Source organism: Anomaloglossus baeobatrachus, chromosome 6, assembly GCF_048569485.1.
Source record: "Anomaloglossus baeobatrachus isolate aAnoBae1 chromosome 6, aAnoBae1.hap1, whole genome shotgun sequence".
Taxonomy (NCBI): domain Eukaryota; kingdom Metazoa; phylum Chordata; class Amphibia; order Anura; family Aromobatidae; genus Anomaloglossus; species Anomaloglossus baeobatrachus.
In genome coordinates this window covers 544,925,613-544,997,263 of record NC_134358.1, presented here as the reverse complement: position 1 = coordinate 544,997,263, position 71,651 = coordinate 544,925,613, and the positions used below count along the sequence as shown (strand labels likewise).

The 71,651-nt window shown below is 51.6% G+C and overlaps 1 protein-coding gene across 1 annotated transcript; it reads right to left on the bottom strand.

Annotated features, from left to right (window-relative positions):
* Positions 1–15,642: 15,642 nt before the first annotated feature.
* SRI (sorcin) lies at positions 15,643–54,279 on the bottom strand. Its single transcript, XM_075316839.1, has 8 exons — positions 54,168–54,279; positions 47,137–47,208; positions 46,888–46,957; positions 44,743–44,786; positions 44,413–44,560; positions 30,088–30,201; positions 29,952–30,010; positions 15,643–15,842 (listed from the first exon to the last, which is right to left on the bottom strand). The coding sequence occupies exons 1-8, from the start codon at positions 54,204–54,206 to the stop codon at positions 15,816–15,818; spliced, it is 573 nt and encodes a 190-aa protein (XP_075172954.1). The 5' UTR covers positions 54,207–54,279; the 3' UTR covers positions 15,643–15,815.
* Positions 54,280–71,651: the final 17,372 nt, after the last annotated feature.

Sequence of the window (71,651 nt, the reverse complement as noted above, 5' to 3'; positions counted from 1 at the left end):
CCACCATGAGACAGGCTAGGAAGCCCACGTCCGCTAAGATCTACCACAGAACGTGGAGGATATTCTTATCCTGGTGCTCTGCTCAGGGAGTGTCTCCCTGGCCTTTTGCATTGCCTACCTTTCTTTCTTTCCTGCAATCTGGGGTAGAAAAAGGTTTGTCGCTCGGCTCCCTTAAAGGGCAAGTCTCGGCGCTATCCGTCTTTTTTCAAAAGCGTCTAGCACGACTTCCTAAGGTGCGCACGTTCCTGCAGGGGGTTTGTCATATTGTACCCCCGTACAAGCGGCCGTTAGATCCATGGGATCTGAACAGGGTACTAGTTGCCCTCCAGAAGCCGCCCTTCGAGCCTCTGAGGGAGGTTTCACTTTCTAGACTATCACAGAAAGTGGCTTTTCTGGTAGCGATCACATCTCTTCGGAGAGTGTCTGAGCTAGCAGCGCTGTCATCCAAGGCTCCTTTCCTGGTCTTCCACCAGGACAAGGTAGTGCTGCGCCCCATCCATAAGGACACCATCTGCAAGGAGTTTGTATGTTCTCCCCGTGTTTGCGTGGGTTTCCTCCGGGTTCTCCGGTTTCCTCCCACACTCCAAAGACATACAGATAGGGACTCTAGATTGTGAGCCCCAATGGGGACAGCGTTACCAATGTATGTAAAGCGCTGTGGAATTAATAGCGCTATATAAATGAATAAAATAATAATAATAATAATAATTCAGGAGTTTCTCCCGAAGGTGGTATCCTCTTTTCATCTTAATCAGGATATCTCTTTGCCTTCTTTTTGTCCTCATGCAGTTCATCGGTATGAGAAGAATTTACATTTGTTAGATCTGGTGAGAGCACTCAGAATCTACATTTCCCGCACGGCGCCCCTGCGCCGCTCCGATGCACTCTTTGTCCTTGTCGCTGGTAAGCGCAAAGGGTCGCAGGCTTCCAAAGCCACCCTGGCTCGATGGATCAAAGAACCAATTCTTGAAGCCTACCGTTCTGCTGGGCTTCCGGTTCCATCAGGGCTGAAGGCCCATTCTACCAGAGCCGTGGGTGCGTCCTGGGCATTGCGACACCAGGATACGGCTCAACAGGTGTGCCAGGCAGCTACCTGGTCGAGTCTGCACACTTTCACCAAACATTATCAGGTGCATACCTATGCTTCGGCGGACGCCAGCCTAGGTAGAAGAGTCCTGCAGGCGGCAGTTGCCTCCCCGTAGGGGAGGGCTGTCTTCGCAGCTCTAACATAAGGTATTTCTTTACCCACCCAGGGACAGCTTTTGGACGTCCCAATCGTCTGGGTCTCCCAATGGAGCGACGAAGAAGAAGGGAATTTTGTTACTTACCGTAAATTCCTTTTCTTCTAGCTCCTATTGGGAGACCCAGCACCCGCCCTGTTGTCCTTCGGGATTTTTGGGTTTTTTCGGGTACACATGTTGTTCATGTTGAACGGTTTTTCAGTTCTCCGATGTTACTCGGAGTGAATTTGTTTAACCAAGTTATTGGCTTTCCTCCTTCTTGCTTTTGCACTAAAACTGGTGAGCCAGTGATCCCACTGGGGGTGTATAGCCAGAAGGGGAGGGGCCTTACACTTTTTAGTGTAATGCTTTGTGTGGCCTCCGGAGGCAGTAGCTATACACCCAATCGTCTGGGTCTCCCAATAGGAGCTAGAAGAAAAGGAATTTACGGTAAGTAACAAAATTCCCTTCTTTAAAGATATGGAAGAAAAGCGGGTCCAATCTGGACTCCCGGCATGTCCCTTCACACCCCACTGTGTCGGCGGTGCTGTTAAGGTTGACTTTACAAGGCTGGAGCCTTCACATGCCGCGCTCCTTCAACATCCTTTTCAGGCTCTGGTTTGAAGTGGGAGCCGTCTCGGTCCTCTCTGCTGTGCAGGAGACCGGTCTCCATCCGCAGCCCTGTCAGGTTCCTGCTGGACGGAGCGTTTGACCTTCCCTCAGGGACATGGCCCTGCGTCTCAAAAGCTAAGTATTGAGACGTTTTTCAGGGGTCCCGGGTACTTTTATTGAGGGGAGAGTATGTTTTTTGTCTTTTACTGTAATTCCGGCCGGTTCTCGGTGTTTTTCCGGAGAACCGCGCCGGGGGTGCCTGCTCGTCGGCCGCATGTTAAAATCTAGGCCCCGGCTTCAGTTTGGGCCTAGTTTCGGTTTCGGCTTCCCTGCATGTCATTCATGCAGATGCATAGCGTGGCGCCGCCCACCGGCCGGCCAGCAGAGGGGAGGACACTCCTCTCTGAGGAGATGTTCCCTCCCCTGTATCTCTCCTTGGCCCTCCGGTTTCCCGCTCTTGGGCTTCTCCCCGCCCCCCTCCTCCTTCCAGCGCCATTTTCTCAGCGTTCTTACACTGATCGGCGCTGGATGCTGCAGCTGCTGCTTTTTAGGAAGGCTGACGCTTCACTGGGGGTCTGAGCTGTGGAATCCGGAGGGCACACAGAGAGCGGTCTGGTAAGCCACAACCTCTGGTTGTGGGCTTTTTATTATACACTCTCAGGGCATTCTACAGGAGTGTTCTTGCTGCAGAGCCTCCACCTCAGCAGCATGTCTGTCACTAGGAGCAAGGCTGCAAAGCTGTACGCTATATGCACTGCATGTAAGCTCATTCTGCCAGAGCCAAGCACATTCCCACATTGTGATGCCTGCTCTAATATGGTGGTCCCTCAGCCTGGAGCCTCCTCAGGGGTTCCTCCGGCCGCTCCAGCCCCGGTGACTGATCCCCCGGCTTGGGTAGCATCTTTTTCCAGAGCTATTTCCCAGTCTTTTGCCGACTCTATGGGACAACTGTCCCGAACACTGCTGACCATCAATCAGCCCCCTTCTCAGGGCCCCCCTGCTGCTCCGAGCTCTGCAGAGCTCTCAGAGCATGTTCTAGGACCCCGTCCTCCTAAACGGAGACGTAGGGACCCTTCTCCTTCCTCGTCCCACGGTTCTGATTCACGGGCCGAGGTGCAGGGCGAGGAGGATACTTTTACTGTGGGTTCAGACGCTAGCTCTAGGTACCCCATTGCCTTGTCTGAGGATGATGCGGATGTTAGTGACTTGATTGCGTCCATTAACTCCGTTCTGAACCTCACTCCACCAGTGTCAGAGGAACAAGCCTCTCTGGTAGAGATACATCAGTTTGCCTCACCTAAGAAAGCTCGGAGTACGTTTTTTAACCACTCCAGTTTTAAGGCCACTGTCACCAAACCCAGGGCCTGTCCTGACAAACGCTTTCCAAAGCGTAGTTCTGATGACCGTTTTCCCTTTCCACCAGATGTGGTGAAGGAGTGGACTCAGTCCCCAAAGGTAGACCCTCCGGTGTCTAGAATCTCAGCCCGCACAGTCGTAGCGGTGGCCAATGGCACCTCTCTTAAGGATCCCACTGACCGCCAGGTTGACCTTCTGGCCAAGTCTGTATATGAGGCGGCAGGAGCCTCCTTCTCCCCGTCTTTATTTTTCGCTCCTAATTGGGAGACCCAGACAATTGGGTGTATAGCTACTGCCTCCGGAGGCCGCACAAAGTACTACACTTAAAAGTGTAAGGCCCCTCCCCTTCTGGCTATACACCCTCCCGTAGGAGTACGGATTCCTCAGTTTTAGCTTTGTGCGAAGGAGGTCACACACGCACGCATAGCTCCATTGTTTTTAGTCAGCAGCAGCTGCTGACTATGTCGGATGGAAGAAAAGAGGGCCCATACAGGGCCCCCAGCATGCTCCCTTCTCACCCCACTGTATGTCGGAGGTGTTTGTAAGGTTGAGGTACCCATTGCGGGTACGGAGGCTGGAGCCCACATGCTGATTCCTTCCCCATCCCTTTTTACAGGGCTCTGGGTGAAGTGGGATTTACTGGTCTCCAGGCACTGAGACCGTGCTCCATCTACAGCCCCTGGAGAAGATGCTGGATTGGAGCGGAGTACATCAGGGACATGGCCCTGCTTCCTCAAGGTACTCTGTGTCCCCGTGCATTTCGCGCTCACACCGCAGCATGCTGGGTGTTGTAGTGCGCCGGGGACATCAGCGCTGCGGCGCTTGTGCCATGGCCTCATTTCAGCTTCGCTGAAGCGGGCACACTTTTGGGGAACGGTCGCGCCGGCCGCTGGGACTGCGGCGCGGCTGGCACTTGTGGTGCGCCGGGGACTTCAGCGCGGGCCGCGCTTTTACGGCGGCCGCGCTGATAACTCGAGTCCCCGGCTTTTGCGGCCTGGTTCCGTTCGTTCCCGCCCCCAGACCTGCCAGTCAGGAGAGGGGCGGGACGCTGGTCAGTGCATCAGCGCTGAGGGCTGGAGTCGTTTTTACATACTCCAGCCCTCACAATAGGCACAGAGGGGACACTGTTTCCCGCACTTTTGTTTGGGAACTCCCACGGGCCGCCCCTCTCCACAGACGCCGGCAGCCATTCCTGCTGACACGCTGAGCTGCAGAGGGGAGCCGGGGAGACCCAGACAAGGAATTCTGCGCCTCTTACCCGCTATTCAGCGGGCGGTAAGCAGCCCTCAGGGCTCACCCCCTCTTGTGCCAGTAGTAATCTTAGTATTTTGTTCCTGCAAATACTTTGTACTGCATAGCGCTGGTCGCCTTTTGGCTATAGACTCTCTCACATTGCAGAGAGCCAACAGCATGTCGTCCACAAAACGCAAGGGTGCCAAGGCACAGACATTATATGCTTCCTGTACCGCATGTGGGACTTTTCTACCGGCAGGCTCCAATGACCCCCATTGTGTGCAGTGCTCGGCCCCTGTGGCACTTGCACAGCCGGGACCTCTGCTGGACGTGACCCAGGGTGTACCACCTGTGAATGCTGTCCAAGTGACAGGAACTGAGTTTACAGCTTTTGCTGACAGAATGTCTCTCACTATGTCACAAATTCTTGACACATTGCGGGCTAGGCCTGTACTTCAGGCCACGGACACTGTGCAATCATTGCCCCCTGGTCCCCCTCAGCTGAATTACTTCCAAGCTCCGGGACGGGCACATACACCTCAGGGTGAAGACTCTGACTCGGACGATGGTCCCAGGCAACCTAAGCGGGCTCGCTATGAGAGGCCTTCACATTCATCTCAATGGTCAGGATCCCAGCGAGATGAATCTATGGGTGATGAGGCGGACGTAACTGATCAGGATTCTGATCCTGGGACCGCTCTCAATCTAGATACACCAGATGGTGACGCCATAGTTAATGATCTTATAGCATCCATCAATAAGATGTTAAATATTTCTCCACCAGCTCCTCTTGTAGAGGAGTCAGCTTCGCAGCACGAGAGAATCCATTTCAGATATCCCAAGCGTACATTAAGCACTTTTCTGGACCACGCTGACTTTAGAGACGCAATCCAGAAACCCCACGCTTATCCGGAAAGGCGTTTTTCTAAACGGCTTAAAGATACACGCTATCCTTTTCCCCCTGAGGTGGTCAAGGGTTGGACCCAGTGTCCAAAAGTGGATCCTCCAATTTCCAGGCTTGCAGCTAGATCCTTGGTTGCAGTTGAAGATGGAGCGGCACTTAAAGATGCCACTGACAGGCAGATGGAGCTCTGGCTGAAATCCATCTATGAAGCTATTGGAGCGTCGTTAGCGCCATCTTTTGCTGCCGTATGGGCACTCCAAGCTATCTCAGCCGGGCTTGTGCAAGTCGACTCAGTCACACGTGCTTTTGCCCCGCAGGTAGCACCATTGACCTCGCAAATGGCGGCATTCGCGTCGTACGCGATTAATGCTGTTCTTGACGCTACAAGCCGTACGGCAGTGGCGTCAGCCAACTCCGTTGTTTTGCGTAGGGCCCTGTGGTTGAGACATTGGAAGGCAGATTCTCATTCCAAGAAGTGCTTAACCAATTTGCCTTTTTCTCGTGACCGATTGTTTGGAGAGCGTTTGGATGAAATCATCAAACACTCCAAGGGTAAGGACTCATCCTTACCGCAACACAGACAAAACAAACCCCAACAGAGGAGGGGTCAGTCTGGTTATCGGTCCTTTCGAGGACCGGGCAGGTCCCAATTTTCCTCGTCAAAAAAGACTCAAAAAGATCAGAGACGCTCAGATTCTTGGAGGTCTCAGTCACGCCCAAAAAAGACAGCCGGAGGAACCGTTGCCAAGACGGCGTCCTCATGACTTGCAGTCTCCGATTCCCACACCCTCGGTCGGTGGGAGGCTTTCCCACTTTGGCGACATTTGGCTGTCACGCGTCAAAGACCGTTGGGTGAGGGATATTCTGTCTCACGGGTACAGGATAGAGTTCAGTTCTCGTCCGCCAACTCGTTTCTTCAGAACTTCACCACCAGACCGAGCCGATGCTCTGTTGCAGGCGGTGGCCGCTCTAAAGGCGGAAGGAGTGGTGACCTCCGTCCCTCTTCAGGAACAAGGTCACGGTTTTTACTCCAATCTGTTTGTGGTCCCAAAAAAGGACGGATCGTATCGACCCGTCCTGGATCTAAAGTTGCTCAACAGACACGTAAAAGTCAGGAGGTTCCGGATGGAATCCCTACGCTCCGTCATAGCCTCAATGTCTCAAGGAGATTTTCTAGCATCAATAGACATCAAAGATGCGTATCTCCACGTGCCGATTGCGCCAGAGCATCAGCGTTTCCTACGCTTCGTCATACACGACGAACACCTGCAGTTCGTAGCGTTACCTTTCGGTCTGGCAACAGCCCCCCGGGTCTTCACCAAGGTCATGGCAGCAGTAGTAGCTGTCCTGCACTCGCAAGGTCACTCGGTCATCCCGTATCTAGACGACCTGCTTATAAAGGCACCCTCTCAAGAGGCATGCCAACACAGTCTGAAAGTGGCACTAGACACTCTCCAGAGTTTCGGGTGGATTATCAACTTTCCAAAGTCTCATCTAACCCCGACCCAATCACTGACTTATCTTGGCATGGAGTTTCATACTCTCTCAGCGATAGTGAAGCTTCCACTGGACAAGCAGTGTTCGCTGCGGACAGGAGTGCAATCTCTCCTTCAGAGCCAGTCGCACTCACTGAGGCGCCTCATGCATTTCCTAGGAAAGATGGTAGCAGCAATGGAGGCGGTCCCGTTCGCGCAGTTTCATCTGCGCCCTCTACAATGGGACATTCTACGCCAATGGGATGGGAAGTCGACGTCCCTCGACAGGACTGTCTCCCTCTCTCAGACTGCCAAGGACTCTCTGCGTTGGTGGCTTCTCCCCACCTCATTGTCACAGGGAAAGTCGTTCCTACCCCCATCCTGGGCAGTGGTCACGACGGATGCGAGCCTATCAGGGTGGGGAGCGGTGTTTCTCCACCACAGGGCTCAGGGGACGTGGACTCAGGAAGAGTCCACCCTGCAGATCAATGTTCTGGAAATCAGAGCAGTCTATCTTGCTCTGCGAGCCTTCCAACAATGGCTGGAAGGCAAGCATATTCGGATTCAGTCGGACAATTCCACGGCGGTGGCGTACATCAACCACCAAGGGGGAACACGCAGTCGCCAAGCCTTTCAAGAAGTCCGGCGGATTTTGACGTGGGTGGAAAGCAAAGCGTCCACCATATCCGCAGTTCACATCCCAGGCGTGGAAAACTGGGAAGCAGACTTTCTCAGTCGCCAGGGCATGGACGCAGGGGAATGGTCCCTTCACCCGGACGTGTTTCAGCAGATCTGTTGCCGCTGGGGGACGCCGGACGTCGATCTGATGGCGTCACGGCACAACAACAAGGTCCCAGTTTTCATGGCACGGTCTCACGATCACCGAGCGCTGGCGGCAGACGCCTTGGTTCAGGATTGGTCGCAATTCCGACTACCCTATGTGTTCCCACCTCTAGCATTGTTGCCCAGAGTTCTCCGGAAAATCAGGTCCGACTGCCATCGAGCCATTCTCGTCGCTCCAGACTGGCCAAGAAGGTCGTGGTACCCGGATCTGTGGCATCTCACGGTAGGCCAACCATGGGCACTACCAGACCGTCCAGATTTGCTGTCTCAAGGGCCGTTTTTCCATCTGAATTCTGCGGCCCTGAACCTGACTGTGTGGCCATTGAGTCCTGGATCCTAGCGGCCTCAGGTTTATCTCATGAAGTAGTTGCCACAATGAGACAGGCTAGAAAACCATCCTCAGCTAAGATCTATCACAGGACGTGGAAGATATTCTTAGCTTGGTGCTCGGCTCAGAGGGTTTCTCCCTGGCCATTTGCATTGCCAATTTTTCTTTCCTTCCTGCAGTCTGGGTTGGAAAAAGGTTTGTCGCTTAGCTCTCTTAAGGGTCAAGTCTCCGCGCTATCCGTATTCTTTCAGAAGCGCTTGGCACGGCTTTCTAAAGTACGCACGTTTCTCCAAGGAGTTTGTCATATCGTTCCTCCTTACAGACGGCCATTGGAACCCTGGGATCTAAACAAGGTTCTCATTGCTCTCCAGAAGCCGCCTTTCGAGCCTTTGAAAGAGGTTTCCCTTTCTCGGCTTTCACAAAAAGTGGTTTTTCTTGTGGCGGTCACGTCTCTTCGTAGAGTGTCCGAGCTAGCGGCGTTATCTTGCAAATCTCCCTTCCTGGTGTTTCACCAAGACAAGGTAGTACTGCGTCCAATTCCAGAGTTTTCTCCCAAGGTGGTTTCTTCCTTTCATCTCAATCAGGATATCACTTTGCCATCTTTGTGTCCGCATCCAGTTCACCGATTTGAAAAAGGTTTACATCTGTTGGACCTGGTGAGAGCACTCAGGATTTACATTTCTCGCACGGCGCCTATGCGCCGTTCTGATGCGCTCTTTGTCCTAGTCGCTGGTCAGCATAAGGGATCGCAAGCTTCCAAATCCACCCTGGCGCGGTGGATCAAGGAACCAATTCTTCACACATACCGTTCTGCTGGGCTTCCGATTCCATCTGGACTGAAGGCCCATTCTACCAGAGCCGTGGGTGCGTCCTGGGCATTGCGGCATCAGGCTACGGCTCAGCAGGTGTGCCAGGCGGCTACCTGGTCGAGTCTGCACACGTTTACCAAACACTATCAAGTGCATACCTACGCTTCGGCAGATGCCAGCCTAGGTAGACAGGTCCTTCAGGCGGCGGTGGCCCACCTGTAGGAAAGGGCTGCCTGACAGCCCGATCACGAGGTATCTTTTTACCCACCCAGGGACTGCTTTTGGACGTCCCAATTGTCTGGGTCTCCCAATTAGGAGCGAAAAAGAAGAAGGGAATTTTGTTTACTTACCGTAAATTCCTTTTCTTCTAGCTCCAATTGGGAGACCCAGCACCCGCCCTATTGTTCTTAGGGTTTCGTTTTTCGGGTGCACATGTTGTTCATGTTCTTTCTTAAGTTCTCCGATCTTGTTATCGGATTGAATTTGTTTTTTGAAACTGTTATTGGCTTTCCTCCTTCTTGCTTTGGTACTAAAACTGAGGAATCCGTACTCCTACGGGAGGGTGTATAGCCAGAAGGGGAGGGGCCTTACACTTTTAAGTGTAGTACTTTGTGCGGCCTCCGGAGGCAGTAGCTATACACCCAATTGTCTGGGTCTCCCAATTGGAGCTAGAAGAAAAGGAATTTACGGTAAGTAAACAAAATTCCCTTCTTTGCGGCAGTGTGGGCTCTTAAGGCAGTTTCTGCCTCTCTGGCGGAGATACATTCCCTCACCAGGGACTCTATGCCTGAGATGGAGGCTTTAACTTCTCAGGCTTCGGCTTTTTCATCCTACGCCATGTCTGCCATTCTGGAGGCTTCTCACCGCACGGCGGTGGCCTCAGCTAACTCTCTCGCGATCCGCAGGATCTTGTGGCTTCGAGAGTGGAAAGCAGACGCTTCTTCTAAGAAGTACCTTGCGGGCCTCCCTTTTGCTGGGTCCCGGCTGTTTGGTGAACAACTGGATGAAATAATTAAGGAAGCTACTGGAGGGAAGAGTACTTCCTTGCCACAAGCTAAAGCCAAGAGACCTGTCCAGGGCAGGAACCAATCGAGGTTTCGTTCCTTTCGTTCCTCTAACTGGTCATCCTCTAAGCCCTCAGCCTCGTCCACTACCGCAGCCAAGGATCGTAAACCCATCTGGCGCGCGAAGCCGCGTCCTCAGAAGTCCGGAGGAGCCGCTGCCACTAAGGCAGCCCCCTCTTGACTATCTGGCTGCGCCAGCAACGTCCTTGGTCGGTGGCAGGCTCTCCCACTTTGGCGACGTGTGGTTTCAACACGTCTCCGATCAGTGGGTGCGGGATATCATCTCCCACGGCTACAGGATAGAATTTTCTTCCAGCCCGCCAAACAGATTCTTTCTGTCCACCCCCCCCTGCTCCAAAGCCGCCGCCTTCTCTCAGGCTGTGGCATCCCTGCAGGCCAACGGTGTTATTGTTCCGGTTCCCGCTCGGGAACGGTTCAGAGGTTTCTACTCCAACCTCTTTCTAGTCCCCAAGAAGGACGGTTCCTTCCGGCCCATCCTGGATCTCAAGCTTCTCAACAAGCATGTTCAGGTGCGGCGTTATCGCATGGAATCTCTGAGATCGGTCATTGCATCAATGACCCAAGGAGATTTTCTGGCATCCATCGACATCAGAGATGCCTATCTGCACGTGCCTATCGCGGTTTCACACCAGCGTTGGCTCCGCTTTGCAATCGGAGAGGAACATTTCCAATTCGTGGCTCTCCCCTTCGGGTTAGCCACGGCCCCTCGTGTTTTCACCAAGGTTATGGCAGCAGTGGTTGCGGTCCTGCATCTTCAGGGGTTGGCAGTAATCCCCTACCTCGACGACCTTCTAGTCAAGGCCTCATCCAGAGCAGACTGCCAGCGGAGTGTCTCGCTCACTCTCGCCACGCTTGTTCAGTTCGGGTGGCTTGTCAACCTGCCCAAGTCCACTCTGACTCCGACCCAGGGACTTCTGTACCTAGGGATGCAATTCGAGACTCTGCCGGCACTTGTGAAGTTGCCCTTGGTCAAACAGCAGTCCCTTCAGCTAGCGGTGCGCTCTCTGCTGAGGCACCGCCGTCATTCCATCAGACACCTCATGCAGGTGCTGGGTCAGATGGTGGCGTCAATGGAAGCGGTTCCATTTGCACAGTTCAATCTGCGTCCCCTGCAGTTGGACATTCTCCGCTGTTGGAACAAGCGGACCTCTTCCCTGCACAAGCTAGTGGCTCTGTCGCCACAGACCAGGAGCTCTCTTCAGTGGTGGCTTCGGCCCCTCTCTCTGTCACAGGGACGCTCCTTCCTGACTCCGTCCTGGGTGATTCTCACCACGGATGCCAGCCTCTCCGGTTGGGGAGCAGTGTTTCTCCATCACCGAGCACAGGGCACTTGGACTCCGTCCGAATCAGCCCTCCCGATCAATGTGCTGGAGATCAGAGCTGTGTTTCTAGCTCTCCTAGCCTTGCACCACCTGTTGGCGGGCAGGCACATTCGAGTCCAGTCGGACAACGCGACAGCGGTTGCCTACATCAATCACCAGGGCGGAACTCGCAGCCGCCTGGCGATGTTGGAGGTTCAACGAATCCTCCAGTGGACGGAGGACTCCAAGTCCACCATATCAGCAGTCCACATCCCAGGCGTAGAAAACTGGGAGGCCGATTATCTCAGCCGTCAAACCGTGGACAGCGGCGAGTGGGCCCTGCACCCGGCAGTGTTCAGGTCAATCTGCCGCAAGTGTGGTACTCCGGAAGTGGATCTAATGGCATCCCGGCACAACAACAAGGTTCCGGTTTACGTGGCTCGCTCCCACGATCCTCAGGCCTTCGCAGCGGACGCGCTGGTTCAGGATTGGTCCCAGTTCCGTCTGGCCTACGTGTTTCCCCCTCTAGCGCTCTTGCCCAGGGTTCTGCGCAAGATCAGAATGGAGGGCCGTCGGGTCATAATCATTGCTCCGGACTGGCCCAGGCGAGCTTGGTACCCAGACCTGCTCCGCCTGTCTGTAGAGGTGCCGTGACATCTCCCAGACCGCCCAGACCTTCTCTCTCAAGGTCCGTTTTTCCGCCAGAATTCTGCGGCTCTCAGATTGACGGCGTGGCTCTTGGAGTCCTGGATCCTGACGGCTTCAGGTATTCCCTCTGAGGTCATCTCCACTATGACTCAGGCTCGAAAGTCTTCTTCGGCCAAGATTTATCACAGGACTTGGAGGATCTTCCTGTCCTGGTGTCGCTCTTCCGACCATGCTCCTTGGCCGTTCTCCTTGCCGACCATCCTGTCTTTTCTACAGTCTGGTCTACAGCTAGGACTGTCCCTCAATTCCCTCAAAGGACAGGTGTCGGCTCTGTCGGTATTATTCCAGCGGCGTATCGCCCGACTGGCTCAGGTGCGCACCTTCATGCAGGGCGCAGCTCACATCATTCCTCCTTACCGGCGGCCTTTGGATCCCTGGGACCTTAATCTGGTCCTCACGGCCTTACAGAAACCCCCCTTTGAGCCTCTTAGGGAGATTCCCTTGTTTAGACTTTCACAGAAAGTTGTTTTTCTAGTAGCCATAACTTCTCTCAGGAGAGTTTCTGATTTGGCTGCGCTCTCTTCGGAATCCCCCTTTTTGGTGTTTCACCAAGACAAGGTGGTTCTTCGTCCGACTCCGGACTTTCTCCCTAAGGTGGTGTCTTCTTTCCACCTTAACCAGGACATTTCATTGCCCTCATTTTGTCCGGCCCCTCTGCATCGCTTTGAGAAGGCGTTGCACACTTTGGATTTGGTGCGGGCGCTCCGAATCTATGTGTCACGCACCGCCGTTTTTAGGCGGTGCACCTCACTTTTTGTGCTAACCACGGGTCAGCGCAAGGGTCTCTCTGCTTCTAAACCGACCCTAGCTCGTTGGATTAGGTTGGCTATCGCCGATGCCTACCAGTGTTCTAAGGTGCCTCCCCCGCCGGGGATTAAGGCGCACTCGACCAGAGCTGTCGGTGCCTCCTGGGCTTTCAGGCACCAGGCTACGGCTCAGCAGGTTTGTCAGGCTGCCACTTGGTCCAGTCTGCACACTTTTTCGAAGCACTACCAAGTGCATGCTCATGCTTCGGCAGATGCGAGCTTGGGCAGACGCATTTTTCAGGCGGCTGTCGCCCATTTGTGAAGTTAGGTTTTGCCTACTTCTCAGTTTGGTTTATTTCCCACCCATGGACTGCTTTGGAACGTCCCATGGTCTGGGTCTCCCATAAGGAACGATGAAGAAAAAGAGAATTTTGTTTACCGTAAATTCTTTTTCTTATAGTTCCGACATGGGAGACCCAGCACCCTCCCTGTTGCCTGTTGGCAGTTTTTGTTCCGTGTGTTTTCACTGGCTGTTGTTGTAGACAGAGTTCCGGTTTTTCCGAATTTAACTCTATCTCTACTTATGGGTGGATGTCCTCCTTTAGCTTTTGCACTGAACTGGTTAGATTGTCATCCAGGGGGTGTATATAGCCCAGAGGGAGGAGCTACACGTTTTGAGTGTAGTACTTTGTGTGTCCTCCGGAGGCAGTAGCTATACACCCCATGGTCTGGGTCTCCCATGTCGGAACTATAAGAAAAAGAATTTACGGTAAGTAAACAAAATTCTCTTTTTCACTCCTCTGACTGAAATTGTGCAGGGAGCACCTGGTCGTGGACGGTTTATGGTGAAAGTTTTTTTTCCCCCACAGCGCTCAATGGAGCTTCAGTAGTTTAGAAAATATTTTATAACTAATGCAATCAGTATGTTTTGTGACAATAAGGTTGCAAAAGGTCTTGAGACGGCTCACTGGTTTTACCCATCATGAGCTGTTTCTTGTGTGGCACTTTTTTATAGGCCATCCGTTGAACCTGCTGATCTTATTTTTCACTTAGTGGCAGGTTTGCTTTCTAATTACTGGTAGATTTCAGCTGGTGTCATGGTTTCCCCACACCTCTTTCTTCATGTGTGCAATACTTTTTCCCTGTGTCATTTACTCATTATATAAGTTATGGACAACTATGGTTTGATTTCTTTGCCTGTGTGGATTGGATGGGTTAGAACTTTGTTGAGACATGTAGTGTGTCATACAGTCATTCACTCACCACTGGGCTCTAAAGGCAAATTTTAGGGAAGATCAAATCAATTCTCGGGGCCATGGTCCAGTGGCCACAGCAGTGATCTGTAACTGTTGAATGGGAGTCCGGTGAACCTGCCTATACCTGACGCCATCTTTGGCTCTTTCGATAGGCCGGGTTGTGTGGGGCATCAGGCTGACCAATCAGTGATGGTGGCAGGGAGGAAAGTGGCTTCTGTCCGGCAGCCACAGACTGGTAGCCCCAGTAGTCATAGCCTTGATGATCATAAATGCCACAGTAGGATAGGAATAACCTTTTCAGTTTTGGGCTCCACGTTCTTAATATTATTGGAAAGTCTGAGTCTGTGCCGGATAGAATTGGCTCACAGGGTCCTGATATAGTTACCATATATTACACTTGTGTAATTGTACCGCCAACTTTACTACTACGTACATATTTTACTACAAGGTCCATCAAATTTTCTTCACCATTAACCCCTTATGATTTAGGACATACCAGTACGTCCTCGGTCGTGTGGGGGTTAAACATTTTTTTGTCACTAAATTACCTATCACAGACAATGTTGTGCACTGAGGAAATCCTCCAGCCCTGATATAAAGCTGTTATAGTGTCTGCCATTACTACCTCTTGTGGTCGGCATTCCACAGTCTGACTGCTCTAACTGTAAAGAACCCTTTCCTATTTAGCTGTCGGAATCGCTTTTCTTCCACTCGCAGTGAGTGCCCCCTGGTCCTTAGTATTGTTTTTGGGAGGAATAAGTCATGTGCCAGTCCTTTATATTGATCACACATGTATTTATACATATAAATGAGATCTCCTCTGAGACATCTTTTTTCTAAGCTAAACATATCTAACTTTTCCATCCTCTAATCATACGGGCGGCCTCCATTACTCATCATACGGGCGGCCTCCATTACTCATCATACGGGCGGCCTCCATTACTCATCATACGGGCGGCCTCCATTACTCATCATACGGGCGGCCTCCATTACTCATCATACGGGCGGCCTCCATTACTCATCATACGGGCGGCCTCCATTACTCATCATACGGGCGGCCTCCATTACTCATCATACGGGCGGCCTCCATTACTCATCATACGGGCGGCCTCCATTACTCATCATACGGGCGGCCTCCATTACTCATCATACGGGCGGCCTCCATTACTCATCATACGGGCGGCCTCCATTACTCATCATACGGGCGGCCTCCATTACTCATCATACGGGCGGCCTCCATTCCTTGTAGTAGTCTGGTTGCCGCCTTTCAGCTGACTCTAACTTCTGAATGTCCTTTTTAAAATGTGGAGCCCAAAACTGGATCCCATATTCCAGATGTGGCCTTACAAGTGCTTTATAGAGCGGTAACAATACGTTGGGATCACAGGATCTAATCTCTCTTGTTATACACCCTAGAATCTTGTTTGCTTTAGCAGCTGCTGCTTGACATTGAGTGCTGCTGCTGCTTAGCTTATTTGTAATGAGAATACCCAAGTCCTTCTCCTGTTCTGTGGTCCCGAGTTTACTTCCATTTAATGTATACGCAGCTATAGGATTACTCCGTCCTAGGAGCATTACTTTACATTTATCAACATTAAATCTCATTTGCCAAGTGTCTGCCCATTCTGACATCTTATCCAGGTTGTTTTGTAATATTGTACTATCAAGGTCAGTGTTTGGTGTCCTCAGCAAAAACTGACACTTTACTATCAATTCCAATCACAAGGTCATTAATAAAAGAGATTAAACAGAATCGGTCCTCGCTGTTGCAGCTTCTATACATTTTGTATTTATTAATACAAAAAAAAAGGTTTTGTTACAAAAACGCAGACACAAGGCGTTTATATATAAACATACTAGTGAATTTTCAGGACTAAAAGAGCGGAGCTGGTTTAAAAAGGCAAAATCTAATTCATCCATTTCCAGGAAATTGAGATTTTCAGATGCACATAACAGTCTGTATGAACTGCAGAGGGAAAAAAAAAGAAAAATAGAAACCAATAAAGTTAAAGTATCACCAAGTACAGGAGAATAAGACAATACAAACTACACATATTAAAAGGATTTCTTAGATTTGGGACGTCTCTTCCTCCTGCCCCCCACTCTCTAATAAATAGTGGAACTACACAAGGAGTAGTGTGGGACTTTTCACAACTTATCCTCTCGTCTCTATTTGCGCCTATTATGTCCTAGCAGCCAACTGAGGCTTTATTTGCCATCACTAAATATGGCCACTTGGATGCACACGGAAATGCAAGTATCATTGGAGTCCGATATGATAAACTGTGTGCGGATCGTGCAAACTTGCCAGAGGCTGCGGTATGCATGGACGCACTGGAAAATGGCCCATGTAATACAAACCAGGAGCCACACTGTATTCAGTCGTGTGATTGTACAACGGCATTAAAGATTTTTGCATAATTTGCCATCTCCATTCGCTAATTTGGACTATGATTGCACAGCCAGGTTTGAGTTTGATGTCTAAAGACCTGATGAGGCTGGTGTACTTAGTTTAATGGATTTTCAGGAGTTGAGCTTCTGTCATAAAGAAGGGAATTTTGTTTACTTACCGTAAATTCCTTTTCTTCTAGCTCCAATTGGGAGACCCAGACAATTGGGTGTATAGCTATGCCTCCGGAGGCCACACAAAGTATTACACTAAAAGTGTAAAGCCCCTCCCCTTCTGCCTATACACCCCCCGTGTCTCACGGGCTCCTCAGTTTTGGTGCAAAAGCAAGAAGGAGGAAAAAAAATTATAAATTGGTTTAAAGTAAATTCAATCCGAAGGAATATCGGAGAACTGAAACCATTCAACATGAACAACATGTGTACACAAAAAACAGGGGCGGGTGCTGGGTCTCCCAATTGGAGCTAGAAGAAAAGAAATTTACGGTAAGTAAACAAAATTCCCTTCTTCTTTGTCGCTCCATTGGGAGACCCAGACAATTGGGACGTCCAAAAGCAGTCCCTGGGTGGGTAAATAATACCTCATAATAGAGCCGTAACGGCTCCGTCCTACAGGTGGGCAACCGCCGCCTGAAGGACTCGCCTACCTAGGCTGGCATCTGCCGAAGCATAGGTATGCACCTGATAGTGTTTCGTGAAAGTGTGCAGGCTCGACCAGGTAGCTGCCTGACACACCTGCTGAGCCGTAGCCTGGAGCCGCAAGGCCCAGGACGCTCCCACGGCCCTGGTAGAATGGGCCTTCAGCCCTGAGGGAACCGGAAGCCCCGAGGAACGATAAGCTTCGAGAATTGGTTCCTTGATCCACCGAGCCAGGGTTGATTTGGAAGCTTGTGTCCCTTTACGCTGGCCAGCGACAAGGACAAAGAGTGCATCCGAGCGGCGCAGGGGCGCCGTACGAGAAATGTAGAATCTGAGTGCTCTCACCAGATCTAACAAGTGCAAATCCTTTTCACATTGGTGAACTGGATGAGGACAAAAAGAGGGTAAGGAGATATCCTGATTGAGATGAAAGGGGGATACCACCTTAGGGAGAAATTCCGGAACCGGACGCAGAACCACCTTGTCCTGGTGAAACACCAGGAAAGGGGCTTTGCACGACAACGCTGCTAGCTCAGACACTCTCCGAAGTGAAGTGACTGCTACTAGGAAAACCACTTTCTGCGAAAGGCGTGCGAGAGAAATATCCCTCATTGGCTCGAACGGTGGTTTCTGAAGAACCATCAGCACCCTGTTCAGATCCCAGGGTTCTAACGGACGCTTGTAAGGAGGGACGATGTGACAAACCCCCTGCAGGAACGTGCGTACCTGTGGAAGTCTGGCTAGGCACTTCTGAAAAAACACAGAGAGCGCAGAGACTTGTCCCTTAAGGGAGCCGAGCGACAAACCCTTTTCCAATCCTGATTGAAGGAAGGACAGAAAAGTGGGCAAGGCAAATGGCCAGGGAGAAAAACCCTGAGCAGAGCACCACGACAGGAATATTTTCCACGTCCTGTGGTAGATCTTGGCGGACGTTGGCTTCCTAGCCTGTCTCATAGTGGCAATGACCTCTTGAGATAATCCTGAAGACGCTAAGATCCAGGACTCAATGGCCACACAGTCAGGTTGAGGGCCGCAGAATTCAGATGGAAAAACGGACCTTGAGACAGCAAGTCTGGTCGGTCTGGTAGTGCCCACGGTTGGCCGACCGTGAGATGCCACAGATCCGGGTACCACGACCTCCTCGGCCAGTCTGGAGCGACGAGGATGGCGCGGCGGCAGTCTGCCCTGATCTTGCGTAACACTCTGGGCAACAGTGCCAGAGGAGGAAACACATAAGGGAGTTGAAACTGCGACCAATCCTGAACTAAGGCGTCTGCCGCCAGAGCTCTGTGATCTTGAGACCGTGCCATGAATGTCGGGACCTTGTTGTTGTGCCGGGACGCCATTAGGTCGACGTCCGGCATGCCCCAGCGGCAACAGATCTCCTGAAACACGTCCGGGTGAAGGGACCATTCCCCTGCGTCCATGCCCTGGCGACTGAGAAAGTCTGCTTCCCAGTTTTCTACGCCCGGGATGTGAACTGCGGATATGGTGGAGGCTGTGGCTTCCACCCACAGCAGAATCCGCCGGACTTCCTGGAAGGCTTGCCGACTGCGTGTCCCGCCTTGGTGGTTGATGTATGCCACCACTGTGGAGTTGTCCGACTGAATTCGGATCTGTTTGCCTTCCAGCCACGGCTGGAACGCCTTTAGGGCAAGATACACTGCCCTTATCTCCAGAACATTGATCTGAAGGGAGGACTCTGTCTGAGTCCAAGTACCCTGAGCCCTGTGGTGGAGAAAGACCGCTCCCCACCCTGACAGGCTCGCGTCCGTCGTGACCACCGCCCAGGATGGGGGCAGGAAGGATTTCCCCTTCGACAGAGAAGTGGGGAGAAGCCACCACTGAAGGGAAGCTTTGGCTGCCCGAGAAAGGGAGATGTTCCTGTCGAGGGACGTCGACTTCCTGTCCCATTTGCGGAGAATGTCCCATTGAAGTGGGCGCAGATGAAACTGCGCAAAAGGAACTGCCTCCATTGCTGCCACCATCTTCCCTAGGAAGTGCATGAGGCGCCTCAGAGGGTGTGACTGACCTTGAAGGAGAGATTGCACCCCTGTCTGTAGTGAACGCTGTTTGTTCAGCGGAAGCTTCACTATCGCTGAGAGAGTATGAAACTCCATGCCAAGATATGTCAGTGATTGGGCCGGTGTCAGATTTGACTTTGGAAAATTGATGATCCACCCGAAACTCTGGAGAGTTTCCAGAGCAATGTTCAGGCTGTGTTGGCATGCCCCTTGAGAGGGTGCCTTGACAAGTAGATCGTCTAAGTAAGGGATCACCGAGTGTCCCTGAGAGTGTAGGATTGCCACCACTGTTGCCATGACCTTGGTGAAGACCCGTGGGGCTGTTGCCAGGCCGAAAGGCAGTGCCACGAACTGAAGGTGTTCGTCCCCTATGGCGAAACGCAGGAAGCGCTGATGCTCTGGTGCAATCGGTACATGGAGATAAGCATCTTTGATGTCGATTGATGCCAGGAAATCTCCTTGGGACATTGAGGCGATGACGGAGCGGAGCGATTCCATCCGGAACCGCCTGGTTTTCACATGCTTGTTGAGCAGTTTTAGGTCCAGAACGGGACGGAAGGATCCGTCCTTTTTTGGCACCACGAACAAGTTGGAGTAAAAACCGTGACCCCGTTGCTGAAGAGGAACAGGGATCACCACTCCTTCCGCCTTCAGAGTGCACACCGCCTGCAGAAGAGCCTCGGCTCTGTCGGGGGGCGGAGATGTTCTGAAGAAACGAGTCGGAGGACGAGAGCTGAACTCTATCCTGTAACCTTGAGATAGAATGTCTCTCACCCATCGGTCTTTTACTTGTGGCAGCCAGGCGTCGCAAAAGCGGGAGAGCCTGCCACCGACCGAGGATGCGGTTTGAGGAGGCCGAAAGTCATGAGGAGGCCGCTTTGGGAGCGGTTCCCCCGGCGGTCTTTTTAGGACGTGACTTAGACCGCCATGCATCGGAGTTCCTCTGACCTCTCTGAGGCCTTTTGGACGAGGAGAATTGAGACCTGCCCGCGGACCGAAAGGACCGAAACCTCGATTGTACCTTCCGTGGTTGAGGTCTGTTTGGTTTGGACTGGGGTAAGGATGAATCCTTTCCCTTGGATTGTTTAATGATTTCATCCAATCGCTCACCAAACAAGCGGTCGCCAGACAATGGCAAACCGGTTAAGAACTTTTTGGAAGCAGAGTCTGCCTTCCATTCACGTAGCCACATGGCCCTGCGGAGTACCACCGAATTGGCGGATGCCACCGCCGTACGGCTCGCCGAGTCCAGGATAGCATGGCGAAGGACGCAAACGCCGACGCCTGAGTGGTTAAGGACACCACTTGCGGGGCAGATGTACGTGTTACTGCATTAATCTGCGCCTGACAAGCTGAGATAGCTTGGAGTGCCCATACGGCTGCGAATGCTGGAGCAAAAGACGCGCCGATAGCTTCATAGATGGATTTCAACCATAGTTCCATCTGTCTGTCAGTGGCATCTTTGAGTGAAGCCCCATCTTCCACTGCAACTATGGATCTAGCCGCCAGTCTGGAGATTGGAGGATCCACCTTAGGACACTGAGTCCAGCCCTTGACAACCTCGGGGGGGAAGGGATAACGTGTGTCCTTAAGGCGCTTGGAAAAACGCTTATCTGGACAAGCTCGGTGTTTCTGGATTGCCTCTCTGAAGTCAGAGTGATCCAGAAACATATTTAATGTACGCTTGGGAAACCTGAAACGGAATTTCTCCTGAGAAGCAGACTCCTCAATTGGAGGAGCTGGGGGAGAAATATCCAACACCTGATTGATGGTCGCTATAAGGTCATTCACTACTGCGTCACCTTCAGGTGTATCTAGGTTGAGAGCGGCTTCAGGATCAGAATCCTGATCTGATACCTCCGCTTCATCCTCCAGAGAGTCCCCCTGCTGGGACCCTGAACAGTGTGATGAAGTGGAGGGAATTTCCCAGCGACCCCGCTTGGGCGGCCTGGGACTGCGGTCCGTGTCAGAGACCTCACCCTGGGACCTATGGGTAACCCCAGGGGCACTTTGCTGTTCCAATTGAGGGGGACCAGGGGTCAAGGATTGGACAGTGCCCGGGGCCTGAATCACCGGTCTGGACTGCAATGCTTCCAGTATTTTAGCAGACCATTTATCCATACTCTCAGACAGTTTGTCAGCAAAGGCTGCAAACTCCGTCCCTGTCACCTGGACAGTGGTAGCAGGTGGTTCCACCTGGGCCACCAGTCGCAGAGGCTCCGGCTGAGTAAGTGCCACAGGGGCCGAGCATTGCACACAATGAGGGTCAGTGGAACCTGCCGGTAGTACAGCTGTACAAGAGGTACAGGTTGCAAAGTACGCCTGTGCTTTGGCACCCTTGCTTTTTGCGGATGACATGTTGTCTCCTCTGAGAACAACCAGGAGGGTATATAGCCAAAAATCAACAGAGCGACCATACAGTGCAATGTATAGCCTATAAGCCTATATATATATATATATATATAGGCTTATATATATATATATATATATATATATATATATATATATATATATATATACACTTCGGTACTCAGTGGGGCCAGCACCACAGGTGCTGCTTACCGACCGCTCAGAGCGGTTGTGTGATCACCAGCTTCCCTGCCTGGGTCTCCCTGTGTTGTCTCTCCTCTCCAGCGTCTGAATCGCTGACAGGAATGGCTGCCGGCGTTCTGTGGGGAGGAGGGGACTGTGGGCGTGCCCAAGAAAAGTGCGGGAATCTAGTGCCCCAGTGTACTGAGTGAGGAGGGAGGAGGATACTAATGTATGCTCCAGCCCTCAGCGCTGACTATCTGTGCAGCGTCCCGCCCTTCCCCTGACTGGCAGGCCTGTGGGCGGGAATATACGACACTAGGCCGCAGAAGCCGGGGACTAAAGTTATAAGCGCAGCCGGCAATAAGCGGTAGTCCCCGGCGCACTAACACACCCAGCAGTGCTGCGGTGTGTATGGCACAAGCGCTCCATGCGCGGTAGTCCCCGGCGCACTAACACACCCAGCAGTGCTGCAATGTGTATGGCACAAGCGCTCCATGCGCGGTAGTCCCCGGCGCACTAACACACCCAGCAGTGCTGTAATGTGTATGGCACAAGCGCTCCATGCGCGGTCCCCACGGGGACACAGAGTACCTCATAGTAGCAGGGCCTTGTCCCTGACGATACCCAGCTCCTATCCAGCAGATTCCCAGGGGCTGCGGAGGGAGCACGGTCCCAGTGCCTGGAGACCGATCCGGGTCCCACTTCACCCTGGGCCCATTAAGGGATGGGGAAGGAAAACAGCATGTGGCTCCTGCCTGTGTACCCGCAATGGGTACCTCAACCTTATCAACACCGCCGACAAAGTGGGGTGAGAAGGGAGCATGCTGGGGGCCCTGTTATGGGCTCTCTTTTCTTCCATCCGACCTAGTCAGCAGCTACTGCTGACCAAGCTGTGGAGCTATGCGTGGATGTCTGCCTCCTTCGCACAAAGCATAAAAACTGAGGAGCCCGTGAGACACGGGGGGTGTATAGGCAGAAGGGGAGGGGCTTTACACTTTTAGTGTAATACTTTGTGTGGCCTCCGGAGGCATAGCTATACACCCAATTGTCTGGGTCTCCCAATGGAGCGACAAAGAAATGGGCATTATAAGATCGTAAAAACCTTAGATAATTCATGTCCGAATGACTAGCATTTATTTTGAAAGTACCGTATTTTTCGGATTATAAGACACACTTTTCCTCCCAAAAAAATTGAGGAAAAAAAGGGGTGCATCTTAAAATCCGAATGTAGCTTACCAGGAGGTGGAGAATGGACGCTGTGTGGGCGGCTGGTGTCCCATATGCTCTGACTTCAAATAATGGCAGCAGGAGTTGGCGCGTGTACAGATGGAGCTCTCAGCTCAAGATCTCATCTACACACGCGCCACCTCCGGCCCATTGATCTCCTAGCAGCGGATTAAGGAAAATGGCGCCGGGAGGTGCCGAGTGCACAGATGAAATCTCAGCTGGTCATTGAGTCGAGAGCTCAATCTCTGCACACGCTGACTTCGGGCGCCATTTCTTTGAAGCTCGCATCGCCGACAGAGTACCTGGGACACTCGCCGTACTGCCCTGCTCCACACAGCCAATACGGACCCCACCACACCATCGCCCTACCCTGCTTACTGTTACCCCGCTCCACCACCGCTGTGCCCCACCCCCCCACTGGAGTATAAGAAGGACCCCTCCCCCTCTTTTTTTTTTAACTTCTCTAAATTTGGGGTGTGTCTTATAAAATAAAAAAAGTAGGATTTTTGTGTACTCACCGTAAAATCTCTTTCTCTTAGTCTTCATTGGGGGACACAGGACCATGGGTTATGCTGCTGTCACTAGGAGGCTGACACTAAGTAAACAGAAAAAGTTAGCTCCTCCCCAGCAGTATAACCCCTGAGCCGGAGGCGGGCTCAATCAGTTTAGTGCACAAGCAGTAGGAGGAGAGCCAAACAATCCTGGATAAAAACAAGGTAAAAAACTATGACGAACAGTCGTGTGACCAGTGACCTGGGAATGTGGGCACTGGGGAAACAGGCATGTCATATATAACGAAAAACACAAGCAGGGTGGGTGCTGTGTCCCCCAATGAAGACTAAGAGAAAGAGATTTTACGGTGAGTACACAAAAATCCTACTTTCTCTGTCGTTTCATTGGGGGACACAGGACCATGGGACGTCCAAAAGCAGTCCCTGGGTGGGAAGAAAACCATCACCGAAGATAGGAAGGAAGTCGCTTCCCCTTGCCGGGCTGACCCGGACCTACAAGCGCCTACGTTGTTACAGGTGTGCCACTGCCACCCGCAAACCTTGCACCAAGACTGGCCTCTGCCGAAGCTTGAGTGAGAACCTGTTAGAAACTAGCAAAGGTACGCCGACTAGATCGGGTGGTGGACCAGAGGACCTGGTTGACCGACGTCCGGAGCCCAATCGTGCAAGGGTGCCCCTTGCTCGGTAGACCGCGGCGGAAGTCCGACCTTCATGCGATAGTCTTCACATATGGAGGAAAGGATCCATGTGATATTCAGGCCCTTTGCGCCGGCCTATGCTTCTTGGGAAAGGGCGGAAGGATGGACTGACAGTCGGTGTAACCGACAAAAAAATGGTGTCCTGCCGACACGAAAGACTGAGGGCTCGTACCAGCCCTAGAACGAACTATGCCTCTTTCAGGCTGAGAGGGGAGCCTAGAACCGACAAAAACGAAACCTAAAGACCTCTTCTGGAAGGAAAGCCGAGGTGTCCCGGACAGAAACGAAGGGTTCTGGCTGGAACCCCCCCCTTATCCTGCTGGCGGAGCGGAAAAAGGGGGAGAAAAGACTACGAGAGGGCTGTCCGCCCTGATGCCGTCGAAAACAAACAGATGGCCACAAGGAACCCACCTATCAAAACAGGTGGGAGCAGGGAAAAAAGGGGTACCTTGAGCAAACTCATCACTGGATTATGGTCCCACTTTTCTAGTGAACGATGAAAAACGCCGAGCCAGATGGACGTTTCTCTGAGCGAAGGCCCTGATTGACGGAAAGTGAAAAGTCTCTGAAGATGCGGTCCTCACACCACCGGGGGAGCTCTTTCCACGTGGAAATAAATCTTCGAGGGAACTGGATTCCATGCCCTCCTCAATGTCTGCCATCATCTTGTTCACAGACCTGACCGAGCCAGCACCCGGGATCCACTGGTGAGGCCATGGAACCTGGGACTCCTGAGTCCTGGTAGACTAGAGGGGCCCCGACACGGAAGAAACTGGCGGTCTGGAAGGAGCCACGGGGCATCTGCGAGGAGATGAGTAAGTTATGCGAAGCTATGCTCGCCTGGGCCACTCCCGAGCTATCGCCTGCCTAGGTCCTTCTTGAGAACCCTCGAGAACATGGAACGCAGCGGGAAGATGCACGAGAGCCTGAACAAGCAACACGACCGGGCTTGGGCGTCGTCCTCTAGTCCAGAGCAGGTGGCGTACTCGACGCACCATGGACTTGAGAGTTGGATCGGAAGGCCAAAAAGTCACGACTGTAGGTCTTCCTTCGCCAGAGATCTGGCTGTTGATATCCCTGTTGGAGTCCTTTACCTACGCGAGACCTATCGTACCGCGGACATCGGCCGCCCAAACGTCCACGCTCGGGATGTGCTGCCGAGATTGGCGAATGAAAGAGCCCGTCCCAGAGCAAGAACCTCTTGGCCTCTTCACTTGCCATGAAGCTCTTTGCGTCTTCCTGGTGGAAGATGCGCATCACTGCTGTGGCATGGTCCGACTGGAACCTGACTGGACAATACAACCCAGAGAAGAAATTGTAACCGGGCTAACCGAATGGCTCAGAGTCCGGAATGCTGAAGGGGAGACGACACTCCAGGGGTGTCCCTCGGGACCGTGCCGAGGAATGGTGTGGTAGCATACTCTAGTACGGGAGACTGGTGACGGTTGATAACAAGCTCCAGAGGAGGAAAGGGAATCTTCCCAGGGATGATTGGGAAGATTGGTCATCTAGGAGGAAATTGGCCGGTCACCCTCGAAGACGGAGCCTTCCCGTCCCCGCTCTTCAGTGTGTTCCGTTGGAGAGTCCGGGATGAAATCTGGTACGTGCACCATCGCTAACACCGCCACAGGCTGTCGAGGACTCGCATAGCAAAAAACCGAAGGGAAAAAACGGGAGCGGGAGGCAAGAGCCGCAGGACCCTATGCCAGGAGGGAAACTGCTCCTGCGTGAGGAGTAGCAACCCTTGAACGGCTCGAATACCGTGCCTGAGGAGTGATGGACCGGGCCGGGTCTGGGAGGACTCCTTCCTGTAGCTCAGCTACCCTAGTAGCGAAAAGTGATGATGATGGTCTAAACCTCAAGGCGAGGGTACTTGAAGGGAGACTCTGGGTCTCCCGGTCGTTCCTGGGCAGAGAGAGCCTGGGAATGCGTAGGGATCGTGATCCCTGCAAGCACTCTTAGAAAGCTGGGACGGTCCGCAGCCACGCAAAGCGGAGATGGCTGTTGTAGGGATAAAGGTTTCCTGACGAACCTAACGTGAGGGAACGAGTCCTGGTGCATCAGAGCCGATGCCGGGAAAGGGATGTACCCTTCCCTTACGTAGCCAGTCTACCCTGACGTAGCCTAGGGGATAAACTGGACTCGCCTATCTCCGAAAGGGCGATCCCGAGAGCCGGAAAGGAAGTCAGCGACTTCCTAGACGTCGAATCTGCGTTCCTGATCCCGAGTCAGAGCTCTCGACGGGTAGGTACCCTGATGTTAGAGGCTCAGGCCGTGTAGCGGGGAGACACCAGATTTTGTAAAGAGAGGGTACTCACAGAAGCTGATAACCAGTCCTGGATCGGCATAGGTGGAGCGCGGACCTCTGCGTAGAGTGACCGTGGAGGCCCTGCGGAGCGTCACGGTAGGGACGAGAAGCCAGGAGGAACCCAGGCGGGTGAAGTACAGGGTAGCGTGCCCCTTCATCACGGAGCCCTCTACGAGAAGGGGTAAGACAATCTAAGGGACTTACCGCTGGTAAAAATTGTGTCCGAGGAATATCCGTGCTCACGCAGTCACACAGCGAACTGGATGTCCACTGAAAACTCGCAGGGGCCCGCACCTTCCTGTCTGCAAGGTGCCATGCCCCCTCTCTCCAGAGCCCTCTGGGGGAATGATAATGACAATAACACGACTTACCGCAGGTAAACGCCGTGTCTGGTTGTTGTCTGTGATCACTCAGCGACTCCAGTGTGGCATGCCCATTCTCACCGAGACCCCTTTTTGTAGAAGGGAATAAAGACGATGACTAGACTTACCGCTGGTAAACTTCGTGTATGGCAGTTGACTGTGAGCACGCGGTAACTCAGCAAGCTCTGGATGTCGTCTGAGCAGGGTCCGCTCCAAATGACTTAAGGGGGACCTGCGTGCATGGAGATAAGGGGGCTGTCCGTAGCCTTACGGCCTGACTCACCAATTCCAGCAGGCCTTTAGACATGCGCCAAAACATCCAGGTCCTGCTCGGAGTCCAGCAGAGGTGGAAAGCCTGGGCCATCACCCGAGAGGTCGGAAGACTGCCGGAGAAAAAACAGTCTGGACCTGGGGAATAAGGTGGAAAACAGGGGGGCCACAAAAGACGAGACCTGTCGGGTCCGCTTCTAGCATAGGAAAGGTCCCTGGTACGAGACTCACCTCCCCAAGGGGATTGCGCTAGACCTATGGAAGGTATAACCGAGTATTGGCCGGGGACGCAGCGCATGCGCGCGAAGCCGAGGGCCGGCGGCGAGGGGATCTATGACCTGAGACAGGGCATTAACCCGCCGGAGGGGACTAAACTAAAAACTCGAGCTGGGAGCGCGATATAAAAAAGGTGAAGCAAAACAAGTGCCCGAAAGTACTGTAGGAGTTAAGGTGCAAAAAACTCATGTATGTAAAATTTTTAATAAAAATCGACCTAAAATAAAAAATATCCACTAAGAAAAGTGTGTTTTAGTCTCTCCCCCGGAAAAATAAGGTGACGCTGAGGCCTCAGTAAACCCAGACTAGTAGTCTGGAATAAATTCCCATTCTCTTTTTTTTTTTTTTTTCCTTTCTCTCTTTATTTAAAATGGACGCTGTGAGCGGGAAAAAAAAATATCCCCCACCCCCCAAGTGATGCCTGGAGCACGGCCGAGGGCGGGAACGGAGAGGCCGGCGTCCAATAGCGCCGTGCGGGAGGCGGGCCTGGGGACGCCGAGGACAGGGCCGAAGCCGGGGACTAAATTTTGGAGGTGCCGGGGCGGACAGAGGCCGCGCCGGCGGACCCGGCCGCAGCGGCGGCGGAGAGGATCCTCGGCGCGCTGTGCGGGATGCGGCCTGGGCACGCCGAGGACGGGGCCCAAGCAGAGGCACCGTCGCGGGCAGAGGCCGCGCCGGCGGACCCGGCCGCAGGCGGCGGCGGGGAGGATCCTCGGCGCGCCGTGCGGGATGCGGCCTGGGCACGCCGAGGACGGGGCCCAAGCAGAGGGACCGTCGCGGGCAGAGGCCGCGCCGGCGGACCCGACCGCAGGCGGCGGCGGAGAGGATCCTCGGCGCGCCGTGCGGGATGCGGCCTGGGCACGCCGAGGACGGGGCCTGGGGGACCGAGGACAGTGGCCGAGCGGAGGTGCCATTGCGGACAGATGCAGCGCCGGCGGAGCCAACCTCAGGAGGCGCTGTTAAAAAGGTACAGGGGCAGCGCCGGCGGACCCGGCCGCAAGCGGCGGCGGCGCAGCAGCGATGCGGGGCCGCCCGACCTCGGAGCCGGCAGGGAGCTCCACGGACGCAGCGGGGGAGTCCGGCGAGTAGGCCCAGACCGGGGCCTCAATTTCTGCAGCCGTCCGAGGGGGGGGGAAGGTAGGGGTCCTACCTGATCCGCGGCGCGCTGTCCAGTGTGCAGGCTGAGACTCTGCACATGCTCCTGTGTGCTCCGCTCAGCGAAGGAATGGCTGCGGGCACCTGGAAGCAGGCTGAAGAAGGCAGGGAGTTGGACGCCATTGGGGGGGAAGCCCCTAAATGTAGCAGCGTTGCGGGCCCCATCCAAAAACTCCAGATGCGCTGCGGAGGTCCAGTCCCTGCTGTATGCCCCTTGCGACCCTTTGGGGTGGTACCGCAGGGTGAATAGGGGTGCCCAGAAAAATTCAGCCCCGCGTGCCAACCGGGGAGTGGTACCGTGGAATTGGACGGGGGAGAGGGCCCGACAACTCAAGCCTCTGCGACCTAGGGGAGCGGTACCCACACGGGCTGCGAGAGCTGAGGTAGAGAAAAGATACCTGCAGAAAAAGAAAAATTACCACAGATGAGAGCGACGAGCGTCGCCGAGAAAAAATGAAAAAAATAACGCAAAAAATCAAGTGGCTGAAGGGGGCCCAGACGGCCCACATCAGCCTCCTACGACACTAAGCAAAAAACTGATTGAGCCCGCCTCCGGCTCAGGGGTTATACTGCTGGGGAGGAGCTAACTTTTTCTGTTTAGTGTCAGCCTCCTAGTGACAGCAGCATAACCCATGGTCCTGTGTCCCCCAATGAAACGACAGAGAAATACAGTAAGTAGACTAGTGTCAACAGGCCTGAAAAAGCTATATAATACTGTGTAATCTGGTGACACACCCTCTACTGTAGCAGGAAAATGTGTGCTCTATCCAGGTGAGGGCATTAAAAGGGAAGAAGGAGGCCTGCACCGATTGGACGAGGGGCTCGCGTGATGTCACAACCCCACATGAGACCCCGCCACCGCAATCCCAGACAGCGCTGGAAGGGCGCCGGTACGGGAGGAGAGTGTAGGTTTTATTATTTTACTTGGGGGGAGACGTGAAATCAGAAGGGGTTGTCCTAGTAGTGGACAACCCCTTTAAGAGATTTTATTTAGGCCAAATACTGAAAAATTAGAAAATATACTATGTATATACCTATATACACACACAGGGTGGTCCAAAAGTAGGTGGACAGTATATGTAATAGGGTTATCAAACATGGTGTGTATATATGTATAAATATATATATATTAGTATATATATTTAATGTGTATATTATACAGGGTGGTCCAAAAGTAGGTGGACAGTATGTGTAATAGGGTTATCAAACATGGTGTAAAGTGAAAGTGACTCAGTTGCCCTTAGCAACCAATCAGATTCCACTTTTCATTCTTCACAGACTCTTTGGAAAATGAAAGGTGGAATCTGATTGGTTGCTAAGGGCAACTGAGTCAGTTTCACTTTACACCATGTTTGATAACCCTATTACACATACTGTCCACCTACTTTTGAACCACCCTGTATAATATACACAGTGAATATTTATATACTGTATATATACACATAGTGTATGTATGTGTGTGTATAATATATATATATATATATATATATATATATATATATATATATATATATATATATATATATATATATATATATATATATATATATATATATATATATATTAGTGTGTGGTTTCAAGCCAATTCATAAATTGTGACTTTCAAAAGTTTACAAATTCTACACATTGGACCACTGCGCTAAACCCTGCGACCCACATCACTCACATCATCATACTGGAAATTCACCATCCCCTGCTGGGCAGCGTCTCGTCTCCTGAAGGCGTCTGAAGGGAATGAAGATAACACTTGTAAGAAACCAGTATGGAAGAAGAAGATCCCCAGTTATAACACCGCCACTCACCTGTCATCGCTCGGAGCCTCACACAGCAAGAGATGTAATCGTCAAACTTTATCCTCCCGTGAGTACTGTGTCTTTTGGCGATTATAGTCAGCGCTTGCGGGCTCAGCCGATATCCTATAATGTATAAGAAAAATCATGTCTTCTGGGTGTCTCCTTCACAATACACACAGGAACACTACAATGAAAGTCTATGCTTTGGTAATGGCCCTTCTAACATTATCTATGCAACTCCCAGAGTTCTTGGAAAAATTTCGGCTTACAGAGGACTTGTCACTTGCTCAGGAAAGTGTATAGTTAATAAAAATAATGGCGTAAAGAAGGGAATTTCTTCGGCGCTCCATTGGGAGACCCAGACGATTGGGTGTATAGCTACTGCCTCCGGAGGCCACACAAAGTATTACACTAAAAAGTGTAAGGCCCCTCCCCTTCTGCATATACACCCCCCGTGGGATCACGGGCTGCTTCAGTTTTCATGCTTTGTGCGAAGGAGGTCAGACATCCACGCATAGCTCCACTGTTTTTAGTCAGCAGCAGCTGCTGACTATGTCGGTTGGAAGAAAAGTGGGCCCATATGGGGCCCCCAGCATGCTCCCTTCTCACCCCACTTTTGTCGGCGGTGTTTGTTAAGGTTGAGGTACCCATTGCGGGTACGGAGGCTGGAGCCCACATGCTGTTTTCCTTCCCCATCCCCCCTCGGGGCTCTGGGTGAAGTGGGATCTTACCGGTCTCCAGGCACTGAGACCGAGCTCCATCCACAGACCCGGAGAACCTGCTGGATATGGAGCTGGGTATCGTCAGGGACAGGGCCCTGCTACATTAAGGTACTCTGTGTCCCCGTACACATCGCGCACACACACACCAGCATTGCTGGGAGTGCTAGTGCGCCGGGGACAACAGCGCGGAGCGCTTGTGCTACCGTGTTTCCCCGAAAGTAAGGCCCTGTCTTACATTAATTTTACCCCCAAAAGTCCCACCCTGCCTTACTTTCGGGGGAGGCCTTACATTGGAAAAAAAATGACAATCCTCCCCCCTGCAGCCTCCCCATTGTTTGAGATCCGGCATCCACCCCTTCCTCCCCCCTGCAGCCTCCCCATTGTTTGAGATCCGGCATCCACCCCTTCCTCCCCCCTGCAGCCTCCCCATTGTTTGAGATCCGGCATCCACCCCTTCCTCCCCCCTGCAGCCTCCCCATTGTTTGAGATCCGGCATCCACCCCATCCTCCCCCCTGCAGCCTCCCCATACAGTGGTTCTGCCCCCCACTCTGCCACCACACACACTGACACATACGGTACCGGTACAGCCCCACACGGCACCCACACACATATCGTACCGGTACCGTACACACACACACACACACACTGACACATACAGCCCCATACGGCACCCATACACATACCGTACACACACACACACACACACACACACACACACAGAGTTTCGGAACTTACCGAAATCGGAGCGAGCCTGCAGGCGGTGACGTCGCGGCTGATTTTGGCCAATCAGCTGCGAGCCGGCTGACTGGCCAATCGCAGCTCGAGCTGAGGGCCAATCAGCTGCGAGCCGGCTGACTGGCCAATCGCAGCTCGAGCTGAGGGCCAATCAGCTGCGAGCCGGCTGACTGGCCAATCGCAGCTCGAGCTGAGGGCCAATCAGCTGCGAGCCGGCTGACTGGCCAATCGCAGCTCGAGCTGAGGGCCAATCAGCTGCGAGCCGGCTGACTGGCCAATCACAGCTCGAGCTGATGGCCAGCAGGGAGCCTTGCGGGGGCCATTCACCGGAGGCAGACCACGGGTGGCACGAGACTGGAGAAGGCCTGGATGGAGCGAGGGAACAGCGGCAGCGGTAAGTTCCTGTACTTTCCCCAGGGACCCCCACCCATATGCGGCCTTACATTACGCCGCGACCACCACCCATAGGCGGCCTTACATTCCCCGGCCCCCCCCCGCTACCCTGCCTTACAATCGGGGGGTGCCCTACATTGGCGGACCCCCCCGAAACCCCCACCCTGCCTTACTTTCGGGGGGGTCCTACTTTCGGGGAAACACGGTATTATTCACTGCAGCTTAGCTGAGTGAATTTATGTGTTAGAAACTGCCGCGCCGGCCGCTGCGGGGTGTTTTACACTGTGGCGCGGCTGGGACTTGTGGTGCGCCGGGGACTTCCGCGCTGGCCGTGCACATAGGACGGCCGCGCTTATTACTCGAGTCCCCGGCTTTGCGGCCTAGTTTTCGCTTCGTTCCCGCCCCCAGCCCTGCCAGTCAGGGGAGGGGCGGGACGCTGTACAGAAAGTCAGCGCCGAGAGCTGGAGTCTGCTTTGCATTCTCCAGCCCCCTTCACTGGACACAGTGGGACGCCAGTTTCCCGCTCTTGTCTGGGGCACGCCCACGGCCCGCCCCTCTTCACAAGACGCCGGCAGCCATTCCTGCACGCAGTCTGGGCTGGAGAAGGGAGACAAGCTCTGGGCAACCAGTCACAGGATTCGGGCGACCACACACCCGCCTTTGTGCGGGCGGTAAGCAGCACCTGAAGTGCTGACCCCACTAATGCCATTTGTACTTTATGCCTAGATGGCTAGACTACAGCAGCAAAAAGCAAGGGTGCTAAGGCACAGGCTTTCTAGGCTGCTTGTATTGCATGTGCTGAAGTGTTCATTTGTACTTTATGCTGGTATGCTATACACTGCACTGTACGGTCGCTATTCTTGGCTATATACTCCTAGATGGCTGGACAACAGCAGCAAAAAAGCAAGGGTGCTAAGGCACAGGCTTTCTATGCTGCTTGTACTGCATGTGCTGAAGTGTTCATTTGTACTTTCTGCTTGTATGCTATACATTGCACTGTACGGTCGCTATTCTTGGCTAATGCTTCTAGATGGCTAGACAACAGCAGCAAAAAAGAAAGGGTGCCAAGGCACAGGCTTTCTATGCTGCTTGTACTGCACGTGATACTGTTCCACACGGCAGGTTCCACTGTACCCATTGTGTGCAATGCTCCCCTGTAGCACTTGGTCAGCCGGGGTCTCTGCTAGAGGTGGCCAAAGGAACCACCTGTGGACCCTGTCCAGGGACAGGGACGGAGTTGCAGTTTCGGCTGATAGATTGTCTGTGACTAACATCTTAGAGACTTTGCAGTCCAGACGGACCATGGGCAATGTTGATACAATGCTCCCTGGCCGCCCTCATTTGGAACAAATCAGTGCTCCGGGGGGGTCCCATGCATCCCAGGGCGCAGGCTCTGACACGGACGACAGTCCCAGACAGTCTAAGCGAGCTCGCTGGGAGCGGCACTCGGCTTCATCACTGGTTAGGGTCCCAGCAGGACTCTCTGTATGATGAGGCAGACGTAGCTGATCAGGACTCTGATCCTGAGACCGCTCTCAATCCGGATACTCCGGATGGTGACGCCATAGTGAATGATCTCCTAGCGTCCATCAAGGGAATGTTGGATATTTCTCCCTCAGCTCCTCCGGTGGAGGAGTCAGCTTCACAGCAGGAGAAATCCCTTTTCAGTATCTCAAGCGTATTTTGAGTACTTTTCTGGCCACTCTGACTTCAGAGAAGCAATCCGGAAACACCACACTTATCCAGATAAGCGTTCTCCAATCGTATTAAGGATACACGTTATCCTTTTTTCTCCCTGATGTGGTCAAGCGCTGGACCCAGTGTCCAAAGATGGATCCCCCAATCTCCAGGCTTGCGGCTAGATCCATAGTTGCAGTGGAAGATGGGACTTCACTTAAAGATGCCATTGACAGACAGATGGTCCTCTGGTTGAACTCTGTCTATGAAGCTATCGGCGTGTCGGTTGCTCCGGCATTCGCAGCCGTATGGGCATTCCAAGCTATTTCAGCTGGTCTTGCGCACGTGGACACTGTCACATGTACATCTGTGCCGCAGATGGCGTCCTTAACCTCGCAATGTCTGCATTGCGACTTACGCTATTAATGCTGTCCTGCACTACGAGCCGTACGTCAGTGGCGTCCGCCGACTCCGTGGTTTTACGCAGAGCCTTGTGGTTGAGGGAATGGAAAGCAGATTCTGCTTCCAAAAAAGTGCTTAACCAGTTTGCCATTATCTGGTGACTGACTGTTTGGTGAGCGATTGGATGAAATCATTAAACAGTCCAAGGGTAAGGACTCTTCCTTACACCAGCCCAGATCTAACAACACAACAGAGGAAGGGACAGTCGAGGTTTCGGTCCTTCCCAGGCTCGGGCAGGTCCCAATTGTCCTCGTCCAAAAGGACTCAAAAGGCTCAGAGAGGCGCAGATTCCTGACAGGCTCAATCACGCCCAAGGAAGGCAGCCGGAGGAACCGCTACCAAGGCGGTTTCCTCATGACGTTCAGCCCTCTCTCTCCGCATCCGCGGTCGGTGGCAGACTCTCCCGCTTTGGCGACATTTAGCTGCCACAGGTCAAAGACCGGTGGGTGAGAGACATTTTGTCTCACGTGTACAGGATAGAGTTCTGTTCTCGTCCTCCGACTAGATCTTCAGAACTTCCTCACCTCCCGACCGAGCCGATGCTCTTCTGCAGGCAGAAGGAGTGGTAATCCCTGTTCCTCCTCAGGAACAAGATACGGTTTTTACTCCAATCTGGTTGTGGTACCAAAAGACGACGGCTTTTTCCGTTCCGTTTTGGACCTAAACCTGCTCAACAAGCACGTGAAAACCAGGCGGTTCCGGATGGAATCCCTCCGCTCCGTCATTGCCTCAATGTCTCAAGGAGATTTCCTAGCGTCAATAGACATCAGGATGCTTATCTCCACGTGCCGATTGCTCCAGAGCACCGGTGTTGGCTACGTTTCGTTATTGAAGACGAGCATCTTCAGTTCGTAGCCCTGCCCTTCGGTCTGGCGACAGCCCCACGGCTTTTCACCAAGTTCATGGCAGCAGTGGGAGTAGTCCTGCACTCTCAGGGTCACTCTGTGATCCCTTACTTGGACGATCTACTTGTCAAGGCACCCTCTCAAGAGGCATGCCAACACAGCCTGAACGTGGCGCTGGAGACTCTCCAGAGTTTCGGGTGGATCATAAACTTTTCAAAGTTAAATCTGACACCGACCCAATCGCTGACATATCTTGGCATGGAGCTTCACACTCTCTCAGCGATAGTGCAGCTCCCGCTGAACATACAGCGTTCACTACAGACGGGGGTGCAGTCTCTCCTTCAAGGCCAGTCACACCCCTTAAGACGCCTCATGCAGAGGCAGTCCCTTTCGCGCAGTTTCATCTGCGTCCACTTCTATAGGACATTCTTCGCCAATGGGATGGGAAGTCGTCGTCCCTAGACAGGAACGTACCCCTTTCTCAGACGGGCAAGGACTCTCTTCAGAGGAGTCCACCCTTCAGATCAATGTTCTGGAAATCTGGGCAGGGTATCTTGTCCTGCAAACCTTCCAGCAGAGGCTGGAAGGCAAACAGATCCGAATTCAGTCGGACAACTTCGCAGCGGTGGCATACATCAACCACCAAGGCGGAACACGCAGTCGGCAAGCCTCCCAGGAAGTCCGGCGGATTCTGATGTGGGTGGAAGACAGAGCATACACCATATCCGCAGTTCACATCCCGGGCGTAGAAAACTGGGAAGCAGACTTCCTCAGTCGCCAGGGCATGGACGCAGGGGAATGGTCTCTGCACCCGGACGGGTTTCAAGTAATCTGTAGCCGCTGGGGGAGGCCGGACGTCGACCTACTGGCGTCTCGGCACAACAACAAGGGCCCGATTTTCATGGCGCGGTCTCACGATCAAAGAGCTCTGGCGGCAGGCGCCTTAGTTCAGGATTGGTCGCAGTTCCAGCTACCCTATGTTTTTCCCCCTCTGGCACTGTTGCCCAGAGGGCTACGCAAGATCAGCTCCGATTGCCGCCGCGCCATCCTCGTCGCCCCAGACTGGCCGAGGAGGTCGTGGTACCTGCATCTGTGGCATCTCACGGTCGGCCGACTGTGGGCACTACCAGACCGGCCAGACTTACTGTCCCAAGGGCCGTTTTTTCCATCTGAATTCTACAGCCCTGAACCTGACTGTGTGGCCATTGAGTCCTGGATCCTAGCGTCTTCAGGATTATCTCAAGACGTCATTGTCACCATGAGACGGGCTAGGAAGCCGACGTCTGCCAAGATCTACCACAAGACGTGGAAGATATTCTTATCTTAGTGCTCTGCTCAGGGAGTGTCTCCCTGGACATTTGCATTGCCTACTTTTCCTTCCTTCCTGCAATCTGGTTTGGGAAAAGGTTTGTCGCTCGGCTCCCTTAACGGACGAGTCCCAGCGCTGTCTGTATTCTTTCAGAAGCGCATAGTACGACTTCCTCAGGTACGCACGTTCCTGCAGGGGGTTTGTCACATTGTGCCTCCGTACAAGAGGCCGTTAGACCCATGGGATCTGAACAGGGTACTAATTGCTCTCCAGGAGCCGCCCTTTGAGCCTCTGAGGGATGTTTCACTTTCTCGACTTTCACAGAAAGTGGCCTTTTTGGTAGCGGTCACGTCTCTTCAGAGAGTGTCCGAGCTAGCAGCGCGGTCATCCAAAGCTCCCTTCCTGGTGTTTCACCAAGACAAGGTAGTGCTGCGCCTGATTCCGGGGTTTCGCCCTAAGGTGGTATCCCCCTTTTCATCTCAGTCAGGATATCTCCTTACCTTCCTTTTGTCCTCATCCAGTTCATCGATATGAATTGGATTTGCATTTGTTGGATCTGATGAGAGCGCTCAGAATCTACATTTCCCGCACGGCGCCCCTGCGCCGCTCGGATGCACTCTTTGTACTTGTCGCTGGTCAGCGCAAAGGGTCGCAGGCTTCCAAATCCACCCTGGCTCGATGGATCAAGGAACCAATTCTTGAAGCCTACCGTTCTGCTGGGCTTCCGGTTCCATCAGGGCTGAAGGCCCATTCTACCAGAGCCGTGGGTGCGTCCTGGACATTATGGCACCAGGCTACGGCTCAGCAGGTGTGCCAGGCGGCTACCTGGGCGAGTCTGCACACCTTCACCAAGCGTTATCAGGTGCATGCCTACGCTTAGGCGGATGCCAGCCTAAGTAGAAGAGTCCTGCAGGCGGCGGTTGCCTCCATGTAGGGAAGGGCTGTTTTTACAGTCCAAACTTGAGGTATTAATTTACCCACCCAGGGACTGCTTTTGGACGTCCCAATCGTCTGGGTCTCCCAATGGAGCGCCGAAGAAGAAGGGAATTTTGTTACTTACCGTAAATTCCTTTTCTTCTAGCTCCAATTGGGAGACCCAGCACCCGCCCCTGTTCCTTCAGGATTTTTGGTTGTTCGGGTACCCATGTTGTTCATGTTGAATGGTTTCAGTTCTCCGATGTTCCTTCGGATTGAATTGTTTAACCAATTATTGGCTTTCCTCCTTCTTGCTTTTGCACTAAAACTGAAGCAGCCCGTGATCCCACGGGGGGTGTATATGCAGAAGGGGAGGGGCCTTACACTTTTTAGTGTAATACTTTGTGTGGCCTCCGGAGGCAGTAGCTATACACCCAATCGTCTGGGTCTCCCAATTGGAGCTAGAAGAAAAGGAATTTACGGTAAGTAACAAAATTCCCTTCTTCTTCGGCGCTCCATTGGGAGACCCAGACGATTGGGACGTCCAAAAGCAGTCCCTGGGTGGGTAAATTAATACCTCAAGTTAGAGCTGCAAAACAGCCCTCCCCTACGAGGAGGCAACCGCCGCCTGCAGGACTCTTCTACCTAGGCTGGCGTCCGCCGAAGCGTAGGTATGCACCTGATAATGTTTGGTGAAAGTGTGCAGACTCGACCAGGTAGCTGCCTGGCACACCTGTTGAGCCGTATCCTGGTGTCGCAATGCCCAGGACGCACCCACGGCTCTGGTAGAATGGGCCTTCAGCCCTGATGGAACCGGAAGCCCAGCAGAACGGTAGGCTTCAAGAATTGGTTCCTTGATCCATCGAGCCAGGGTGGATTTGGAAGCCTGCGATCCTTTGCGCTTACCAGCGACAAGGACAAAGAGTGCATCCGAGCGGCGCAGGGGCGCCGTGCGGGAAATGTAGATTCTGAGTGCTCTCACGAGATCCAACAAATGCAAATCCTTTTCATACCGATGAACTGGATGAGGACAAAAAGAAGGTAAGGAGATATCCTGATTGAGATGAAAAGAGGATACCACCTTAGGGAGAAACTCCTGAATCGGGCGCAGCACTACCTTGTCCTGGTGAAAAACCAGGAAGGGAGCTTTGGATGACAGCGCTGCCAGCTCGGATACCCTCCGAAGAGACGTGACCGCTACCAGAAAGGCCACTTTCTGTGAGAGTCGAGAAAGTGAAACATCCCTCAGAGGCTCGAAGGGCGGCTTCTGGAGAGCAACTAGTACCCTGTTCAGATCCCATGGATCTAACGGCCGTTTGTACGGAGGGACGATGTGACAAACCCCCTGCAGGAACGTGCGTACCTGAGGAAGTCGTGCTAGACGCTTTTGAAAAAATACCGATAGCGCTGAGACTTGCCCTTTAAGGGAGCCGAGCGATAAGCCTTTTTCCAAACCAGATTGCAGGAAGGAAAGAAAAGTAGGCAATGCAAATGGCCAGGGGGACACTCCCTGTGCCGAGCACCAGGATAAGAAAATCTTCCACGTTCTGTGGTAGATCTTAGCAGACGTGGGCTTCCTAGCCTGTCTCATGGTGGCCACGACCCCTTGAGATAATCCTGAAGATGCTAGTATCCAGGACTCAATGGCCACACAGTCAGGTTCAGGGCCGTAGAATTCAGATGGAAAAACGGCCCTTGTGACAGTAAGTCTGGCCGGTCTGGTAGCGCCCACGGTTGGCCGACCGTGAGATGCCACAGATCCGGATACCACGACCTCCTCGGCCAGTCTGGGGCGACGAGCAGGACGCGGCGGCAATCGGACCTGATCTTGCGTAGCACTCTGGGCAAGAGTGCCAGAGGGGGAAACACATAGGGCAGTTGGAACTGCGACCAATCTTGCACTAAGGCGTCTGCCGCCAGAGCTCTGTGATCGCGGGACCGTGCCATGAAAGTTGGGACCTTGTTGTTGTGCCGGGACGCCATTAGGTCGACGTCCGGCCTTCCCCAGCGGCGACATATTTCCTGAAACACGTCCGGGTGAAGGGACCATTCCCCTGCGTCCATACCCTGGCGACTGAGGAAGTCCGCTTCCCAGTTTTCTACGCCGGGGATGTGAACTGCGGATATGGTGGAGGCCGTGGCTTCCACCCACATCAGAATCCGCCGGACTTCCTGGAAGGCTTGCCGACTGCGTGTCCCGCCTTGGTGGTTGATGTATGCCACCGCTGTGGAGTTGTCCCACTGAATTCGGATCTGCCTTCCTTCCAGCCACTGCTGGAAGGCTTGTAAGGCAAGATACACTGCCCTGATTTCCAGAACATTGATCTGAAGGGTGGACTCCTGCTGAGTCCACGTACCCTAAGCCCTGTGGTGGAGAAAAACTGCTCCCCACCCTGACAGACTCGCGTCTGTCGTGACCACCGCCCAGGATGGGGGTAGGAAGGACCTTCCTTGTGATAATGAGGTGGGAAGAAGCCACCATTGAAGAGAGTCCTTGGCCGTCTGGGAAAGGGAGACTTTCCTGTCTAAGGACGTCGACTTCCCGTCCCATTGGCGGAGAATGTCCCATTGAAGTGGGCGCAGATGAAACTGCGCAAACGGGACTGCCTCCATTGCTGCCATTATCTTCCCCAGGAAGTGCATGAGGCGTCTTAAGGGGTGCGACTGGCCTTGAAGGAGAGAATGCACCCCCGTCTGTAGTGAACGCTGTTTGTCCATCGGAAGCTTCACTATCGCTGAGAGAGTATGAAACTCCATGCCAAGATATGTTAGTGATTGGGTCGGTGACAGATTTGACTTTGAAAAGTTGATGATCCACCCGAAAGTCTGGAGAGTCTCCAGCGCAACGTTCAGGCTGTGTTGGCATGCCTCTTGAGAGGGTGCCTTGACAAGTAGATCGTCCAAGTAAGGGATCACCGAGTGTCCCTGAGAGTGCAAGACTGCTACCACTGCTGCCATGACCTTGGTGAAAACCCGTGGGGCTGTCGCCAGACCAAATGGCAGGGCTACGAACTGAAGGTGTTCGTCTCCTATAACGAAGCGTAGAAAACGCTGGTGCTCTGGAGCAATCGGCACGTGGAGATAAGCATCCTTGATGTCTATTGATGCTAGGAAATCTCCTTGAGACATTGAGGCAATGACGGAGCGGAGAGATTCCATCCGGAACCGCCTTGTTTTCACGTGCTTGTTGAGCAGTTTTAGGTCCAGAACAGGACGGAAGGAGCCGTCCTTTTTTGGCACCACAAACAGATTGGAGTAAAAACCTTGACCTCGTTCCTGAAGAGGAACAGGGATCACCACTCCTTCTGCCCTTAGAGAGCACACCGCCTGCAGAAGAGCATCGGCTCGGTCGGGATGTGGGGAAGTTCTGAAGAACCGAGGCGGAGGACGAGAACTGAACTCTATCCGGTACCCGTGAGACAAAATGTCTGTTACCCACCGGTCTTTGACCTGTGGCAGCCAAATGCCGCAAAAGCGGGAGAGCCTGCCACCGACCGAGGATGCGGAGAGAGGAGGCCGAAAGTCATGAGGCAGCCGGCTTGGAAGCGGTTCCTCCGGCTGCTTTCTTTGGGCGTGAGTGAGTCCGCCAGGAATCTGAGCTCCTCTGCTCCTTCTGAGTCCTTTTGGACGAGGAGAATTGGGCCCTGCCCGAACCTCGAAAGGACCGAAACCTCGACTGTCCCCTCCACTGTTGAGGTTTGCTTGATCTGGGCTGGGGTAAGGAAGAGTCCTTACCCTTGGACTGTTTAATGATTTCAGCCAATTGCTCACCAAACAGTCTGTCTTGAGATAATGGCAAACTGGTTAAGCATTTTTTGGAAGCAGAATCTGCTTTCCATTCCTTTAACCATAAGGCTCTGCGTAAAACCACAGAGTTGGCGGACGCCATTGACGTACGGCTGGTAGAGTCCAAGACCGCATTGATAGCGTAAGTCGCAAACGCAGACATTTGCGAGGTCAAGGACGCCACTTGCGGCACTGATGGACGTATGACAGAGTCCACCTGCGCCAGACCAGCTGAAATAGCTTGGAGTGCCCACACGGCTGCGAATGCTGGAGCAAACGACGCGCCGATAGCTTCATAGACAGATTTCAACCAAAGGTCCATCTGTCTGTCATTGGCATCTTTAAGTGAAGCCCCATCTTCCACTGCAACTATGGATCTAGCCGCAAGCCTGGAGATTGGGGGGTCCACCTTTGGACACTGGGTCCAGCGTTTGACCACGTCAGGGGGAAAGGGATAACGTGTATCCTTAAGACGTTTGGAGAAACGCTTATCTGGATAAGCATGGTGTTTCTGGACTGCTTCTCTGAAGTCAGAAAAGTACTCAATTTACGTTTGGGATACCTGAAATGGAATTTCTCCTGCTGTGCTGCTGCCTCCTCCGCTGGAGGAGAAATATCCAGCAGTCTATTGATGGCCGCTATAAGGTCATTCACCATGGCGTCACCATCAGGGGTATCCAGGTTGAGAGCAGCCTCAGGATTAGACTCCTGATCACCTAGCTCTGTCTCATCATACAGAGAATCCTCTCGCTGAGACCCTGACCAGCGTGATGACGCCGAGGGTCTCTCCCAGCGAGCTCGCTTAGGCTGCCTGGGACTGTCGTCCGAGTCAGAGCCTTCAGCCTGTGATGCCTGGGACCCCCTTGGAGCACGGATTAGTTCCAACTGAGGGGGACCGGGGAACATTGAATCAGCAGTGCCCATGGTCTGAGTGACCGGCCTGGACTGCAAAGTTTCTAGAATTTTTGTCATAGTCACAGACATCTTATCAGCAAAAACTGCAAACTCTGTCCCCGTCACCGGGGCAGGTTTCACAGGCGTCTCTGCCTGGGCCACTACTAGCATAGACTCCGGCTGACGAAGTGGCACAGGGACCGAACATTGCACACAATGGGGGTCAGTGGAACCTGCCGGTAGATCAGCCCCACATGCGGTACAGGCAGCATATAAAGCCTGTGCCTTGGCACCCTTGCTTTTTGCGGATGACATGCTGTTGTCTCCTCAGAGCAATATAGGGGTATAAGCCAAGAAGCGACCGTACAGTGCAATATATAGGTACAGACAAAAGTACACAAAACAACACTGTGGCACTAGTGGGGTCAGCACCTAGGTGCTGCTTACCGCCCGCTTAACAGCGGGTGTGTGGTCGCCAGAATCCCCTGTCTGGGTCTCCCAGGGCTATGTCCGTTCTCCAGCTCAGACTGCGTGCAGGAATGGCTGCCGGCGTCCAGTGAAGAGGGGCGGGCCGTGGGCGTGCTGCAGACAAAGAGCGGGAAACTGGCGTCCCACTGTGCCCAGTGAGAGGGCTGGAGTATGTAAATAAGACTCCAGCCCTCGGCGCTGACTATTGTACAGCGTCTCTCCCCTTCCCTGACTGACAGGGCTGGGGGCGGGAACGAAACGTAACTAGGCCGCAGAAGCCGGGGACTAGATTTATAAGCGCTGCCGTCGTAAAAGCACGGTCGGCGCGAAGTCCCCGGCGCACCACAAGTCTCAGCCGCGCCGCAGTCTCCGGGGGCGGCCGGCGCGGTAGTTCCCCACACATAAACTCACTCAGCTAAGCTGCAGTGAGTATAACCCAAGCGCGTAGCGCTACCGTCCCCGGCGCACTAGAACACCCAGCAACGCTGGAGTGTGTCTGTGCCTGTCTGTACGGGGACACAGAGTACCTGAATGTTGCAGGGCCTTGTCCCTGACGGTACCCAGCTCCGTATCCAGCAGGATCTCCGGGTCTGTGGATGGAGCCCGGCCTCAGAGCCTGGAGGCCGGTAAGATCCCACTTCACCAGAGCCCTCAGGGGGATGGGGAAGGAAAACAGCATGTGGGCTCCAGCCTCCGTACCCGCAATGGGTACCTCAACCTTAACAAACACCGCCAACAAGAGTGGGGTGAGAAGGGAGCATGCTGGGGGCCCTTTAGCATGGGCCCTCTTTTCTTCCATCCGATATAGTCAGCAGCTACTGCTGACTAAACAGTGGAGCTATGCGTGGATGTCTGACCTCCTTCGCACAAAGCTTGAAAACTGAGCAGCCCGTGATCCCACGGGGGGTGTATAGCCAGAAGGGGAGGGGCCTTACACTTTTTAGTGTAATGCTTTGTGTGGCCTCCGGAGGCAGTAGCTATACACCCAATCGTCTGGGTCTCCCAATGGAGCGCCGAAGAAATCCCTGTGCTCCCCTAATTCTGCTGTTCTTTATCATTGTGTCATTCTATGGCAGAGAGATTCACAATTTTTTGCTTGGGGGGGGCACACCATGTGAAATCTCTGCTTGCAGACCAACTTCGTGTTTCTTTAGTCTTCTTTTGGGGTATGCGCTCTTGCCCCTCCCTCTCAGATACTGCAAACAAGCTGTAAGTGGCAGTGTCTGGAAGGGGACAAGGCACACTTTCCCCAGAGAAAACGCTTAATTGGTCTCCAAGCAGAGATTTCACACAGTGCGCCCCAAAAGCTCAAAAGAAACACTTCTGTGTATCTCTGCAATAGAGCGACATAGCACAAAATTGAAAACAGCAGCAGAATCAGGAGAGCGCAGGGATTGTTTTTAACAAACTATTTACCTCTATTATTTTATTAAATTAAAAAAAAAAATCATCCTTAATGTTGTGCAAAAATGCATCAACTGATATGTCCCATTTTGAACAAAAAAATACACAATGAATACAAAAAAGAAGGATCAGGGCCAAATTTATAATTTCTTTTTAAAATCTTAAAAAGTTGTCACATCACTGTGTATAAAGTTATATTTGCACCTGTACTTCCAAGTAACTTTTCAGAATAAGTCATCACATATGTGTAAATGAGGAATAACGCTATATGTGGTCATTATTACTTGTATCCTGGATTTTCACCAGTTTTCTCCTCTGCAGGTTTTATCCTTCAATAGTAAACTGATGGGTGCGGACTGTGTGTCTCATACTTATCACATAGATGATTCCTGCTCTTTATTTAGTTAACAAGGAGAAAGGCAAAAGTAGAGAATGAATTTTGCATCAGCCCTGTGCTGTTGGGATAAGAATCCAGCTCTGGGGTGAGGTAAGAGACTTGTTAGAAAGCTCAGTATGATCTGTCTGCGTCTCCCTCTGCTGCTCACTTTTCAGAGTGGACAGTGAATTCAGAAAGGCACAGAGTGGAGGAAAAGAGGCTCATAAGAGGGGGAAGGAAACATTTGTCTGATCACATATTACAATTTTTGTTTTAGGTTTATCTGTTCTCGTGATTTATGTAAAGTTTATTCAAAGTTCAGTTCCCTTTTAAGCTCCCATACTCACCCATGGTCGCCACAGCGCGGTGCAGCTCCATTGGATCAATCGTCCCACTCCTGTCCAGATCAAAGGTCATGAAGTTCTGCCTCCAGCTATTTATGACCATCCCCAGTTCTTTAAACTCATTAAAGCCCAATTTGCCCGAGTAGTCCCTCTTAAGACAAGGTTAAGGAATTACAATTTTGTAAGATTCGAGTTTGACAGGGTCACCCGGGGTATCAATAATTAACCCTACTCTACTTAAGGGTTCATATGCACTGTCCTATTGCAAACCCTTGAGGAGGGTGACTCCTAAGTTATGGTACGTTGATGGCCGTGGCCTTTATGGAAGGATACATCAAGCATGGCGATCATAAGTCTGCAGGTGTCCAAGTTAAAGGCTGTAAACGGAAAAGTCAAAATTAGTAAGAAGTTCAAAATTACAACAGAGCGGTTAGAGAAATATTTTATTTAATTATCCTTCAGGTATTGCCAAGCTATGGATTTTAGAGAGATACTCTTATCATATTTTGTAGCATTCTCTCCCAAACACTATGCTGCAGTGTGGTTTCACATGCCCATGTCTTGCTCCTTTAGACGTAGCTTTTAACTGCTGCTCAGCAAGATCTGTACACTATTTTTAAGCAGTGAGAATATGGGACCTTCCCTTTGTGAGCCCCTCTGCTGTTACTCTGACAGGGCAATTCCCATACTGAGTTCAGAGTTCCACTTGTGTATGACTTGCATCAGCATCACCCAGCACGGCTGCACACTGTCTCGACAAAAGTGGGTCAGCTGCATGTATTTCTATGCATCTGAGACGCTTGCGTCAGGCCATACTGGGTGATGCTGATGTGAGACTCCCACGAGTCATACGAAAGTGAAACTCCGGCCTATTCGTGAATACAGTGTATGGACCTTACTGAGCAGCAGTTAAAAGCAGCTTCTAAAAGGAGAACTGGACATTGAAGCAGCAGTACAACATAGTGATTGGAAGAGGATGCAAAATAAAATAAGTTATATATAATACACACGCACACACAAAACCTTGCAATACCTGGAGATAATTAAAAGGGTTATTCCCTAAACAGTGGCATTCAATTGTTTAATTCTGGATGTGTGGGGCATACAGTTGCCCAATGGCCCTGTAATGCAGATAGCATCATTGCGGGAGCCATGATACTACTCCCATGGCTTTGCCCCATAGGAGATCCGTAATTTGACAATATATTATACACTCTATACAATTATGGACCATAGGAATTGCAACTTAAACCAGATTTTATTTTTTCTTTAAATATATTTATTTTAAAATAAAAATATATTAATTTATAAAAATTAAATTTATATTTGTTTTAAAGGGTAAAAAAAAAAAAATGGTTATATTGGTTCCCAGGTCATTTTATTTTAACTACAGAAAAAGCTGTGAAAAAAATCAAACTAGAATAGAAACCACCTGCCTCCCCCATTTAACTAAGTTTCCCCCCCCCATTTTTTTCAGTATATTATACAGTAAAAAGAATGGAGGCATGCATAAAGACATGGCCATCACTGTGATACTGCCATGCAGACCGTGGACCTCAATCATCAAAACTGGCTTTGTTACCCATAGCAACCAATCACTGCAGATAAAAGGCCATACACAAGTTCCATCTGTGGGGTTCTACAGCTAAAAATCAAAAATTAAAATAAAATTTAAAAAGCCAGTTTGGAGCTACAGCTATTGTCCCTGATCAGACAATCCCTTTAAATAAAAAGTTGAGTGACGATTGGTTGCTATAGGCAACAACGCTCAGGTGTGCGACTTGACGTTCCGATAACGGTACTGTAACGAACCATGCACCTGTGTGTCCATGACTAGGACAGATTTTTATTTCCCGGCAGTAAACAATGAAGGTTTCTTACTTTTATTCCCTGCAAAAATGAGAAATTTCCTTTTTACTTAAATCCCAGACACAGATGGAAATCAGTCACAGATTAGAAAAAGGAGCAGTTAGGCTATGTGCGCACGCTGCGTTTTTTTGACGCTGCGTTTTTAGCAGCTAAAAACGCATAAAAACACATCCACGGCAAAAAACGCATCGTTTTTACTGCGTTTTTGATCTCTGCTTTTTTCCAATGCATTGCATGGGGGGAAAAAAACGCAGAAATACGCAGGAAAGAATTGACATGTCCATTTTTTTTTTATTTTTTTTAAGCTCAAAAACACAGCATAAAAAAAAAAAAAAAAATGTGCGGACAGCAAAAATAAAAACTCAGGCTTTGCTGAGGAAGCAAAGTCATGCAGTTTTGAGCCCAAAAACGCACCCGAAAAACGCGCAAAAATTCAGCGGAAAAACGCACTGTGCGCACATAGCCTTACCCTCATCAACCAATCAGGTCACTGCTTTCATCTTTTTAAAAAAGATGGTATTTGATTGGTTGTTAGAGGCAACTGCACCATTTTCCCTTTGCATGAGTTTTTTTTCCTAGCTCTTCATTTTTTTTTTTCTGGACACTTACGTTTATATCCTCCCGACATGCCGGCTTGTGACAGACATCTCTGCAGCTCGTCTGCATCTATCTGCCCGTCCTTAAAGTGGAAGAACAGTGGTCAGCACATTGATTAATGGGCATTTACAACAGTTTCCGTGACTCCCATAGAATTGAATACAGATAGCTCCGCCCCATTGGCTATACTCTGCGTGGACGCGGACGATGTGGGCAATAAATGGCTGAGTACACATGAAACGAATGAGAATAATAACATACCTGGCCTGCAATAGCTAAAAAGTAGCCGTACATGGGGTCCTGCTGTGGGTATCCACCTGGAGGCATGCCATACTGCAAAAATAAATATGGGAATATTATGGCAATAAGTATGCAAAATATAAAATTATATATATATATATATATATATATATATATATATATATCCACAGTGCTTTACAATTAGGTGGGGAAAGGCTTCTGAGCATGTGCAGCAGAGGGAAGCTCCGCCCCTGTGACTGACAGTTCAAGGTGATTATCATCCCCATAATGCCGCACAAGCTCACAGGCATCAAACTGCAATAAAAAACTATGGGATGCCTTCTGGCTGTAAAATCATCATTTTTATAGTGTGGGGCAAAAAAAAAAAAAAAAAAAAAAAGACATTTTAGCTTTAAATTTATTCTAGAAGAAAGTATATATATTTTTTTTACTTCCTAATGGGACCTTGAAGCTGCAGAATGGCATAGTGCTGCAATAGTTTGATTTTTAGGATACATATCACAATATTCATTTCCTATTAATTCAATCCTGTAGGCTTGCAGCGAGCGTCAGAGCAGTTCCAAGATGGCGGTTGTTATTGGAAACCATCAGCATCTCATGTTCACATTGTGGGGTGGAAAGGGCGGTAATGTGGGCCCAGACTGGAACAAGGGCCTTAAATGCCACAGTAAGTCAGTAAGTGACTGCTGAGTATAAAGAGCTAAACAGCAGTAATCAGAGTTAGCTCAGTTTGCTGTCTAGGGGCACCCATATGGAGCGGGCCCCATATGAGTGCCATACATGTAAGTCACACATCAGAGAAGGGTTAACGTGTTGTAGTGATAACGCCCATAGACAAAAATGCAATTTGCCAATGAAAGGCATCAGAATGTATTTATGGCGATAAATTTCTATATATTTTTTCTATTCCTTGAGACCTCCCATATGGAATATCACTACATCAACCCCCTCCCCCCATCAAATTAGCCATGCCCATCCGGTAATTGTCGGACTGTAGCAGAACTACAATTAAGAGGTTCTGCAGCAGCCTCAGGTCAGAGACCAACGTCCTACCCCCCTGTATTATGGCAGGTGCAGGGCGGGCCGCATACAGCTGTAATATGATCACATGCTTTCCTATGGACGGATATACAATGTCAGTCAATGCTCACAATGGACTTAAAAAAAGCGACTTACATACACAAAAAAAAAAAAAATGTCCAGTATAACAAGTCTACACAAGTTCATGGGGATTTTTTTTTTTTTAAACAATATCTTAGTAAAAGAAAAAAAATTCCATAACTCTGGTATAGGTATAACCTCAGCTGTGGAAGTCACATATCAGCATTGCGTGAGCAGATATGGTATATGCTTTGATGCAGGGAAGGTAAATGATCCATTAGTGCATCCAAAGTCCAGTAACATGGAATAAGTGTGTTCGAACCATTACTAATGACTTATCCTTACATGTGACTAAGAGACAACTTGCAGTACCACTCATGGCCACTATACAGTATAAGGCGCTACGCCACCTACAAGGCATTGAGGGGCAATCACCTGACCGTGGGAGTTCCTCTCCCCGCCTCCCCCCAGATCCGATAGTGAAGATTCATCCCCCAAAAAAAAAAAGCCGCCTTCCCCATGCTCTTTGGAAACCATCATGTGGTCGGCAGTTGTCTCTCCCATACAGTGAAGTGCTTCTGGTGCCAGTCATCTCTGGTGGTGGCGTATCACTTAGAGATAAGAATGGTCGGAAGCCTGAAGCGTGACATGATGTCTGGAGAGATAAGGAACCGACATATGTCAGGGTAGAGTATGGGGCACCCACACACAGACTGTTGGCTGAACCCATCAAGACCGGTGGATCTGGCACACATTAGTCTAGTGTATATGAGGACTTTAGGGCTGGACTCGTGCATCAGCGTTTCACAGTTGATGGATCTCCTCACCTGAAAGCGACAGCCTCATACACGCCTGTGAAGTAAAGATCAGGAGACAAGTGGCCGCGGTCGGTCCATACATCATGGTCTATACTAAGATGTATAAATCCGGTCTAAGGGTGGGTCGTTTAATAAGTACAAGAAAACGCCTTTGACCGAGGTTGGGAGACCCCATTGGAGTTCCCACCTTATTGAGTAGTGCCAAAGTAGCTACAGGCAACCTACTGATGTGCCACTGTGGTCCTGAGACACCTTGAAAGGAACGATGTCTCACCTCCGAGAATATTTACGACCAATACCCCAATCTCCAACAGGCCCGAGCAGGCAACAAATTCGTAGGGTGGTTTCTACGCTGCAACCTAGAAAATGGCCCTAGGCCCAACAGGGCAATCAAAGTTGTAGTCCAAATCTACGCAACTGAGGGTAACAACTCTAAAATGGCCAACAGAGGGACTTAAGGGGTTTTCCCCACCAATAAAGTACACCTTAAATCAATAAATCTTGGAATAAAAATAAGTTCTACAATTGGATGTGCTTCAATAAAATGTTCCTGTGCTGAGATAGATATATATATATATATATATATATATATTATATATGTGTGACCTTGCTGTGTAATGGCCGTGTCTGATCATACCAGAGGAGGACACAAATAGAGTGTATACAGACAGAATAAACTGCAATCCCATGCTATCCTGTCTGTGAGGTAAAACATTTCATTGCCCATTTTAAACACGTTTTACCTCACAGAAAGCAGGACATACAATCCCATGCTGTCCTATCAGGATACTCTTGCGTCCTCCCCAGCCAGGATATGTGGTATGATCAGACCATGTCCCTGTACGGTCAGACACGGTCATTACACAGTACATAGCAGGGACACATACATAAGGTTATCTCAGCACATTTTTTTTAACAGATCCAATTATGGAAATTATTATTATTCCAAGATCTATTCATTAAAATGGACTTTTATTTCTGGGATAATTCCTTTAAGGAGACCACCAAGATCCCCCATGAGTCCCATAGACTCTTGTGCAGTGAATATGGGGAGGGGGATTGTAGGACTTGAGGCCCAGCGATCAGTTATTAACTTTATTTTTTTTTTAGTTCAGGAGATAAAAGGAATATGCCGATGTATGAACTACGCCCGACTATGACTTATAGGGTCAGCCTCCGATAAACCATAAAAAGGACCTACCCAGAGCTAAAGTCCAACAGACGGGATCATCTTGTGTTTATCTACAGTAGATAAGGAGCGATGCCATAAAAGAGGACATGTATGGTCTATTGTATGAGGACCGTATGTAACTGGGGACATCAAGGGATGACCACCTCCACCGGTGATTTATGGGATGAGTGAACCTTCTATAGGAGATATCTCTAGGTACAGCACGGGGATAACAACGCGCCTATACGGCTCTTGCGTCGCTCCTTTATGGTGTTCCCGCAGTCACAGCCGTTGGTAACACCCGACATGACGAGAATAGACCTTTGGAATGTAAACTGACCCATTACTCACCAAATCCACAAAGGCAAATACTAATAAAGCCGGTAACAACGAGATAATAGAAAAAGGATTTTTCCACAATTGACATTAGTCACCTACTAATAGCACAGGTGATAAAGGGCTGATTGTTGGGGGCTCCCTCTGCGGGAACCGCCATGATCGTTGGCTTGGAGGTCCTGAGCCCACCATTGCCACCTCCTCGCAGAGGTGAGGCCGAGTGTGCGCTGCCCAAGGATTCAAAGGCTGAGACTCAAAAGGGGTATTCCCAAAATTGAAATGTATCTTCTATCTAAAGTAGATGTGAGCAAAGTCAGCCTGCGGACCATGACAGCCAAAGGGCTGAAATCGGTGGCCCGCACCGTGCCATCCACCGCCCACGTCCCGATATTGCTGCTATCTGCATTTTAAAGATACAGATAGCACCAAATGCATTGGTGGAGATCAGAGCCGTCAGCTCCGTCCTCCGCTAATTACCGTATGTAACTGAGACAGCAGATGTGATGACATGTCACTGGAGACCAGAGCAGGCGAGTATGAGGCGTTTATTTTTTTTCCCCCTTCTATCTATGCGAAATGTGTGGCCGTACATACAAGCAGAGGTGTAACAATCGGGCCCAGGGGTACAGCGCCCGTTTCACCTGGATGTGCATCCACCCTTGGGTCCCTGCACTGCGATGTGCCGACCGCCGATTAAGGTTATGAATATTCACTGCTCCCCATGTCCATAATCCAGGGCATGGGGAGCAGAGAATATACTGGCACCTGACTCTGCTGCAAGTGGGTGCGCCGTGCATGACAGTGACGTTTCGACATGCCATCATCGGAGGACGACACTGGGGAACCGGGAGAAGTTTTGTCTACTGTGTGCGGCACCCAGGGGTATAATATGTACTAGGATACGGCCAGGATGGGGACCTAAAACCGGCTGGGGCCATGCGCACCAGGATGGGCCACGATGAGGTCATAAACCAGGATGGGTGACATTTACCAGGAAGTGGTCCAGGATAGGGGTCAGTACTACACAATGAAGGGGAGGGGTGGGGGGGGGGCAACTCGTATGTCTTTATAGGATTTAGAACGCTACAACGGCCCATACATCTGACCAACATATGAGGGGGCCCAGGCTCAAACTTTGCACTGGGGCCCATTGGACTCTAATTACGTCATTGCATACAAGTCTTGTGTGGGGGCACATACTGTGTATAAGATTATTTGAGGGCTCATACTATGTATAAGGAAGCGATGTGAGGGCCCATACTGGGACAGAGAGAGACAGAGAGAGAGAGACTTTATTAGGGGGGCCTGTTTGGTAGCTTATAATGTATATAGGAGTGCTGTGTGGGCTCATATGGTATATAGGGGGGATGTAGTATACATAATTATGCTCAAATATTAATCTGATATATTAATATTTTATATTGATGATATATTAGTATTGAGCAAAATTAATTTCAGCCGTCCACAACAGTCACAGTCTCTCATGTGGCCCCCTAGGGAAAATGAATTGCCCACCCCTGATGTACAGCATAGCAGATACCTTACTGATCATTGGGAATCTGAGTTTTAGGATCCCCAGAACAGGGATCTGCAGAGCCCCATCTTGAGTCCAGCAGTGGCAGCGAATGACTAACGTCTGCATTCATTCATTGTCCATGGTACTGAAGAAGAAAGCAATGTGCTGTAGACAATGGATGGAGTGGAGGTCGAGCATGTGCAGTCACAGCTCATTTCAACATAGGACTCTACAGAGCACCAATCTCAAGGTGGGGGGGGGGTTCCACTGGTCGGACCCCAGAAATCAACAAGCAATCCCTATGCTCCCCATAGGGGGCGGGATAATTTTCAACTATGAAAATATCCTTTAAAAAAAGAGCACCAATAAGTTGAATACAGCACATGCCCAGAACAGGGATCTGCAGAGCTCCATCTTGAATCCACCAGTGGCTCTGTATGTCTAATCTTTGTCCCAATCATTGTCTATGGTACTGAAGAAGAACGCTGTAGACGATGAATAACGTGTTTGTTGGGCATGTGCAATCACTGCTGAAGTCAAACTGTTCCCCGCTGTGAGGATGAATTAGAGGGTTCGGGATGCACCAAGAGATCAGACTTATCAACTGGCTTGTGAATAGGTGATAAACGTACGCCTTATTCTCGAGTTATAAGATTATCCTAGATTGATGGCAATTTATTTTTTTGAAGGGATTAATAAAGTGGAGTCCCAAGTTCCCTCTCTCGGATGCCACATGTTCTAGGAGAGCACATCGAATGTACTGTAGTAGATGGACAATCCCTTTAATACAACTTTACTGCTGAAAGATTAGAGTGCACTTGCACTAAAGAGTCTGCAGCGCTCCAACATCTGCTCTAAGAACCCGATTAATGCAGAAATATAAAAAAAAAAAAGCTAAAATAAAAATCCCCTTTAAGTCACTTCCCGATAAAGGAGAAATTGATGTGACCAATATCGGGTGTATGGATCTGGCTTAGGCTAGCTTCACATTTCCGTGGTTTTAAATCCGTCAGTGACGGATCTGTCGGTTTTTTTGGAAGCCAACTGACGCAACGGATGTGTTTTTCACAGGAATCCTGTGAAAAAACTGATCCGTAGCGTCCGTTTCATCCGCTGTGCGTCCGTTTTTTTAAGGATCAGTCATGATCCGTTTGTGTTTGGGACTGTGCCAAACATGCTGGGCATGCTCAGTAGAGCATGACGGAATCCAGCACCACAAACAAACATTACAAGCTTGACGGATGGCGACGGATTCCTGCGCGGTGCGTTAATTTTGACGGCCCAAAAAACGTTACATTCTGCATTGTTTCCACCCGGCGGTCAGTCCAAAAACGACTAACCGCGGCGCAGCGGATGCAACGCAAGGCCATCAGTCGCAATCCGCCACTAATACAAGTCTATGGGACACAACCACGGATTCCGTTGTTTACCAGAGCTGCGGATTGTGACTGATACAATTTAACGGAAATGTGAACATAGCTTTAGAAGCAAATCCGCGCCAAACTATGCAGATACCAGCCGTGTTACACAGCCTGCAGCCAGGCTCTGACAGATGCATTTAAAGGGCCAGATTGCAGGTTTACTTTTTAATATTTGTAAATCACTCCAGTTATTAAATCATATAATATTAATAAATATATATATATATATATATATATATATATATATGTAATAAAAGTTACTGATCCCAGAAAATTGTGACCAAATTTTCCATTTTTCGGAAACTATTAACTACTAAAATAAATAATCGAACAACCTCCTGTATGTGGGACCTGAAGAATGACCCCCATCAGAATAAAACCTACAAAAAGTTCCTATAACCCCTTCTTTGCCCTTATTTTCTTCTGTGGCCCCGTGTAAAGGTCCTCAGTGACTTCTCTCCAGGGACCGAATCCGGGACCACGCCCTGTGCATCGCTCCGTATGGACATGTGGCCCCCAGTGCACACTACAGGCGGTACCGCAGGCAGAACCGCACCCTGCTACTATGAATGACTTGTCATTAACCCCTTACACACTAAACCGGTCATTACTAATGCACTGTGCACACAGGCAGCCGCAGTGTGCGGAGGATGCGCAGCAGCACTCACCCCCGGGGCCGGATAGTAGCCTCCTCCTGGAAATGCCATAGCTGCAGACTGGAGACAGATGAGGACTGGGTGCACTGCCGGGAGCCTCACCCTGATAAACCTGCAAGCAAAGCCCCGCCCACTACTCCCCTGGGACTGGAGGTGGGCGGGGCCGAGGCAGCCCGTGACAGGACGCAAAGCTGAACCCCGCCCCGAATCACAACAACGCTGCAGTGATTGGGCGAAGCGTTGTCAGCATGGAAGCCAGCAACATGAAAACACGCCCACATTACGTTTGAAGTTTACCGTGATTGGGCGGGGCGACGTCAGCATGTAAACTGAACCCCGCCCACACTCGATAGTCTACTGAAGCGTAAAAAGACCGTGAAAGTATCTAGCAACGGAAACCCCGCCTCATTTACGTGATTGGTGGAGCTGGTGAGAATGTTTCGCAACTAACCACGCTCTCATTTTCATGATTGGGGGAGACAGCAAGACTGTATTAGAACTAGCAACGGAAACCCCGCCCTTTTCTCTCTCAACCTGTAGTAACAGCGGAGGGAGGAGTTTTCCCGAGCGTGAAGCCCCGCCCACTTCCCTTTCCAGGGTCATTGCTATGGTCACTGCCGCCGCCATTATTTTTAACCCTTTAATGACCGGCATAAAAGGTGCTACTGAATTGCTGATAGTTCAGCCAATGTAACCCCCCTCCTCCCCCACATTGGTCACCAAACAGATTGGGATATTCTTTACCACCAGATTCTGGACCTAAAAAGTAATAAAGATGCCCCCCTCCAAGAGTAATAATGGAAAAACTAAACTTTCTACTCATCTAATACGAGGCACCAGATAGACAGTTTTAACTTTTGAAAGTTTTGCTCCCCTTAAAGGGGTTGTTCAGACCAGAAATAATGCTGCCCGGGGAGCAGTGTGTCATATTTCGGTATTTTATATATACGGTATGTGTCCAGTCCACACACAAAAATGCTCTAGTGAGGCACATTCGTGATCCAAAACTACAATTTCCTTTCACTGCCCCCACTATACATCTGAAGCACCCCACGGGGCCTTGGGAATACTCATCACCGTCCGGTGAGGGTCAGGGGATGTCACGGGTGGCCCTGCCCGGCTTCGTGACCCCGAGGTGTCCACGAAGGGATGGATGATGAGGATGAAGGGGTTGAGGATGTTGGGAGTAGTTGTCTCGTGACACCACCTGTGGTACGCGGCCAGGAATTAGCCGCCGCTGCGGTCGCTGTCCTCTAGGGCGGATGGTGTCGCAGCTCGGATGGTTCGGCTTCCCACAGGTAGAGCTAGGTCCAAGGGACGATGATGGTGGAGGTGTAGCAACCAGGGGGCAGGGAGTCCAGGCCGGGTCTTGTACCTGTTTACTCGTCACCGGGCCGGTGCGGAGGTCTGGGATGTCGCGGTGGCCTGCCCGGTTTCATGCCCCGAGGTGTACACCAATAGAAGGGGGATGATGAGGTGGAGGATTGGAATGTCGTGACACCACCCGAGGTACGCGGCCAGGGAATAGCCGCCGCTGCTGTTGTCGCGGGCGGGGAGGAGGGTGTCAACACTGCGCTCACCCCACTGCTCGGGTCCGGCTGCTGCTGCTCTGTGGTGGCCCGAGCGGTGGGCCGGATCCCGGGGGTCTCGAGCGGCGCTCCTCGCCCGTGAGTGAAAGGGGGAATTGATTTGCTGGTGGAGGATTGGATTAAAGTCCGTGACGCCACCCACGGTTGTGGTGATTGTGTGGACACCACCGCTGCTCTGTCTGGGGATCCCGGGAGTGGTGGTATGGAGCAGCTAGTTGTTGATTTGCCCCTCCATGGGTAGGGGGTTTGGTGGTCCCGGGGCCCAGTGATGGGGTTGGGATGGTGGACAGGCGGGTTAGGGGGCCTGTGGAGGTGCAGGGACGCAGGGGCAGCGCTGTGCCGCACGGCACGGAGGTACTCACTCAGCCCAAGGATGATGACACAGTTCACGGTAAACAAACGGCTGGTTGGACGGTTCCCTCGGACGGCTGCGGTGCTGATGTTCCCTGCAGTCATTGGTGACAGTCTCTTCCCTGCACCTATGTTCAATGTTGGTAGCGATGGATTCCCACCGGTAACCCGCTCCCCGACTTGGATATGGGCCGGAGGAGCCCCACTCTTGCCCGCAGGCGCTGGCCCTGGGAAACTGGTGCGTTGGCGGTGGCGGTGTCTCCCCTTCACGGTTGGACGGTTGCCTTCACTCGGGACTTTGCTGCTAGGAGACCCGGAGGTCCCCTTCACTGACGGATTTGGCAAATTCGGCGACTCCTAGCCTTGCCGTGATCCGAAAGGGCCCTGCCACTGGTGCTGACTGTTCTTTGTATACCGCTCCGGTACCGCCGGGTCACCACCTGTCCCCGGTCCTTTCGGCAACCTCCGAGCAGTCTCTCCTGCAGACGGTCACCGCCATCTGTCAACCTTGCTGTCTCAGTCCGGGGCACACACCCGGACCAACTTCAGGCTTCTTGCTGTCACTTTCTCTGTCTACTTCCAAAACTGTCACTTGCTCCTCTACTACTTCCTTCTCCAACTACTCTGTTTACTCCTTCTACTTCAAACTCCAAACTCTATCTGCCTGGTTTTCCCGCCTCCAGGGCTGTGAACTCCTCGATGGGTCGAGACCAACCGCCTGGCTCCACCCCCTGGTGTGATCATCAGCCCCTGGAGGAAGGCAACAAGGGTTTCTGGTCTGACCTTGGTGTTCCTGCAGGGATGTGGGGTGTGTGTGGTGTTGTGACCTGTGACCTCTGGCTTGCCCAGGGCGTCACATTCCCCCTTAGCAAAACGCAGACCGTCCTCGGGCTGCCCGTCCAACACCGGTTTTATTTTCCTGTTTTTGTTTTTTTTTCTGAAAAGATAATAAAAAGACACAATACAAGTAAAAGAACATCATCCCACAACGGGAGGCACTTTGCTTAAACGTTACGGTAACGGTTGCGGCTGCCGCTCTCTCCCACCCAAGTAACCTGGCCCTGATGCTGCCCCTAGAAAACAGGCAGCACCCCTTGACCCCAGTCCTGAACCAAGTTACCCGAGTGGGATCTGTCCTTCCCCTCGAGAGGGTAGCCACCGGTTCCAGTGGTGGCTGGGCCCCAGCCGGCTCTGCTGCGGGCCCTCCCTCCAACCTGCCTCTCCGGAGGCGGTAACGGTGCTGCAACAAAAACATTTTTATTTACAAGCCACTTAACGTTTGTGGTTGCCCTGCAAGTTCACGGGCTTGTCCATGAGTTCCTCATGCAAACAACTTTGAACGGTCCCTACGGGGACAACGGTGCCGGCAACGGCCGGTTTTCCAAATCACGGTGAATCAGGTGAACTTCGGTTGATCACACATTTTCATCTTTTGCAAACTTTTCAAACAAACACACTGGTGGTCCCAACGGGGACTGGACAACGGGGTTCCGCTGCCCTACTCGGAGTCTTCGGCTTCACCTGAGGGAGGGGGTGCAGCGCTCACACGGGCCTCCTGGCTGCCCCTCAATTTTGCATCTAGGGCAAACCACCCCCTCTCTCCACAGTGCCGGGTGTACTGAACTATGTCGCCCGGCATCAGGTTACGACCGGGGTGCTCCTCTGGCAGGTGAGCATTCACATCCCGCCGGGCTATAAACACTTCGGCCTCCAGGCCCGGTTCATAAATAAATCCATAGCCCCGGCGGACATCAAACCGCCTCACCTGCCCCTCATACAGCGGGCCCCGGACACGGAAAGTCGTCTGACGGAGGTTCTCTTTTTCCCGGATTGCACGGGCCACCATCTCCGCCTTCTTTCTTTCCCTCTCACCGATTTCCAGGCCCAGCGGTACCGGCTCCCTGTCCCAATACGGTGCTGCTGCGAGCTCCGGCGCACGGGTCGGGCTCCGCGGGACATTTTGGACGCTGCCCACTGTTAGGGATCTGGGTGCCAGGTCCCGCGGCGTCTTGGCCTTGGGCGCCGCCTTGCAGCGGCAACCCGGCGCAACCTCAGCCGAGGTGTGGGGGATGGGCACAGGGGCTTTCCGCTGCTGGGCCTTCGGCACGGAGCGGGCTATCTGCTCTGGCTCGAGGGACTTCTCGGAGGACGCCTCCGGTTCGGGCTTCGGGACCTTCCACGGCAGCACCTCCGGGCGGCTACCGGCTCCGACTGCAGGTCGGCCCGCTGGGGCGGGCATGCTGGGTATCGCTACCGGTTGCGGTGGCAGCAGGCCTAGTGGCGGGGTCACAGCTTCCGAGACGGGTGGCAAGGGAGGTAACAGGGCGAGAGGGTTTAGACCGGGTCCCGCAGCCGCGATGACCGGCCCTTCAAGGGCACCGGGGCGTGGGTCACTCACCCTCCCTTCCTCAGCTTCCTCCTCGCGTCTCCGCACGGTTGCTATCACGTCCGCCATGTCGGTCTCCCACTCCTCCATGAGGAGCTGCATCTTGACCTGCAGCCTCTGGTAGAGCTGCGCGGTCCGGATCTCCAACCACGCCGTGGTCCCTGGCGCGGGGGCTACGGTGCTTCTGGATGGCATCCACATGTTGCTGGCGGTCCCTCCCAGGAACAAGATGGTTGCAGGGTCCTGGCGTCCCTGCTTTTATAGCTGCGTTCACATGCAGCCAGCCGCCATTTCGTCCCCTTAGCCTTTTTCTGGCTCTTCCTCTATCGGGGTGGGGTTTTGGCCTTCGTGCCTCCACTACTCGAGAAGACGCTCGAGCGGGGACTTTTCGCTCCAAAGATGGCGGCTTCTGAAATTTTCCGGCCGGACACCTCCGGCAGTCACACAAGGCGCACTTCCACCAATCGGTAGAACGGTAGGATCCTGTTCGTGACGCCAAGTTGTCGCGGGCGGGGAGGAGGGTGTCAACACTGCGCTCACCCCACTGCTCGGGTCCGGCTGCTGCTGCTCTGTGGTGGCTCGAGCGGTGGGCCGGATCCCGGGGGTCTCGAGCGGCGCTCCTCGCCCGTGAGTGAAAGGGGGAATTGATTTGTTGGTGGGGGATTGGATTAAAGTCCGTGACGCCACCCACGGTTGTGGTGATTGTGTGGACACCACCGCTGCTCTGTCTGGGGATCCCGGGAGTGGTGGTATGGAGCAGCTAGTTGTTGATTTGCCCCTCCGTGGGTAGGGGGTTTGGTGGTCCCGGGGCCCAGTGATGGGGTTGGGATGGTGGACAGGCGGGTTATGGGGCCTGTGGAGGTGCAGGGACGCAGGGGCCGCGCTGTGCCGCACGGCACTGAGGTACTCACTCAGCCCAAGGATGACACAGTTCACGGTAAACAAACGGCTGGTTGGACGGTTCCCTCGGACGGCTGCAGTGCTGATGTTCCCTGCAGTTAACGGTGACAGTCTCTTCCCTGCACCTATGTTCAATGTTGGTTGCGATGGATTCCCACCGGTAACCCGCTCCCCGACTTGGATATGGGCCGGAGGAGCCCCACTCTTGCCCGCAGGCGCTGGCCCTGGGAAACTGGTGCCTTGGCGGTGGCGGTGTCTCCCCTTCACGGTTGGACGGTTGCCTTCACTCGGGACTTTGCTGCTGGAAGAACCAGAGGTCCCCTTCACTGACGGATTTGGCAAATTCGGCGACTCCTAGCCTTGCCGGGATCCAAAAGGCCCCTGCCACTGGTGCTGACTGTTCTTTGTATACCGCTCCGGTACCGCCGGGTCACCACCCATCCACGGTCCTTTCGGCAACCTCCGAGCAGTCTCTCCTGCAGACGGTCACCGCCGTCTGTCAACCTTGCTGTCTCAGTCCGGGGCACACACCCGGACCAACTTCAGGCTTCTTGCTGTCACTTTCTCTGTCTACTTCCAAAACTGTCACTTGCTCCTCTACTACTTCCTTCTCCAACTACTCTGTTTACTCCTTCTACTTCAAACTCCAAACTCTATCTGCCTGGTTTTCCCGCCTCCAGGGCTGTGAACTCCTCGATGGGTCGAGACCAACCGCCTGGCTCCACCCCCTGGTGTGATCATCAGCCCCTGGAGGAAGGCAACAAGGGTTTCTGGTCTGACCTTGGTGTTCCTGCAGAGAGTGTGGGGTGTGTGTGGTGTTGTGACCTGTGACCCCTGGCTTGCCCAGGGCGTCACACTGTCGCCATCCTCCGGGGCAGATGATAGTAGCAGCTAGGATGGTATCGCTCCCCACAGGTGTAGCGAGCACCGGGGAGGATAAAGAGGGGAGTAGTAATGGTAGTGGCGGCTGTGGGCGCCGTGGCGCAGGTGTACCGCCTCTGCTGCAGTCTCACTGCTCGGATCAGGGGGTTATTGTTGGCACTTCAAATGAAAAGGGAGCTATTTAGAGGGGATAAGAGTTTGTGACACCACCCGTGGTTCGCAGTCAGGGGAGTACCATCGTTGCCGATGGGAGTACCCGGGGGAGATGGAGTGGGGCAGCCAGGTGACGTTCGCTCCACAGGTAGGGGACCCCCCGGGACTCTGGATGATGGAAGTTTAGGGGCACTTGGTGCAGATTGGAAGTAGGGGAGCACAGCATACTCACTCAGGCCGTGTTGGTACAGATGCGACCAGAAAGCAGACTCTGGCACAAAGGTAAACCAAGTCTCTGGGTGCCACTGCCACTTCAGGGGACTCGTCCGGGAGTCCGCTCCCTTTGGTATTGCTGATGGTCTGTACCTTGCCTCCATGCACTGTATTTCAGATGTTCTGAGTGACCCCTCTACTTGAAGCTGTCGGGGTCCCGATTCCCACTGTTAAGCAGGCAAGCTGTGCTCTGGATAGCTGACACTTGGGATTTCAGTGGGCCGCATAAGCTGGAAAGCCCTATCCCTCTCGTTGTGTTGTTGCCTTCGATCTTTGAGCTCTTGGGGAAAGATCATAAAGAGATTATCCTCTGCAGGTTAATTATCAGGTTGCGTGAAGCTACTCCCTGATGTAGGGTCCAGTACCCTGCCCTGCTCGGTACTGGTTCGGTTACCAGGTACTCCGGTGCTGATCGTTCTCCAAAACTAAGCCGGGCACCCTTCTCCAATACCCTGCAACCGGGTCTCCGACGCCTTCAGTCCCAGACCACCGCCTGTGACTTAGCCAAAAGTCCCACAGGGAGCTCCAACTCCCTCAGCTCCTCACTCTTTGGGAGATACTACTTCACTGACTCTGCTTTGCTTTCCACTTCCTCTCTATGACTTCCTCCCTCCCACCAGTCTGCCTGACCCCTAGGCGAGTGGCCCTGTTCCAGCTAGACCACCCACTGGTGTGCCTGACAGGGTGTGGTGTGAGGTGTGGCTAGGATTTGAATGCTGATGGAGCAAGACCAACGTTCGGGATCCCAGAACCATGAGGGGTTGAGTCCTGCACCAAGAGAAGAAAGAGGGTGTAGTACCCTGTGACACCCTGACTAGTTCAGGGGCGTCACACAGGCGCCAGTAATAAGAGTCCAAGTCAGCTGCTGCGGTTCCAGGTGTCTTTACTCACAGTTCTTTAAGAAGCCCGGTTGCTGCCGCAGAAGCACTGGTGACCTCTGTGATGGGCCCTGTCGACCTTGGTAAGTTAGGGATTATAGCCTTACCAGTACCGTCTGAATAGTACCATAATCCAACAAGCATTAGCATTCCCAAATCTGTACCCACATATAAGACCTTCTCACTGGTATCCAAACTGGAACTCCATAATTTAAGGCTCACAGCAAATAAAAAATATATCCAATCCACACAGGCAAATAAAACAAACCATAGATGTCCATATATTTAGTGATGTGTAATAATGAGAAATTAAACTGGAAAACAGTATTGAACATGCGTACTGAAATGTATTTAACACTTTGTACAGAATCCTTTGTTGGTGATGAAACTTCAAGTTGCCTCCTGTATGGAGAAACTAGTCGCATGCATTGCTCAGGTGTGATTTTGGTCAATTTTTCAACACAAACACTCAAATCCTCAAGTTCTTGTGAACTCCGTCTATGAACTCTGAGCTTTAGTTCCTTCCACGAATTTTCTCTTGTATTCAGCTCTGGTGATCGGCTCGGTCATTCTATGACATTACATTACATTCTAATGACATTAATGTTATTGGCTAGCCGCATCGCATCATTGGGTCTTATATGAGACCCAGGGGCGCAATGCTTGGGACACCCTCCTGTGAAAGTAGTTCAGGGGAAGTTGATCTAGGAGGGCGAACTTAGATTACAGCAGGCATATGGGCAAAGTTTAATTGCCGTAATTGGATATTAAACACTTGCACCCTTTTTTTAACCTGATAAATAAATAAATAATGGAGAAAAATTACTGTGGGGTCCCTCCTATATTTGATAACCAGCCAAGCTAAAGCAGACAGCTGGGGGCTGATATTATCAGGCTGGGAAGGTTCATGGTTATTGGGCCCTTCTCAGCCTAAAAAATAGCAGCCCACAGCCGCCCCAGGACTAGAGCATCGATTAGATGCTCTAATTTTGACATTTTGCCCCGCTCTTTCCGATTGCCCTGGTGCAGTGGCAATTGAGGTAATATTTTTTGGAGTTGAAATTAGCTGTGTAATGTCAGCTGGCATCAAGCCCAGGGGTTAGTAATGGAGAAGCATCTATCAGACTGGACAAAAGACTCTGGTCAGGAACAGAACAGTGTGTGGACCAGGCCCACAGAGTGCAGACGTGTGGTAAGCTGCTCTTGGCTCGTTTATCAAGCGTAATAGATCTGATAGAGACTGTCTGCTGAGCATGTGAGAGGTGTTAGTGCCACATTGGGAAAGCGAGCATTTGCTGCTGTACTGAGATTGAATTCCAGAAGACATCCTCGGGACATGCCGGCATGAAACACCTTTGCTGAACCCATTCCTGTTGTGACTGTCCGGATGTTTGTCGGCCACGAAAGATAGAGTGACTCCGTTTGAATCTACTGAAGATACGGATACTCAGTTTGGATCTACCGATATCCCCTTCTGCCCGATATTCCTCTAGTAGACGAATTGAACCGTAAGTCCTGAGCTCAGGCCAAGCGTGAAGATTCTTGGTGGGAATTGTGCACACATCCGTTAGTATCTGCACCAAACTAGGTTAGATAGGCTGCAGCTATTTAGACGAGAACTGAACTTGGTTTCTTGTAAAACTATAGCTACTGTTAAAGCTTGGCACCTGGATAGTCTGCTATTGTGTGTGTAGGTAAAGGGAAAGGCGAGGTTAGCCTTAAGTTTGTAAGTCATTGTTGCTGACTCATCGAGAGGTCCGTCCGTACGAACAATGATCCTCACCTTGCACTTAGAGTAGAAATTGTGCCTTTGCACAAGGCAGAGTGTCTTTTAGGTAAATTTACCCAGATATCTCCGGATACATTGGAAAGTGTCGCTGGGACAGCACATTGGTCCTGGTCCTTCCTGCCTGATTTTGTATGTTATATTTTCTTTGTGATAATTGATACAATGGGGTATATCTCTATCAGTTTTGCACATCGAGAGACTGAAATTCTCGCCCATTCTTCCTTTGTAAACAGCTGGAGCTGAGTGAGGTTGGATGGAGAGCGTTTGTGAACAGCGGTTTTCAGCTCTTTCCACAGATTCTCGATTGGGTTCCCATCAATTTTAACCATCTTTCCTGTCCCCGTTGAAGAAAAGCAGGCTCAAACCATGATGCTGCCACCGCCATGGTTGACACTAAGGATAGTGTGTTCAGGGTGATGAGCTGTGTTGCTTTTACGCCAAACATCTCGTCTGGCATTGTGCCCAAATAGTTTGACTTTGGTTTCATCAGACCAGAGCCCCTTCTTCCACATGTTTGGTGTCTCCAGGTGGCTTGTGGCAAACTGTAAACAACACTTTTTATGGATATCTTTGAGATATGGTTTTCTTCTTGCCACTCTGCCATAAAGGCTAGATTTGTGCAGTGTACGACTGATTGTTGTCCTATGGACAGACTCTCCCACCTCAGCTGTAGATCTCTGCAGATCATCCAGAGGGATCATGGGCCTCTTGGCTGCATCTCGGATCAGTCTTCTCCTTGTGTGAGATGATAGTTTGGATGGACGGCCGGGTCTTGGTAGATTTGCAGTGGTATGATTCTCCTTCCATTTCAATATGATCGCTTGCACAGTGCTCCTTGGGATGTTTAAAGTTTTGGATTTTTTTTGTAACCAAATCTGGCCTTAGGCTAAGACCGCACTTTGCAGTTCAATTCTGGAGCGTGTAAGACACTGCGTGTGCATCTCAGAACGCAGCCGAAAAAGCTGCGTTCTGAGACGCATTCAGCAGAACGCAAAGTGCGGACATTACTGGTGAGAATTCATGCATTCTGGATGCTTTCTCTGCCATAGACAGAGTGAGAAAAGCATCCAGAACGCACATTTTTCACAGAACGCACCCACTCGGCTCTGCAGCATCCCCATAGACTTGCAGCAGAGCCGAGTGGGACTGCACTGTCACTGTCATGGCTGGCTGCGGACAGTGCCGCGCGATCAGAATGAACTCGGATGAACTTTACCCGACTTCATTGTGATCGCGCGGCTCTGTGCGTGTGGCGCGGCTTGATTTGCGGTCACACGTGAAGTACTCAACTGTGATCGCAAATCCCCTGAGTGACTTCAGTGAGCCGCGCGATCAGCTGTGCTTTCACTCAGGTTACTCGCGGCCACAGCTGCAGTCCTCCACCGGAGAGCGGTGGCCGCGAGTAACCTCAGTGACAGCACAGCTGATCGCGCGACTCGCTTCAGATGCTGCATGGAGCTCACAGGAGTGGTGGTGTTCTACTGCCGCTCCTGTCAGCTTCCGATGTAGCAGAGCCGGAAGCGTCGGGGGATCTTGCGTGGATTACGTCGGACCTGGAGGTGTTTTTGAGGGGTTAATAAAGTGGTGAAAGAGGGTGGTTTTTTTGTCTTTCATTACAAATAAATGATTTTTTAGATGTGGGTTTATTTACTTTAACTTACAGGTTCCTCATGGAAGGTATCTCGGTGAGACGCCTGCCATGATTAACCTAGGACTTAGTGGCAGCTATGGGCTGCTGTCATTAACTCCTTATTACCCCGCTTGCCACCGCACAAGGGCAATTCGGGATGAGCCGGTAAAGTCCCGGGACTGTCGCATCTAATCCATGCGGCAATTCCGGCGGCTGCTGGCTGATATTGTTAGGCTGGGGAGCTCCCCATAACGTGGAGCTTCCCATCCTGAGAATACCAGCCTTCAGCCATGTGGCTTTACCCTGGCTGGTATCCAAATGGGGGGGACCGCACGTTGTTTTTTTTCATTTATTTATTTTACTGCTCGATATAGACACGCCCACCTGCGGCTGTGATTGGTTGCAGTGAGACAGCTGTCACTCAGCGTGGGGGCATGTCTGACTGCAACCAATCATAGGCGCCGGTGGGCAGGGAAAGCAGGGAATACGTGATGGATAAATGAGTGGCCGGCATTTTCAAAAGAGAAGAAGCCGCCACAGTGTGAATGTTGTGCAGCGCCGCGCCGGTGATCGTGGATCGGTGAGTATGAGAGAGGGGGTGGGAGGGAGAGACCAACATGGACAGAGAGAGATAGAGACATAGAGAAAGAGAGACCGACCGACAGAGAGAGAGAGAGAGACTAAAGAACTGCCTTTGTTATGTTAAAAAAAAAACATGTGGATCACAATAATTATGCAATGCAAGCGCACTGCTTCACATTTTGGCAGCGATTTTCTACAACTCATTGATTTCAATGGGTGTAGAATGCAGCCAAAATGGCAAAAACAATTGACATGCTGCTTCTTTGAACGCATGGTTTTTGCCACAAAATATGCAAATTAAACGCAGCATTTAGAAACGCAAAGTGCGGTCTAAAAAATCAACATTTACCATTGATTTTGCTGGAAAATCAAAACGCATGCCTTTTGGCATGAAAAAGGTGCTTCTCAAAACGGACCTAAAAAGCACCTGAAACGCAGGTGGAAACGCAAAGTGCGGTCTTAGCCTTAAACTTCTGCACAACAGTATCACGGACCTGCCTGTTGTGTTCCTTGGTCTTCATGATGCTCTCTGTGCTTTAAACAGAACACTGAGACTATCACAGAGCAGGGGCATTTATACAGAGACTTGATTACACACAGGGGCTTATATTTATCATCATCAGTCATTTAGGACAACATTGGATCATTCAGAGATCCTCAATGAACTTCTGGAGTGAGTTTACGGCACTGAAAGTAAAGGGGATGAATAATATTGCATGCCACAATTTTCAGCTATTTATTTTTTAAAAAAGTTTAAAATAAGCAATAAATTTCATTCTACTTCACAATTGTGTCCCACTTGTTGTTGATTCTTCACCAGAACATTAAAATGTTTATCTTTATGTTTGAAGCCTGAAATGTGGGAAAAGGTTGAAAAATTCAAGGGGGATAAATACTTTTGCAAGGCACTGTAGGAGGGAAGAAATGTAATGAACGGACGTGTTACCCCGGTGGCTCCTATTTCAGGACCGCGCTGGTATCGGTGAGCTCTGCACCACCAGCCGTGCTGTCACATGGTAGTAAAGTCAGACAGTATGGCGGGAGCCGGAAGTTATACTCCTTTGCTAATGGGATTAAATGATAAATCTGAATATAATGATTTACAGGTGTTTCCCAATCCTCTTCTCTATGCACTTTGCCCAACTGATATCATCGCCATAACGCCCTAGAACAAAGGTCTTCAGTTCTCTAGCGTGCCTCTCATCTATAGGCCATATGTGGCCGATAGCACCGTGTGCATACATTTTTATGGTACTGTTGGTGGAAAAGCAGATAGCGTGGGAGTGATAGATAATTTATGAGGATTTTATATATTGTAATATGCAAAAAATGTAGGCAGGTGTGGAAAAAATGCGACAGAGTAAAAATGCTTCCAAAGATAGAACTGTTAGTAGTTTATATTTTTTATTTTAATTAATGAACAATATAGAAAATGAATGACTAAAATAGAAATTAATATTTTGTGCGACCAAAAGAGTATAAAAGCATCAGTTCTAGCAACACATACAGATTTTGAAGGAACTTTGGAGGAGGTTGTTCCAAACATCATGGAGAACTGACCCCAGATCTTCTGTATATGAGACTGATGCGGATCCTTCTGTCTCCTGTTCTCAGGCAAACGGGATGATGTGAGATCAGGGCTCTTATCATCACTTCCAGGGCTCTGTGGGGGCCGGATGATCACCTCCAGGGCTCTGTGGGGGCCGGATGATCACCTCCAGGGCTCTGTGGGGGCCGGATCATCACCTGCAGGGCTCTGTGGGGGCCGGATGATCACCTCCAGGGCTCTGTAGGGGCCGGATCATCACCTGCAGGGCTCTGTGGGGGCCGGATCATCACCTGCAGGGCTCTGTGGGGGCCGGATCATCACCTGCAGGGCTCTGTGGGGGCCGGATCATCACCTCCAGGGCTCTGCTGTGGCGGAGTCATCACTTCCAGGTCTCTTTGGTGGCTGGAACATCACATCCAGGGCTCTGCGGGGGCCAGATAATCACTTCCAGAGCTCTGCGATGGCCGGATTATCACCTCTAGGGCTTTGTGGTGGCCAGATCATCACTTCCAGGGCTCTGCAGTGGCCAGATCATCACCTCCAGGGCTTTGCAGGGACTGGATCATCACTTCCAGAGTTCTCTGGGGGCCGGATCATCACTTTCAGGGCTCTGTAGTGGCCAGATCATCAGCTCCAGGGCTCTACGGGCTCCAGATAATCACCTCCAGGGCTCTGTGGGGGCCGAAAAATTACTTATAGGGCTCTGCAGTGGCCAGATCATCACCTCCAGGGCTCTGTGGGGCCTGAATCATCAATCATCACCTATAGGGCTCTGTGGTGGCCGGATCGTCACTTCCAGAATTCTTTGAGGGCTGGATCATCACTTCCAGGGCTCTGTGGGGGGCAGATTGTCACCTCCAGGGCTCTGCGGGGGCAAGATCATCACTTCCAGAGTTCTGTGGTGGCCTAATTATCACTTCCAGGGCTCTGCGGGGGCCGGATCATCACCTCCAGGGCTCTGCGGGGGCCACATCATCACCTCCAGGACTCCATCTTCTTAATGATATTGGCTGGATGTTTGGGGTCGTTTTTCTGCTGCAGAATAAATTTGGAGCAAGTCAAATGCCTCCCTGATGATATTGTACGATGGATAAGTATGTGCCTATATTTCTCAGTATTGAAATCTGACAGCTAATGTCTGAGTGTAAAGAGGATTTTGAGTGTATGGAACTGATAAGTGGTAGCACGTAGATTGCAGGAGTGCACAAATTGCCATACTAGCGGTACTAAAAGACATTGCTGTGACATGCACCGTAGGAGCTGTATTGCATTTTGGCATAACCCGTCTTTTTTTACACACTCACACTGACATAGGTAGACATAGATCTCAACCGCCATCTATGCAGGTTCCTAACTCGCGTACAATACAGTCTCATTTCTGAATCATAAGGGACTGAATCATAACGTAGTACTGTGTTTTTCCGAAAATAAGACACTGTCTTATATTTTTTTTTTTGCCCCGAAAAATGAGCTAGGGCTTATTTTTGGGGTAGGCTTATTCTTGGGGAAACACTTTGGTGGGAAAGGTTACCCCCCAAAAATGAAGACCCCTCCCCCCCTTCCCAGGAGAATCATTCTTACTAGACCTCAGGCATCTGTATCGTTCCCAGGTCTTCCTGCGATCTTCGACGAGCGCTCTCAGCAGGTATGCACCATGCGGTCCTCCCCTGCTTCTGGCCAACACTCATATATATCAGATAGCGCACAGACATGAGATTGCACACACACACTCACCACATCTGGTAATACTGATTGCTTCTGGCTGGCAGAAGAATTTGGGACACAATGAAGTGGAGCACGAGGACCTGCGGTGGAAAGCATAGAGGATCTGTGGTGGAATGCATCGATACGTTCCACCGCAGGTTTGCTATATGCACCACCACAGTGCGTCCCAGGTTTCTATGCCGACTGGAAGCAATCGTATCGCTGGATGTGGTGAGTGTGTGTGTGTGTGTTCCACCGCAGGTCCTTGATGCGTTCCACTGCAGGTCCTTGATGCGTTCCACTGCAAGTCCTTGATGTGTTCCACTGCAGGTCCTTGAAGCATTCCACTGCAGGTCCTTGACGCGTTCCATCGCAGGTCCTTGATGCATTTTACTGCAGGTCCTTGATGCTTTCCACTGCAGCTCCTTGATGTGTTTGTAACGGTCAGTCCAGAGGTGTATCCATGGGACCGTGCACCGGACTCCCCCAGAGAGACAACCAGGAGCGAACTCCTATACAGGTACTGTCTGGCGGCCTCCCCAGAGGACCTAGATGCACAGGAGCCGGGACACAATTAAGTTCGGGTTTCGTGTCCTTCAAATGTCCGTACGGGATATGGCGACTAGTCCAACGGTAGCCGTGGGCAGGATGGATGACTGGAACCGGGTACGGGTGGCGAGTGGAAACAGCAGACGGAGTCCGGGTCCAGCGAGGAGTGCGGGCTGATGTGGCCAGATGGAATCCAGAACCGGTGACGTGTACAGGCTGGCGGAAGATGACGGGATCCACAGCGGATAGTCACCTGAGAATTCCTGAGAAACCGGGAGGCTGGACAGACTCAGGCTGGCAGTCGGACACTGTGGACAGAGACAGGGTTAACCTGGGTACAAAGCACAGAGGGACCTGAACACCTAGCGCAAGAGTTAAACTACAAGAATATGTTGAACAGGCACCACCCACAAGAAAAAGGAAGTCTTATATACCCTATACCTGTAATCAGCCATATCCTGTTTCAGCGACGCTGGCCCTTTAAGAAGAGGGGAGTGAGTGCGTCTGCGCTCTAGTGCGTATGCGCGAGGCCTGAGCGCCGGAGATCAGTACGGGATGCAGAGGAGAAGGTGGAGGAGTTTCAAGGGAGCCAGAAGCAAGAGTCCCGGACCGCAGTGGGACGCCGAGACCGACGGCCAGGGAGCACGGAGGATGCATAGGAGGGAGAGCGGGAGCAGCTGCCGTGACCAGAGCGCCCGGGGACCGGATCGGTGAGTGACAGGCGGTGCCGGGATCCCGAGAGCGTGATAGTGTTCTACTGCAGGTCCTTGATGCATTCCACCGCAGGTCCTTGATGCATTCCTCTGCAGGTCCTTGATTCGTTCTGTCGCGGGCGGAGGGGCCGCGCTCGCTACGCTCGGGTCCGGGGCTTCTGCTGCTCGGTGGCTCGAGCGGTGGGCCGGACCCGGGGACTCGAGCAGCGCTCCTCGCCCACGAGTGAAAAGGGGTGGTTTGTTTGGGGAGATAGTTCGTGACGCCACCCACGGGTCGTGGTGATTATGGGCACCACCGCTGCTGGTGACGGGGATCCCGGGAGCGATGGCAGGGAGCAGCTAGGATGTTGGTTCCCCCTCTGTCGGTAGGGGTGGTGATCCCGGGGCTCGGTGGTGAATGGGGAGGAGGGCTGCTGGGCGCAGTGCTGCGGTGCGGTGCCTGATGGCACTATTGTACTCACAAGTAAACCACACAGTCACTGGTAAACTAGAAACTGCCGGAGTCCACAGCCTTCGGTGCAGACGGTGTTTGGGGTCCCACATGCAGTACAGCAGGATCCTGTTCTTGTTTTGCAGCCAGACGCTTCTTTCTCCTTCCTCAGTCGGGAACAGGGAGCCCACTCCCCCTGCAGTGATCCAGGTCGCCCCTTGATGCCGGCGGGCCACTACCCTGCCCCGGCCACCTCGGGCCCCTTCCTTACACTTCCCTTCCTTATAGCAGCCAGGAGCTATTCTCCCCTGGTCTGCTCTCTTCACACTCCAAACTCACTCTGCCCCAGTCCCACTCCTCCTGCTCTGTTTAGCTCTTACACTGGGGGGGGGGGGGGGGGTCTGTCCTGCTGCACTGGTGTGGGATCAGGTTACCAAGGAGGAGAATGGCCTGCACTTTGCTGGATTTCTGCAGGTCTGTGACACCCTGGTTTTGCCAGGGTGTCACAGTTCCACTGCAGGTCCTTGATGCATTCCTCTGCAGGTCCTTGATGCGTTCTACTGCAGGTCCTTATTGTGTTCCACTGCAGGACCTTGTTGCGTTCCACTGCAGGTCCTTATTGTGTTCCACTGCAGGTCCTTGTTGCGTTCCACTGCAGGTCCTTGATGCATTCCACTGCAGGTCCTTGTTGTGTTCCACTGCAGGTCCTTATTGTGTTCCACTGCAGGTCCTTGTTGCGTTCCACTGCAGGTCCTTATTGTGTTCCACTGCAGGTCCTTATTGTGTTCCACTGCAGGTCCTTATTGTGTTCCACTGCAGGTCCTTGTTGCGTTCCACTGCAGGTCCTTGATGCATTCCACTGCAGGTCCTTGATGCGTTCCTCCAGAGGTCCTCCTGTTCGGCATCTGGTGAGTATGATCATGGGGTCTTCTGTTTTCTTTCTATAATGAAGTGTCCTGCAGTATTCTTTAACTTTCTTAGCTGCATGGACACTTCATTATTGAACCACGACTAGGGCTTATTTTCGGGGGAAACACGATAGCTATGCATAGCTTGACTTTTTCTCTGTTTTGATATTCATCATTTTATGGGTTAATAGTGTCATAATGATCCTACAGACGGCAGAGCTGTATTAAAA

Bases quoted from the DNA above. Each gene is read 5' to 3' on its own strand.
- SRI (XM_075316839.1), bottom strand. From the start codon at position 54,206: ATGGCATTTCCAGGAGGAGGCTACTATCCGGCCCCGGGG. The intron at 47,209-54,167 runs GTGAGTGCTGCT...TTATTTTTGCAG, and splicing joins GCTACTATCCGGCCCCGGGG to TATGGCATGCCTCCAGGTGG. The intron at 15,843-29,951 runs GTGAGTGATGTG...TTCCCTCTGCAG, and splicing joins TGAATTTCCAGTATGATGAT to TTCATACAGACTGTTATGTG.